Source organism: Melospiza melodia, chromosome 14 (assembly GCF_035770615.1).
Source record: "Melospiza melodia melodia isolate bMelMel2 chromosome 14, bMelMel2.pri, whole genome shotgun sequence".
NCBI classification, from domain to species: domain Eukaryota; kingdom Metazoa; phylum Chordata; class Aves; order Passeriformes; family Passerellidae; genus Melospiza; species Melospiza melodia.
Window position 1 is genome coordinate 20,928,040 of NC_086207.1, and position 68,692 is coordinate 20,996,731.

General features: G+C 50.4%; 2 protein-coding genes across 27 annotated transcripts; both read left to right on the forward strand.

Moving 5' to 3' along the window:
* The first annotated feature begins 4,516 nt into the window (after nt 1–4,516).
* LOC134424954 (uncharacterized) lies at nt 4,517–18,459 on the forward strand. 14 transcript variants are annotated; one of them, XR_010029536.1, is made up of 8 exons: nt 4,517–4,531; nt 5,419–5,518; nt 9,694–9,810; nt 10,387–10,517; nt 11,848–11,973; nt 13,952–14,120; nt 15,604–15,766; nt 15,927–18,459. XR_010029536.1 is itself a non-coding variant. In XM_063169159.1 (8 exons), exons 1-6 carry the CDS (start codon nt 6,720–6,722, stop codon nt 13,959–13,961), a joined length of 708 nt encoding a protein of 235 aa, XP_063025229.1. In that variant the 5' UTR covers nt 6,522–6,719; the 3' UTR covers nt 13,962–14,120; nt 15,604–15,805; nt 15,927–18,459. The 14 variants fall into 14 exon arrangements, 4 of the variants coding, with proteins under 4 accessions (XP_063025229.1, XP_063025228.1, XP_063025230.1 ...); XM_063169159.1 differs by lacking the exons at nt 4,517–4,531; nt 5,419–5,518 and adding exons at nt 6,522–6,728; nt 8,778–9,092 and having other exon boundaries at nt 15,604–15,805; XM_063169158.1 differs by lacking the exons at nt 4,517–4,531; nt 5,419–5,518 and adding exons at nt 6,522–6,728; nt 8,778–9,092.
* Nucleotides 18,460–39,658: 21,199 nt separating this feature from the next.
* Nucleotides 39,659–53,601, forward strand: LOC134424956 (uncharacterized). Of its 13 annotated transcripts, none has more exons than XR_010029546.1 (8): nt 39,659–39,673; nt 40,561–40,660; nt 44,836–44,952; nt 45,529–45,659; nt 46,990–47,115; nt 49,094–49,262; nt 50,746–50,908; nt 51,069–53,601. XR_010029546.1 is itself a non-coding variant. In XM_063169164.1 (8 exons), exons 1-6 carry the CDS (start codon nt 41,862–41,864, stop codon nt 49,101–49,103), a joined length of 708 nt encoding a protein of 235 aa, XP_063025234.1. In that variant the 5' UTR covers nt 41,662–41,861; the 3' UTR covers nt 49,104–49,262; nt 50,746–50,947; nt 51,069–53,601. The 13 variants fall into 13 exon arrangements, 4 of the variants coding, with proteins under 4 accessions (XP_063025234.1, XP_063025233.1, XP_063025235.1 ...); XM_063169164.1 differs by lacking the exons at nt 39,659–39,673; nt 40,561–40,660 and adding exons at nt 41,662–41,870; nt 43,920–44,234 and having other exon boundaries at nt 50,746–50,947; XM_063169163.1 differs by lacking the exons at nt 39,659–39,673; nt 40,561–40,660 and adding exons at nt 41,662–41,870; nt 43,920–44,234.
* The last annotated feature ends 15,091 nt before the right edge of the window (nt 53,602–68,692 follow it).

The window sequence follows — 68,692 nt, forward strand, 5'->3', positions numbered from 1 at the left end:
TGAGATGGTGGTGATTGGTTGCTAAGATTGTCATGAGTGGGTGCTGATTGGTTGCTGAAATGGTGCTGAGTGGGTGCTGAAATGGTGGTGTGATGGTGCTGAGATGTTGCTGATTAGTGGTGAGATGGTGCTGAGTGGGTGCTGATTGGTTGCTGAGATGGTGCTGAGATGGTGCTGAGTGGGTGCTGATTGGTTGCTTAGATGGTGCTGAGATGGTGCTGAGTGGATGGTGCGAAGGTCCTGAGATGGTGCAGATTGGTTGCTAAGATGGCCCTGAGTGGGTGCTGAGATGGTAGAGATTGGTTGCTGCAGTGGTCCTGAGTGGGTGCTGATTGGTTGCTGAGATGGTGCTGAGTGGATGCTGCGATGGTCCTGAGATGGTGCTGATTGGTTTCTGAGATTGTCCTGAGTCGGTGCGGATTCGTTGCTGAGATGGTGCTGATTGGGTGCAGAGATGGTTGCTGAGATGGTGCTGAGCGGGTGCTGAGATGGTGCTGAGCGTGTGCTGATTGGTTGCTGAGATGGTGCTGAGTGGGTGGTGCGAAAGTCCTGAGATGGTGCTGATTGCTTGCTAAGATGGCCCTGAGTGGGTGCTGAGATGGTTCTGAATGGGTGCTGAGATGGTGCTGAGATGGTGCTGAGTGGGTGGTGCCAAGGTCCTGAGATGGTGCAGATTGGTTGCTAAGATAGCCCTGAGTGGGTGCTGAGATGGTGCTGAATGGGTGCTGATTGGTTGCTGAGATGGTCCTGATTGGTTGCTGAGATGGTCCTGATTGGGTGCTGATTGGTTGCTGAGATGGTGCTGAGTGGGTCCAGAGATGGTCCTCAGATGGTGCTGAGTGGATGCTGTGATGGTACTGATTGGGTGCTGATTGGTTGCTGAGATTGTTATGAGTGGGTCCTGATTGGTTGCTGAGATTGTTATGAGTGGGTGCTGATTGGTTGCTGAGATGGTCCTGATTGGTTGCTGATTGGTTGCTGAGATGGTGCTGAGTGTGTGCTGAGATGGTCCTGATTGGGTGCTGATTGGTTGCTGAGATTGTTATGAGTGGGTCCTATTGGTTTCTCAGTTGGTGCTGAGCGGGTGCTGATTGGTTGCTGAGATGGTGCTGAGTCGGTGATGATTGTTTGCTGAGATGGTCCTGATTGGTTGCTGGTATGGTGCTGATTGGTTGCTGAGATGGTGCTGATTGGTTGCTAAGATAGCCCTGAGTGGGTGCTGAGATGGTGCTGAATGGGTGCTGATTGGTTGCTGAGATGGTCCTGATTGGTTGCTGATTGGTTGCTGAGATGGTGCTGAGTGGGTCCAGAGATGGTCCTCAGATGGTGCTGAGTGGCTGCTGTGATGGTACTGATTGGGTACTGATTGGTTGCTGAGATTGTTATGAGTGGTTCCTGATTGGTTGCTGAGATTGTTATGAGTGGGTGCTGATTGGTTGCTCAGATGGTGCTGAGGGGCTTGTGATTGGTTGCTGAGATTGTTATGAGTGGGTGCTGATTGGTTGCTAAGATGGCCCTGAGTGGGTGCTGAAATGGTAGTGATTGGTTGCTGCAGTGGTCCTGAGGGGGTGCTGATTCGTTGCTGAGATGGTGCTGAGTGGGTGGTGCGAAGGTCCTGAGATGGTGCTGATTGGTTTCTGAGATTGTCCTGAGTCGGTGCGGATTCGTTGCTGAGATGGTGCTGATTGGGTGCAGAGATGGTTGCTGAGATGGTGCTATGTGGGTGGTGCGAAAGTCCTGAGATGGTGCTCATTGCTTGCTAAGATGGCCCTGAGTGGGTGCTGAGATGGTGCTGAATGGGTGCTGTTTGCTTGCTGAGATGGTGCTTATTGGTTTCTTAGATGGTGCTGAGATGGTGCTGAGTGGGTGGTGCGAAGGTCTTGAGATGGTGCAGATTGGTTGCTAAGATGGCCCTGAGTGGGTGCTGAGATGGTGCTGAATGGGTGCTGATTGGTTGCTGAGATGGTCCTGATTGGGTGCTGATTGGTTGCTGAGATGGTGCTGAGTGGGTGGTGCAAAAGTCCTGAGATGGTGCTGATTGGTTGCTAAGATGGCCCTGAGTGGGGGCTGAGATGGTGCTGATTGGTTGCTGATTTGTTGCTGTTATGGTGCTGAGTGGGTGCTGATTCGCTGCTGAGATGCTGCTGATTTGTTGCTGCTTGGTTTCTGAGATGGTTCTGAATGGCTGCTGAGATGGTGCTGAGTCGGTGCTGATATGTGGTGAGATGGTGCTGACTGGGTGCTGATTGGTTGCTGAGATGGTTCTGAGATGCTGCTGAGTGGGTGGTGCGAAGGTCCTGAGATGGTGCTGATTGGTTGTTAAGATGGCCCTGAGTGGGTGCTGAGATGGTGCTGATTGGGTACTGATTGGTGGTGAGATGGTGCTGAGCGGGTGCTGAGTGTTTGCTGAGATAATGCTGACTGTCCTAAAAGGCGCCGTAAAGCGCGACTGTCGTAAAAGGTGCCTAAAGCGCGACTGCCGTAAATATTGCTGTAAAGCGCGACTGTCGTAAAAGGTGCCGTAAAGCGCGACTGTCGTAAATACGGCCGTAAAGCGCGACTGTCGCAATTACGGCCGTAAAGCGCGACTGTCGTAAAAGGTGTCCTAAAGCCCGACTGTCGTAAATATTGCCGTAAAGCGCGACTGTCGTAAAAGGTGTCGTAAAGCGCGACTGTCGTAAAAGGTGTCGTAAAGCCCGACTGTCGTAAATATTGCCGTAAAGCGCGACTGTCGTAAAAGGTGCCGTAAAGCGCGACTGCCGTAAAGCGCGACTGTCGTAAATACGGCCGTAAAGCGCGACTGTCGTAAAAGGTGCCGTAAAGCGCGACTGCCGTAAAGCGCGACTGTCGTAAAAGGTGCCGTAAAGCGCGACTGTGGTAAATACGGCCGTAAAGCGCGACTGTCGTAAAAGGTGCCGTAAAGCGCGACTGTCGTAAAGATTGCCGTAAAGCGCGACTGTCGTAAAAGGTGTCGTAAAGCGCGACTGTCGTAAATACGGCCGTAAAGCACGACTGTCGTAAAAGGTGCCGTAAAGCGCGACTGTCGTAAAAGGTGCCGTAAAGCGCGACTGTCCGAATTGTTCCAGAGAGCCGAGGAGCCGAGTGTGGCAGAAAACAGCCGAGTTTCACCGAAGAGCCGATGATAGCCGACTGGAACCGATAGCTGAGTGTAGCCTACTTGAGCCGCATTTAGACAATGTGCCGAATATGACCGAATTTAGCCGAACTGTGCCGAGTTCGGCCGAAGAGCCGAACTTAAACGAGTTTAGACCAAGACCTGAACCAAGCCGAGTTTCATTAAACAGAACCGAACGATGCCACAGTGCTGTGCCTGCAGTGCGCCTCTGCAGACGGCAGGTGGCGCTGTGCCTGCAGTGCGCCGGTGTAGATGGCAGGGAGCGCTGTATAAAGTAAGTATAGAATATCAACTATCTATAAGAAGGAATAAAAGCTCTATGTCACGTGCAGCAGTAGAAAATTTCAGGCTTCCAGGGAATAAATAGTTTTCTTTAAATCATTTTCGTTTTGGAGTTTTTTTTAATCCCAGGTAGCCTGAAAGTTACTACTGCTGCTTTTTTATTCTAAAGCTAGAAAGGAAAACCAAGATCAGAAATACAGGGAAAGAAAGAAAGAAAGGAAGAAAAAAAGAAAATAAGGAAAGGAAATGAAAGGAAGAAAGAAGGAAGGACAGGAAGGAAGGAAGGAAGACAGACAAAAAAACCCAAAAACCAGGAGGGCAAGGAGTAACCTAGGGGGAAAAAAAAGAAAAAGAAAAGAAAAAAAAACCAACAAAAACCAAACCCACAGAAAAAAACCTCGAGATGGGCGAGAAAACCGCCCTCCCCCGAAAAAAACCCCAAGATGGGCAAGAAAAATCCCAGAAATACCACAGAAAAAAAAAAAAAACAAGAAAAAAAAACCCAAACCCAAAACCAAACAAACAAAAAAACCCAAACAACAACAACAACAAGATGGGCAAGAAAAAAACGCAGAAGAAAATCCCAGGATGGGTAGGAAAAAGCCCAGAATAGAACCCCAAGATGAGTGAGAAAAATCCCAGAAAAAAAAAAAAAAAAAACGGAAAATCCCCCAAGGAAAACCCAGGAAAAAAAAAACAAAACAGAAAAGAACCCAAGATGGGCAAGAAAAATCCCTGAAAACAGACCAGGGAAAAACCCCAAGATGGGCAAGAAATAAAATCGCAACAAAAAACCAAGATGGGGAAGAAAAATCCAGGGGAAAAAAAAAAAAAGGCAAAGAAAAACCCAGAAAAAAAAAAAAAACAGAAAAAAAAAAACCCCAAGGGGGCAAGGAAAAACCAGAAAAAACACAAAAATGGGCAAGAAGAAACGAAGAAAAAACCCCAAGAAGTGCCAGAAAAAAATCAAGGAAAAAGGGAGTAAAAGCCCCAAGAAACAAGGCAAGAAAGAGAGGCAATAAAGGCCACAAAAACTCAAGACAAAAAAAAACAAAACAAAAACAAGACATGCCAGAAAAAGGTACGAAAATGGTTCTGCCAGGTGCGATCAAGGTGAGCGGGTTCAGTTTCAGGTCCAGGAGATGAGCAAGTGTCAGATTAACTTGGGGCAGTGCTGTGCAATGCAGCCGTGACAGGATTTATATTTAAATATAGTTTAAATAAATTGGGGATTGCTTGGCTTTTATTGGGGTATAGGCTGGAGATTTCATAAAAAATATAAAACTAGAAATCCAAATATACCATATATATGTCGATATCAATAAATATTTAATACATATAAATATCAGTAAAAGAAATCTATTGTGTCAAAAGAATATATCTATTATTATATAAAAAGGTATACTCTGCAATATATATAATATCTATAAATACAACAAATGAAAATTACAAATATAGATGTGAATAGAATTACGACAAACAAATTTATTTTTAAAATTTTAAATGTGTTTTAAATAAAGGGGTGTCTTTGCTTTTTATTTCGTTAGAGGCAGGGGTTTTATTTTAAATAATATAAGTACTATAGAAATGTAAATCGACATACAGAAATATATAATAAATATATAGAGATATAAAGATATAATACCAAACTATGAATCGAAATAGAAATAGAAATCTATGTAAGTAACATGAAGAGATGCAATATATAATATAATTTTTATTATACAGTAATATAAATTCTAAATATAAATGCGAATATAAATATGAAAAATATATGATGGGGGCTCGGAGCAGCCCAGGTATGAGCTGTTAGGAAGATGGGGGCTCGGAGCAGCCCAGGTGTGAGTGTGAGGATGATGAGGGGCCGGCTCCTGCCGGGGCGAGGCTGTTTTAGGGGGAGGCTTTGCCTCAGCTCCCTTTTGCATGGAGCTGCTGAGTGGAGGGGTTTATGGGGCGCTCCCGGCGCTGTCTCATGGACGGACTGCGAGAGCTTCTCACAGGGTCGGGGGGACACCTGGAGCCGCGCTTGGATACGTGGAGCATCGCTTAAAGGAGGTGCCGAGGGACGAATCTTTGTGCCGGGGAGCAGCAGCCGAACAGGTGAGCCTGTGTGGGTTTGGAGCGGGGACTTTTGTCCTTCCCCTTTGCAATTTCATCTTGCCAGTCCCTCCCTGGTTCCCCAGGAACAAAAATGGAGCTTGTGAGGACAAAAGGGATTAAGGAGAAGGAAGCAGCTCCTCTTCTTTTATTGTCTGCGTTTGACCTGAGGGGATCCCTCTTGACTTGTGGTTTTAAGGGTGTTGATTGCAGGAAAAGCTGCCTTTTCCAGGCTGTTAGAAGTATCCCGGATGTCACAGGGAATCCCTGCGTTCTATTCTAAGGGGAATGGGAAAAGTATTCTTGTGGTATTATGGGTTTGATTTGAAGGCAGCCACCCCATTTTCATCACCCTCGGGTTTAAATGGAGGGGGCAGCCCTGGTGTCCTTCCTTTTCAAGGGTTTGAATGGAAGTCGAAAGCCCCCTTTCCCATCAGTCGAAGGCTTTCATTTGGGGAGCGCCCCTTCTTTTCTGCTGTCGTAGGGGGTGAAATTTTAGGGGAGAACGCATTTCTTTGCCCTTGTTGAAGTGAGGTGAGCCCGCCTGCGGCGTCAGTTTCGGGGTTGGCTTGCGGGAAGCCGCAGCTCCGGCAGCCTTTGCAGGGCTGCAATGGGGCTGTGCCGCTGCATTGGAGGGCGCTCCTCGTGCCCGCGGCCCGGCCCGGAACGTTCCCGCTCGGGAGCGCTGCTGGCACGGCCCGGGCAGCTGCCGGGGTGCATGGGGGATTCGGCGCGGCCGGGCCGGCCAAGGGCGGCAGGGGCGGAGCCGCGCCGGTGCGAGCCGTGCGGAGCCGAGCGGAGCCGGGCCGGGCCGGCCAAGGGCGGCAGAGGCGGCGCGGGCGCTGCTGCGCCGGCCCGGGCGGTGCCGGCCGCTCCGTCCGCTCCGGGCGCGGGGCTCGGGCGCCGCCGGTAGCCCCGGGCCCGGTGCCGGCCCCGCCGGGCAGGGGCAGCGGGCGGGGCTCCCCGGGGCGGCGCCGGCCCCGCGTGCCGGAGCAGCCGCCGCAGGAGCCGCTTTCCTGCCGGGAGCCGCGCTCCGTCCCGTGCCGGCAGCGAGCGCGGGGTTCGGCCGCTCAAAGTTCGGCGGTGCCGTGGTTCGGAGGCGCTTTGGAGGCGTTGATTGCATCGCTGTGTTCGGTTTGCAGCGGGTGTACGCTAAGGGATATGGTGTTCTTCCTGAGTGGTACGGTTCTCGGTGCCGGTAGGGATGATAAAGGTTCGTTTCGGATTGAGTTTTGTAGTCGGATATATATTTTTTTTCCGGGGTATTATGTTTAGAAGGGCGCGCAATGGTTTTTACGGGTTGTAGCGTGAAGCAGCGGTTCGCATTTTAATTCTGTTGCGGTGGCTTTTATTAGCGTGAGTGTGTAGTGTTTGTTTTGGAGAGCTTGAGGTAGCGTCGTGTCGTTCATAGCAGCGGGTTTTTAATCTCGATAATTGCATGTGAGTTTATCGTTTTCCAGAGCTTTTATTTATTTGGTTTGTTTGGTTGTAGTGTATGTTTTATGGTTACGGGTAATTTGGGGAACATTGTTTATGGTTACGTTTGTCTTTAGTCTTTGTGTTTGTTTCTAGGTGGTATTTTTATTTTGATAGCTTGAGGCACTATGGGTTTATTCAGTTGGGAATAATTTTTTTGTTGTAAATTTAAGTTTATTTGGTTTTGGGGCTTTTTTTTTTTGTATGTGTGTCCTTTGATGTATTTGGTTGTTGTTTTTCAGATTTAGTTTTGGGAATATGGGTATTTACATGGTGGGTCTTTTTAAGTATTTATTTGGGTAGTTGTTTTCTTGGTTTTTAGGGGTTGAAATTTTTTTTTCCCCATTTCGTTAATTAGTTCGGTTTTTAAAGTTATTTTTAAACAAAGAATTGTTTATTCTTTGAGTTAGTGTAGAGGTAGAATTTTGTTTATTTTTTTTAGTAACATTCAGGATCAGTGGCACTGTTTGGAGTTTATTAGGCTGGTTTCATTTTTTTCAGTAGTTTCTGTGATTTGCTGTGTGTGTTTCAATAGGGTTTCCTTTTATTTTTGTTCCATTTTTCTGACCTGATGAGAATTGTTATCGAAAAGAGCGTTGTGTGTTTTTTTCGCTGGCTGTTGCTTGGCTGTTGGAGGTATCTTGATGTTTTTGGAAGATATTGGTGGGAATTCAATGCTGTTTGTCATTTTATTTAGGAATTGGATTTTAAATGTAAAATTTAAGTGTAACGCTAATTAAACAAAACAAATATATGTATTGAAGTGAGAATAAAAATCCTAAAATGTAAATCAAATCGAATATGTTAATAAAAATCCATGTAACATATATCACTATATATTACAATAAGATATAATTTTAATACAGGATATTATATATGTTTATAGATGTGTAAAAATAGATATTAGAAATAGAAACCCCAATCAAAAAATAAATATAGAAATGTATGACAAATATATGCAGACATATCTAGAAATAGAAAATATTCATAAATATGGAAAAATAAAAATTGATATAATACATAATGCAAGTAATACTGTATATAAAGTATTATAACATAATATAGGAAATATGTATAAAGTATTTCTAAATACAGTACATCAATATGTTATAATATTTAACAAATGATAAACATACATATCAAAATTATAAATATATATATATTTTTAAAAACAGTTAAATAAAGCGGGTTTTTTATTTGCCAATAGGCAGGGTTTTGACTTTAAAAATTACAAATACAAACAATATAAAGGTGGTAATCTAAGTATAGTAATATGTCATAAATACATCTAGATATGTAAAATTTAAAAATAGAGGAAAAAATTTGTTGTAGGAGTAGATATGACAAGGAATTTAAATAAGCATTTAAATAAACTTCTGGAATTTTATTTATATTATATATTATCATTATTGCGTCAAAAGAGACAATAAATATTAATCTGAATATAATTATACAAAGTATAAATTATACTATTTCAATGTCGCTTAAAAGAAAGGGCTTTTTTATGTTCATTTGTTTACTGATGGGGTTTTTATTTGGAATAATGGAACTGGTATAGAAATATTAATCTAAGTATAGAAATATGCAATCAATATATAAAGATATATATGAAAACACAACAGATAAATAAATATCAATAATAGGAATAGACGTAATGTACTATATCAATTACTTAACACATCAGTGTCCGGTATAAATATGCATGTGGATGTAAATATAAAAAATAGAAATATAAAATATATTTCAAGATGGTTTTAAAGGAAGGGGGCTTCTTTGGTTCTTGTAGGGTAAGAGGCAGGTGTTTGGCATTTATTTTAGAGGATTTTTGAGGGCATCGCAGCTGGTCTTCTGCCCGCCTTCCCCGCCCGCCCCAGAGCGCGGCAGCAGCGCAGCCCCCCCGCACAGGCAGCCGAGGGGCGGCGGCCATTACGCGTCTCTGCCGCGGCGCAGGCGCGATCGCGACCTTGGCAGCGGCTCGGCCGGGACGCGCTCGGGCGTCCCGAGATGGCGGCACCAAGGGCGGGAGAAAGGAGCCGCGCGGCCCGTGCCCCGGACCGGCTGTTGGGCACCCCGAGGCCGCAGCGGCGGGATTGTCCGTGAGGTACGCAGTGCCGAGCCCAGGGGCTGTGGGCTCAGCGGCGCCGCGGGCGGGCGGGTTCTGGGGGGCCGGTGACGGGCATTGGCGGGGGCGCTTCTCTTGGTCGTGGTACGTCCTGTGCTGCTGGAGAGGGGTTTTGTACTGGAAAAGCTCATTTCATTTGTCCGAATGAAAATAAGCTGCCCAGTATGGCCAAGCAGACAGCAGTAAGACACTTGCTTTGGTAGAGAATTCAGTGCTTCAAAGTGGGGGGTTTATTTCATTTTAGCATGGATGACTTAATAGTCGTGACAATGCCAGCGTTACAGCCAACGTTATCAGACAGATGTGGAGGAAAAAAATACACTGATATTCCTGTGCTGGCACGCATCTGTAGCTGGGAAACAGCAGAGGAGCTGCAGTGTACAGCTGTTAGCAGCAAATTGGGGAAGAACTGCTCTGGTGAAATTTGGGGTTCAGGTTGAGGATTCATCAGTGGCTGTCATAATGGCTCAGTGACTCTCCGCCAGGCTGGTGTGGCCTCAAAGGCTGCCCCTGCTGCTGGCAGAGTGTGTGGAGCCTCTGCTGAGCAGGCAGTGGCATCCCCCCGAACACCTTCTCACAGCAGGGAAGGAGATGGACCCAGCCCAGCGCGTGGAAATGGATCTCTCCAGCTGAACGCTCAGGTGAAGTGAGCAGAGAGCATGCCCAGCATGAACCAGGTGACCTGCACATCTCCAGGGTAATGATTCTTGCACCTTCAGAGCCACAGTATCGCTGAGCTTTTTTTTTCCCCAGGCTTTTAATCACCTCTCAAACAGACGAATACTCCCCTTGGAGGCTGCTGTGCCCTGTGCACCGGGGAGCCTGGCAGGTGGCCCCGTTGGTGAGAGGAGGGCAGCTGCAAGCAGGCAGCCCCCAGGAAAACACGGGAGTTTCAGTGCTTTCTGATGCCTGAGGAATGGGGAGATGGCCTGAGCTCAGCAGGAGTTAAGCGCGGCCATACAGAGGCCTGGCTGTTATGATTTAAGATCGCTTATTGAATGTCTGTAGTTTCTATAGATATTTGTATATCTGTCAAAGTAGGATATGGAGCCTTGTGCAGGAGAAAAAGAACTCTTTATGTAAGATATGACCTGGGGGGGCATCATGCCAGGCTATCCCTTCCAGATTTGGAAGGCTTCAGTGTTTTGTGTGGCATGATGGGAAGTTTTGAAAATTAAGATTTTTCTCTTTGGTGCAGGTCAGATGGGTGACGCCTGGCAGCTCGTGCACTGCCACTGTGCTAACCTGTGTGCCTTCCCTCCCTGCTCCACAGGCAGAGCAACACGGGAGCAGCAGGGAGAGGTGGCTTTGTCCTGGAGGTTCCAGGAGCTCGGGGTGGATATGCGAGCCTGCAGCTCCAGGCTGCCGCAGGACCCAAGGGCTGCACACACCCAGAGCGTACAGGTACTCTCAGAAACGTGGGCTGTCGTGGCTGAGCCCTCAGGAGTTGGCAGTGCCAGCTGGGAGAAGAACAGTAACTTCCAGCCTTTTCTTTTGTCTGCGTTTCCCGTGTTCAGGCAGTCTGATTACTTCTGGGCATTTGCCCAGCAGGGTGCGAAATGCTTCAGGGGCTAAAGGGGGAAAAAAGGGAAAAACAAGCTATAATCTAACCCTCAGGAGGGAGAAGATATCTGTCAGGACAAACTCTTAAGAGAAATGGGCTGAAGAATACTTGTTTACTCAATCTTCCGTATCTGTAGCTAGTTCAAAGAGGTCTCAAAGTCCTTCCCATTAGCAGAGCAAAGGAAGAACAGAAAAGCCCTCAGCCTAAGCCATTAAAAGCATCAGAAACAGCAGCAGCTTTGTGTGCTGGAGTGTGGCAGGCATTCCTAGGTTGGCTTTTTAGTTTTGCATCTAGCACTGGTAGAGGAAAGTTCTTTGCAAGGTGATAGTTCCAGCCTTGTATTGAAATGTGAGCAAAGAGGAACTTTCTCAGTTGGATTTGGGTTTATTCACAGCACTTGTGAACAGAGTTAACATTCAGATAACATGTGCAGGGAATGTGCTGCGGGTTACCACAAGTGACAAAGGAAGTGGGACAGGGACAGGGCACTTTCCCCTTCAAGGTACTGTTTTTTTCTGGAAGAATGATGCGAGAGCAGAAAAGTTGCAATGGCATTGCAGTTCCCTGCACAGAATATACCCAGGGAGGTGAAGCACAGCCCAGTGGTGCCATTCACCTGCACCACAACTGGGAGCATCAGTGAAGTGAGGAGGACTGAGGAGCTCTCCCCTTTAGCAAACACAACAGTCATGTCAACCAGTGTCACCCTTTTCCAGACCACTGGCATGTGCTTGGGGACAGTAACCTGTGTTTTTTACAGCCAGGTCTTCTGAGCCGCTGCTCACAGTGAAAAGAAACTTGTGTACAGGCACTCTGCAAAATTGCCACCTCAGATGCCACTGAAGCACAGCTTTGGCTTTCAGGCATCTCCCCTACAAGCTGTCCCTTGTGGCATTTCTGCACTGGATTCATTGTAAATTCATTCCTCCCATTTTTTTATTTGTAATTTCCAAAGAATATCAGTTGACTTTTACGGCCTCTTCAGGGCTCCCCAAGCTTCACACCACACCTAAATGCTCGTTTTCACTGCCTGAAGGGCTTTTCTGACCCAAATGATTCCATGAATTTGGCCTGTACTTCAGCTTACGGGGAAAGCTGTACATTGATTGCATTTTGGAGAAAAAGATTTTACTGTCCAGCTGTAAATTTATCTTGTGCTTTGTCTTCCAGGTTCGCTCGTATTGTAATTTGCAAACGGCACGGCAAATGCCACGAGAGCAGCTGCGGAAGGTGGCTCAGAAGCAATGACAAGAATGTGCTGCAAAGTTGGGTCCAGCAGTCCAGCTTCCCGACACGGTAGGGCAGACACACCATTTGATAAAGCATCAAACGCTGTAGTTTTTATTCTTTGCGTTTGTCTGTGCTCCCATTCTGATCACCCCTTGAAGTATTATTTTTCAAAATAAGTATTTATGTATAAGTATTTATGATAAGTATTTATTTATAAGTATTTATGATATCTAGGAGAGAAATCATGTTTATTCAGGGGGAGCCATAATTTTCATCTGTTTCAAATGCACCAGGTGTGTTTTAAGCCCTGCACACACAGCGAGAGCTGCAGAGCTTGTAGTGCAGTTCACTGCAGCACTGATTTATTCTGTATTCCAGTAACCGTGCGCTGGGGTGCCAGCTAGGCTCAATACCAGGAGCGGGAGAAGCAGACTGAAGAGGTGCTTTGATTGGAGCCCAGCCAGGTTTCAGGCAGCCTGCAGAGTCTGCCCTTGCAGTACACACCGGTCTGCTGTTGCCGTCCCCTGGAAAAATCCCTAATGGATATTTCCAAACGTGGGGAGGAGCATCTGCTCCTGTCACGGAACTGCTGGGGGCTCTTTGCCCTCGAGCTCCGTGCAGTCTGCCCAAGAACAGCGTGTGCAGCAGGCTGTTAGCGCTCTCTGCAGGGTGAAGCACCTTCAGCCAAGGTCAGTCAGTGCAAGAGCAAAACAATCCTGCCAGCAAAACCTGCTACTAGAGAGGCAAACAATTATCCTTCCAAAGGAATTCATCCTTCTTCTCCCTTACAACTCTCCTGTTTCATCACACCACAGAATGGTTTGGGGTGGAAGAGATCCTGAAAACGACCTAGTTCCACCCCTGTCCTGGGCAGGCTCACCTTCCTCTCGGCCAGGGTGCTGTGCTGTCACAGATCAGTTGACAGATCTGTGGAAATTGTAATGATATTATTAAGGCGCGTCTCTTATTGCCTTGCCCTTCATGAAGCCCGAGGCTGTCTTGTCCTAGTTTAGCTTTCTGATGTGGAGGAACAGAGCTGCCAACTGATATGGAATTTGGTGCTCTCTGTGGAGTGACGTCCTGTAAAAATTCTGTCACGATGGCTCTGCTCCATAAAGAATGACACGGCCTGACTGTCAGCGATTTTTGCTTCTGCAATAGTGTAAAAATGCTAAAATTTGAACACTGCTTATTATTTCAAAAGAGAATATTTAAAAACGTGAAGCGATAGCTAAAATTACACCTGAAAGGTAGCAGCAGCAAATACATAGAATATTTCTCCCTGTTTGTAGATATACTTTTCATTCAAAATTATGCTGATGGGGATATGCTTTTATGTATTTAGTGACCTTTACAGATTTCTTCCCCGAGTTTTTTGAGTTCATAGAATCATGGAATAATTCAGGTTGGAAGGGGCTCTGAAGATCACCTGATTCCAAGCCTGCTGCCGTGGGCAGGGACATGGTTCCATGGACCAGGTTGCTGTGAGCCTGATCCCAGAGCACCAATGGGCCTCAAACACTTCCAGGGATGGGGCAGCCCCAGCATCTGTGAGCAACCTGTGCCAGCCAGGTGCCAGAGGAGGAAGAAAGCCCTTCCCACCCGGAGCAGAGGCTGCTGCAGCTTCGTGCAGCCTCGTGTCACCGAGTGTGTGAGACAGAAAGGCCCTTCCCGTGGAGGGGTAACAGCACTGAAAGATCTTTTTTGGGAGAAGCGGAGCAATGGCACGCCAAAGCAGCCTTCAGTTCTTGCAGCAGAGTTGGGAACAACTTGAAGCAGCAGCAGAGCTGGCCTGGTGCCTGGCAGCTCTGCAGGCAGTGGGGATGGAGAAGCTGCAGTTATCTGTCTTCTCTGCTGAGTCTTTAAAAATGAGACACATTTCTGTAGTTTCTTTTTGAGCATTACGTGACAGTTCCCCCTAGAAGTCCAAAGGCAGCTGTTTTCTTAGCAGGAGGAAGTCAGGAAGAGGCAAAGCAGGCAAAGACATCAGATAAGTCTGGATAAAAATCTTGGCTAACCTGTTTTTTCCCCTTCCTCCAAACAGCCAATTCTGAAGCACTGAGCAGAGCCGATCTCTGAGAGCTGACACGGGAGCTCTGGTGAGGACAGCTGCTCCCCTGCCTCGGTGTGGGACCTGCTGAGCTGCCGTTCCTGTGGTGGGAGTGTTTCTCCTCTCATCCAGGCAAGCCAGAGACCTCCTAGGGAAGGGGCAGGTAAGGTTTAAGTGCCGAGATCTCTCCGGTAAGAAGTGACGTGACAAAAGGAAATGGCCTCAAGTTGCAGCAGGGAAGGCTTAGATTGGCTTTGAGGACCAGTTTGTTCACTGAAAGGGTGGTCAGGCGTAGGAGCGGGCTGCCCAGGGCAGTCCCCATTGCTGGAGACATTTAAAGCATGGCAAGATGTGGTGTTTAGGGACCTGATTTGGGTGGGGGCTTGGCAGTGCTGGGGCAGCAGCTGGGCTCGATGACCTTAGAAGGCTTTTCCAGCCTAAAGGGTCCTATGGTTCTGGAAAGCCTTGACCCCTCTGGCTCTAACACAGCACCTGGATGCTGACAGAAGGAGGCTGGTCATAGACCCTGGAGGTCCCTGTCCCCCAGGGAGGGAGAGGACAAGGCAGTGTCACCTGCAGGGAGGGTCTCGTCCCCAGAGAGCAGCCAGCGACTCCATCCCTGCCCGGGGCTCTGGGTGCACCCTCGGGGTGGACGCCTGCCCTCAGGTTTCCCTCTGGGCACCCGGGGAGGGAACCAGGTCCATCCGTGTGGCAGCTGCAGGGCCTGCAGGCTCTGGGGCTCTGCAGCTGTGTGCCTTGTCACAGGGTGGCAGGGACGTGACACTGCCCGGCCACGCCGCTGGCCTCGGATCCTTGCTGCTTTGCTCCTGATCCCATATGGATGTACCAGCAGTCTTCTGTCTTTTCTTTAAAAGTGTCCTTGGGATAGTTCAAAGAGAGGGTAATTAGTTATTTCAAAGCCTAAATATTTTACCTATTGGCATTCAAGAGAAAAGACAAAAACCTGCTTTGCATCCTTCTGCCTGGAAGTCATTGTCACACAGATAAGTGAGGAAGGGGCTGGCCGGGGTCAGCCTCTGCAGAGCCTCAGCTCTGGCTGCTCCTGCTTCCAGGGTAAACCCAAAAGCTGTCATGATCAAAAATGCAGGTAGCCCTTCTGTCCAGAGTCACAGGGGCCATTTCTTCTAAATTACTCAAGATGGGAAATCATTCTTCAGAACTTCAGAAGAAAGTTGGGAGCTTGGGAACTTCAGAAGAAAAAAAAACCCAAAAACATACATACGTTTATAAGAGTGTGTATATACATACATTTCCTTCAATAAGGAAGAAAATCTTAGAAATATCATGTCATGTCTGGCTTCCTAGAGAAGATCCTTAACTCTGGGCTTCTGAAAGCAAATGGCTGTGCATTTATAGGAGCATTATATGCCTCCCACAGTAATCTTCTACCCTTCCCCATGGAAAGGAGAGTTTGGTGATTTTACTGTTCTGCTCTCCCAAGGGTGTTGCAGGCTGTGTGGCAGGGAGCAAGGCCTTTGATGCTGCTCATCAGACATTTTCCCACAGAATTCTCCCTGCAATGATAAAATTAGACTTGTGTTAGTGAGCCGTCAAGTAGAGCAGGTAACATTAGAAAAGAATTGTTTCTGAGCGGCTGTTCACTAGCATGTGCTTCCCCTTTCCAGCAGAGTGCAGCCGCCCAAGAAAGGATTTTTTGTGGCTCAGCCAGATGTTCTCCTGCCTCCCGCCAAGACCCTGAGATGGAGCTGAGTTTGCATTCCAATTTATTGGAACAGAGGCTCATCAGAAGTTTCCTCAGCTATCTGAGGCACAGAGCCCTGGAGCCAAGTAAGCCTGAGCTGCTGCATGCTTGCTGTGAGCCTTGGGGTGAGTGTGCATCATTGCAGGTTTGGGATTGACTGATATGTGCTAAGGAAACCAGAGGGAGGGAGGGAGGGAAATCCTCTGTTAACATGTGCTAATTCTTCTGTCAAACTCATGACGGCAGGACAGCGTGAAGACTGAAATTGTAAGAAGATGTGGAGGGAAACAGAGAATCTGACGGGAGCATCGAACGCACAAGTGCACAAATTTTGCTTGGATTTAAACTCAGAAGTTGTAAGGAATTTGGGAATGAGAAGGGACATTTCAGAAGGAGAAGAAGTTGTTGTTACAGTCCTGGCATAATCTTTTGTTCTAGCTAATAAAGGAAGTTAGTTTAAATTAAAAAAAAGAAAAAAATGTGGGGTTTTTTTCTTCACTATTATATTCATTGGTGGTATATGGTGTGTTGTTTTATTTCTTGGTATTATTAACTCTGTGTAAATTGTTTTTGGAGTGAAGCTAACTTTCTGGATGGGTTGGTTTGTATTTGAGGTAGGATTAATTACAATAGGTTTCTTTAATAGAGTTCTGATAGGTATTACTTGGGTTTTGGTTTTGTTTGCTGTATATATAAACATACACATTTGGTAGGGCCAGCTTGGCTGCTGGAGTTTAGCAAATGACCTAAATTGTTTTTTTGTTACATCCTATGATCAGTTTTAGGCAGTGACTTTATACTGCTTTTAGGATTTTCTTATGCAATGGTGAGAAAATAGGCAGGTCTGATACTTGTTTGACTTTTTTTGTACTTAATGTTTCATGAAATTCTGTAAGCCAAGCGATCTACTGGTTAAACTATACCATCAACTCTTCCTCATTCCTTTGGGCCTAGATTCCCCATTTCCCATGTCTCTCTGTCTACTTGTTATCATACCCAGCTAGGCCTCCTGTGAACTGGTCTTGCCAGAAGGGCTTGCTGAGTTTTCCACTGTGTGGAAAAGAGATCCCATTTGGAGCCTGAAGCCTCGTGTTTCCTGTAGGATTTCCACTCCTAGAATTGCACACTTTGAAGGATTTCTTATAGCAGAAGTTTTCTGGGAGCTAGGACTCTGGCTGGATTAGGGTCTCTGGACTCTCAGGTGAAGTGACCTTGAGACACTAGGGCATGCAGATTTCCTTGCTGTTGAAAAGAGCTATTGTTGGCACCCAGGAGCCATGGTCTGAATGGGGGTGTCACCTCTTAAATTTGCAAATGTAACAGGATTTCTTCTAAATGAATGGTGCTAAGAACATAAGGTCTGGCTGGCTTTCGACTTAGAGGCGCCTCCTCTAAATTGGTCTTCAGATGCTAGGTTGGAAAGTGTTCCTACATATGCCAAATAGCCCTTGTTATGCAGTTAATAAGCTTCAAAGTACACATGGAGTTGCTGCCCCTGCAAAGATTTTGGCAGAGCCTGGTTGTGGTGCCCCATTCCACTCCACCCCCCTTAGCAGGTCCTTATGGTTGTATGGGGAATCGTTGTGGAGCATGCCAACCCAGCTCCATCCTGGGAACAGCACCTGTATTTTACCCTAAAATTTCTGTCCCATTATAGCTCCTGTTAGGATACAAATGTAACTCGGTTTCCACTGATTTTACCCCCAGTCATCTTTCCATACAAACATTGCTCCGCTCTCCAGAGGATTATTGTGAGCAGATGTGAGCTCTGCTGTCCCTTTGGACTGACAAAGGCAGAGGTTTTGTCCCAAGTTCCTTTTGAACCTGTCTTGCACCTGTTACGAGTCCTCAGTCTCCTGCAATTTTGTGGGTCAGTGACATGTAAAACAGCACAGCTGGCTGGCATGCTTTGCTTATGAGGGGAGACAAGAGAAGAATCCCTCTGCTCACACCAGACCTGCAGCTGCCAAACCTCACCAAAGCACCTGAGGAGCCCCCAGGGACTGATGGTACAGAAGGGAGGTGATGGAGGACAGCACAGCAGGCAGCCTGCCCTCCATCTGGGTGTGAAGAAGGCAGGGCTGGGAACTAAGCAACATCCCAGCAGGTCTGGCTGATGGTGCCACCCTGAGGGCTTCCCCTGCCTTTGGGCAGTCCCAGCTGCTGCAGCTCACTTGACAGAGACTCATTGTCTATACTGTGCTTGGCTGCACTGGAGATGATGAAGCCGAGGACAGCAATGGTTGCCTTCGCATCCCCTGACTGCAGATGGGAAGGAGGGCAAGCTCTGTCACCTTGGGAAGGCATCTGCAGATTCATTGCTGCCCGTCTCTGGAGCATGGCTCCATCGGGGGATCGTGGTAAGGACAGCAGTGCTCACCTAACTCTGCACCTGAGGACAGCTTCAGGACCTTGTCATACTGTGGGAGAGCAGAGCTTCACAGTAAATACCAGCTAACATACTTAGTACCAGTGTTAACACTAACAATCCTTACCTAAATATTAATACTAGTAACACTATGCGTATTATTAGAGGCTGGTAGAGTTCTTAAGGCTGAGGCTTGCATGAAGAACACAAAATTAATTAACGTTGCTGATTATGCTATTGTGTTGAAATACTTGGCCTCCACTGCAGTAGCCCCACACTAACCTCGATGGCCTGCCCCAGCAGGTCCCAAAACACCTGGATGCAGATCAGCTTAAGCTTCACTGATGTGATAAACAGAGTTCATTCTTTAAAATTTTTAAAAGTTTATTAAAGGATAAAAGGACAAAATAATCCAGCACTGGGATGCTTTTAGCACACAGCCAAAGAGCACAGAGGTAGCTTAAAAACATGTTCACTATATACTGTTACATTGCTGAGGTTACATGCATATTCATTAACTTACACATTATTCAAACATTCCTTTGACTTTTTGATGTTCCAGGAACTCTCTTGTTTGGTTTTAACCTCTGACTTGTCTGCAGAACGTTCTGTAAATGAGGTCTACACATTTTATTTCTTCCTGTAGTTTTATCCTGTTGCTTCACACTCCCTGATAATACCGATAAGAGTCGATAAATGCTTCCTGGATGCTTAAGCTCTTTTTGTCACTATTATCACTTGGTAGGGGCAGTCTGCAGTTATAAGAAACAGAATAATTGCTTTACACCATTTTCTGAGTTAGTTACATAGAAGTACTTTAGTTTCTATTTCAACATTTTGCTAAAGCCTACGATATATTTATCAGGCTACTATTCATATGAAATATACAGTGCATACATAAACTGGCATATTACACTATACAAAGCAGTTCAAAGTAAGTATAAGTTTTACCATATCAAAATACTTGTAATGCAAAAAGCTAATCTATGAATGTGAAAGCCAATATTGTTTTATCATCTATAACATCCGACGACGAGGGTGAGCAGCGGGCCCGCAGCAGGCGGAGGGCGGGCAGGGGGACGCGGGCACTTAACTTTGGCCAGGGTGCTGATCTCGGCCAGTCGGGGCAGGCCAAGTCCCCGCAGAAGCGGAAGCACTGCGGTAGAAGAGGCACCCAGAGCCCGCAGCGGGCGCTGCACGCCCTCCCCGCTCCCGAGCCCTCTCCTCACCAAATCGCCGCCGCTCCCTAGTCCGCCCTGCTGTCGCAAAGACGACACGGAACCCCTCCCGGGCTACACTCCTCTCCGCCTCCTGCCCCGAGTGCCGATGGGGCTCTCCGGTAGGGGCTCTGCGGGAGTCTTTTCGCCGGGACCTGGGCACGAGAGAAGGCCGGAGAAGGGGACGGGGGTTTGGCGAGCGCGGCCGCCGCCGCCGCCGCCGCCGCCGCCGCCGCCGCCGCCGCCGCCGCCGCCGCCGCCGCCGCCGCCGCCGCCGCCGCCGCCGCCGCCGCCGCCGCCGCCGCCGCCGCCGCCGCCGCCGCCGCCGCCGCCGCCGCCGCCGCCGCCGCCGCCGCCGCCGCCGCCTGCGAGCTCCGCCCCACGCTCCCACGGGCCTCAGCCTGACGGCTCCTAAACCTGCCAATCACGGCCCGCCTTTCTCCGTCCGCCCTGTCCAATCACAGCCGCCCTTTCAAACCGGAAGCGGTCCCGCCAATCTCAGCCCGCTCAGTCGCGGCTCGCCGCCTCAGACTGGCCCCGCTCGCCCGTACGTCTGAGGCGCCGCTCCCGCCACCGCCGCTTTGGGAGCCGGCGGAGCAGCGTCCCCGCTGCCGCTGCCTCGGCAGGCGCTGTTGCGGACGGGAAGGGCGGCCGGGAGCTTCCAGTTCAGGTCCTGGTCGGGATCAGGTTCTGGTCCAGGGAAGCGGGCAGGCGGCGGGGAGCGGGCGGACGCGGCCACAGCAATGGCGGCGGCGGGAGCAGCGCTTGAGGGGACCGCGGGGAGTCGCGGATCCGAGCGCGGCGGGAATTGGCGGGCTGGGATTGGTGGAGCCGGCAGGCGCTGCCTCGGGTTGTGATTGGCTGGCTGTCCGCCCGTGGGGCATAAATAGCGGGCGTTGGAGAGGCAGCGGCGTCAGTTCGGCGGCGAAGCTGGGAGCGACGGGAGCTGCGGATGCGCGGTCCGAGGAGCGGCGCTGCGGCAGGACGGGACCCCCGCGGCAGCTGATCCGGGGAGCGCTGGTGAGCACGGACGCGATGCCTGCGGCCGTATCTGGGGCCGGCCGTGTCCAGTTCTTTCTGCCGCGCCCTGCGTGGCTCGGGTAGCCGGCGGCTGGTGTGGGGCCTGGAGTGGCGCGGTGGGGGGGGGGGGGGGCACCGTCTGCTGTCACTGGGGGCTGGGAAGTAGCCGTTTTGTGGTTTCTGGATGTAAAGAAACGTTCAGAATACGAGGAATAAAGCTTGATTTTGTATTTTTATTACTTTATTTTGTTTTTACTTGTAATGTTTTTTTTCTTAATTGTGTTATTTTATTATTGCCTGTTTTAATACATCTTTTTGGTTTGATTTGTTTTCTTTACTAGATATGTCATGTTAATTTGGTAAGGGTTGTGGGACTGGGGCTGAAACACCAGTTGTGAGAGCAGTGGGGACATAAAACCCCAGGGTGTGGAATAATGATTTTGGCATGAGTCAGGCCCAAAACAATGTGGAGTGGTGGAAATGCTGAGGCTAGATAAATGCCATGGGAGGAAGGCATGGAGCTGCAGCACAGGGCCTGCAGGTTATGCCTGGGGGTTCCCAGCCCCTGCCCTGTGGTAGCAACGAGGGGCTGAGGGTGTGGGGGCTCAGAGGGTTCTAGGGCCCAAGAACCAGCCCAAGAGTGCCTTTTGGGATGGGGGGGCAGGAGTCCAGTGGCTATTCCCAGCCCCTGCAGCTGCCTGAGGGGAGGTGAGGGGGCCTTTGTGCAGGTGCTGGGCTAAGAGCCAGGGTGAGGGGGAGGGTGGATGTTGAGCTTCAGGCCTCCAGTGTCCCCAGAGTTGGGATGCCACTTAAGGTTGCCACTTAGGGCTGGGTGGGTGGATGGGACAGCTTCTAGAGATACTGAAATTGTAATGATGGCAGTAACTGATTTGTGGCCTTATCAACAGCCCCAAGGTGCAGTGAGAAGCATGAGCAGCTTTTAGCTGCAGCCAGTAGGAAGCTGAGGAGCTGGAGCTGAGGCAGCAGACCTGGAGGAGACAGAAATATGGTAGGGTTTGGTGTAAAACCCCGGTGGGGCTGGGATAGGGATTGTGGAGCGGGGAGGTGAACTGCATGGTTGGAATTGAAATTGCTGTAAGGGCTGTGATCAGAGCTCAAGAACTAGAGCTAAAACAAAGATCCTGTCCTGAGAAGCACAAGTAGTATTGTGTGGCACTACTGTGAAGATTTTGAGCAGAAAGTGCAAAAGAAGAGCTGGCAGTTAAATAAAGCTTGTGGGACTGGAGCTGAAATCACTGGGGCCGGGGTGGGGACGGCAGTGCTGCAGAAAGAGTCACTGCTACAAGGGATACTCACTGTGCATCTGAGGACGAATCGCAGAATGGGACACAGAGCTGGAAGAAGAGAGCTGGCAGTAAAATAAAGCTGGTGGGAAAAGGGCTAAAAGAGCTGGGATCACTGGGCCTGGTCTCGTCATTGTGCGGCTGGAATTGCGGCTTAACACACCACATTAACCTTAGGGCTGGTACCTGAGACTGTAGTGTTCCTGCGCCGAGATCACTGTAGGCCTGTGACAGGGATGCAGGGGCTGGGTATTGCCACTAATAGTAGAACAGGATGTGCGGGGTGGCGAAAGGGTGAAGCTTGCGCCTGAAAACCCCGTCGATGGCAGAATATTGCCTGCGCCTGTGATGGCAGCTCTTGGGGCGCACTGTGGGGCTGGGAAGTGGAGTGCGGGGCTGGCAACGTGAATGAAAATGGCAAAGGCACTAGACCTGTGAACGGGGCTGTGGGTATCCAGGAGAACTTACGCAGGGGGTGGCAAAGTGACTGGGGACTGCTGGGTGGGGGCTAAAATCACTGCAGGGCTAGCATATGGATGGTGGGGTGGGCTTTCGGAGGCTCGTGCGGGAGATGAATTGTTTCCAAGCTGGAGCCAAGAGCCAGATGCTGGCATTTGAAGCTGGAAAAACACAGAGCTGGAGCTGGAAGAAGAGAGCTGGCAGTAAAATAAAGCTGGTGGGAAAAGAGCTAAAAGAGCTGGGATCACTGGGCCTGGTCTCGTCATTGTGCGGCTGGAATTGCGGCTTAACACACCACATTAACCTTAGGGCTGGTACCTGAGACTGTAGTGTTCCTGCGCCGAGATCACTGTAGGCCTGTGACAGGGATGCAGGGGCTGGGTATTGCCACTAATAGTAGAACAGGATGTGCGGGGTGGCGAAAGGGTGAAGCTTGCGCCTGAAAACCCCGTCGATGGCAGAATATTGCCTGCGCCTGTGATGGCAGCTCTTGGGGCGCACTGTGGGGCTGGGAAGTGGAGTGCGGGGCTGGCAACGTGAATGAAAATGGCAAAGGCACTAGACCTGTGAACGGGGCTGTGGGCATCCAGGAGAACTTACGCAGGGGGTGGCAAAGTGACTGGGGACTGCTGGGTGGGGGCTAAAATCACTGCAGGGCTAGCATATGGATGGTAGGGTGGGCTTTCGGAGGCTCGTGCGGGAGCTAAATTGTTTCCAAGGTGGAGCCAAGAGCCAGATGCTGGCATTTGAAGCTGGAAAAACACAGAGCTGGAGCTGGAAGAAGAGAGCTGGCAGTAAAATAAAGCTGGTGGGAAAAGAGCTAAAAGAGCTGGGATCACTGGGCCTGGTCTCGTCATTGTGCGGCTGGAATTGCGGCTTAACACACCACATTAACCTTAGGGCTGGTACCTGAGACTGTAGTGTTCCTGCGCCGAGATCACTGTAGGCCTGTGACAGGGATGCAGGGGCTGGGTATTGCCACTAATAGTAGAACAGGATGTGCGGGGTGGCGAAAGGGTGAAGCTTGCGCCTGAAAACCCCGTCGATGGCAGAATATTGCCTGCGCCTGTGATGGCAGCTCTTGGGGCGCACTGTGGGGCTGGGAAGTGGAGTGCGGGGCTGGCAACGTGAATGAAAATGGCAAAGGCACTAGACCTGTGAACGGGGCTGTGGGTATCCAGGAGAACTTACGCAGGGGGTGGCAAAGTGACTGGGGACTGCTGGGTGGGGGCTAAAATCACTGCAGGGCTAGCATATGGATGGTGGGGTGGGCTTTCGGAGGCTCGTGCGGGAGATGAATTGTTTCCAAGCTGGAGCCAAGAGCCAGATGCTGGCATTTGAAGCTGGAAAAACACAGAGCTGGAGCTGGAAGAAGAGAGCTGGCAGTAAAATAAAGCTGGTGGGAAAAGAGCTAAAAGAGCTGGGATCACTGGGCCTGGTCTCGTCATTGTGCGGCTGGAATTGCGGCTTAACACACCACATTAACCTTAGGGCTGGTACCTGAGACTGTAGTGTTCCTGCGCCGAGATCACTGTAGGCCTGTGACAGGGATGCAGGGGCTGGGTATTGCCACTAATAGTAGAACAGGATGTGCGGGGTGGCGAAAGGGTGAAGCTTGCGCCTGAAAACCCCGTCGATGGCAGAATATTGCCTGCGCCTGTGATGGCAGCTCTTGGGGCGCACTGTGGGGCTGGGAAGTGGAGTGCGGGGCTGGCAACGTGAATGAAAATGGCAAAGGCACTAGACCTGTGAACGGGGCTGTGGGCATCCAGGAGAACTTACGCAGGGGGTGGCAAAGTGACTGGGGACTGCTGGGTGGGGGCTAAAATCACTGCAGGGCTAGCATATGGATGGTAGGGTGGGCTTTCGGAGGCTCGTGCGGGAGCTAAATTGTTTCCAAGGTGGAGCCAAGAGCCAGATGCTGGCATTTGAAGCTGGAAAAACACAGAGCTGGAGCTGGAAGAAGAGAGCTGGCAGTAAAATAAAGCTGGTGGGAAAAGAGCTAAAAGAGCTGGGATCACTGGGCCTGGTCTCGTCATTGTGCGGCTGGAATTGCGGCTTAACACACCACATTAACCTTAGGGCTGGTACCTGAGACTGTAGTGTTCCTGCGCCGAGATCACTGTAGGCCTGTGACAGGGATGCAGGGGCTGGGTATTGCCACTAATAGTAGAACAGGATGTGCGGGGTGGCGAAAGGGTGAAGCTTGCGCCTGAAAACCCCGTCGATGGCAGAATATTGCCTGCGCCTGTGATGGCAGCTCTTGGGGCGCACTGTGGGGCTGGGAAGTGGAGTGCGGGGCTGGCAACGTGAATGAAAATGGCAAAGGCACTAGACCTGTGAACGGGGCTGTGGGTATCCAGGAGAACTTACGCAGGGGGTGGCAAAGTGACTGGGGACTGCTGGGTGGGGGCTAAAATCACTGCAGGGCTAGCATATGGATGGTGGGGTGGGCTTTCGAAGGCTCGTGCGGGAGATGAATTGTTTCCAAGCTGGAGCCAAGAGCCAGATGCTGGCATTTGAAGCTGGAAAAACACAGAGCTGGAGCTGGAAGAAGAGAGCTGGCAGTAAAATAAAGCTGGTGGGAAAAGAGCTAAAAGAGCTGGGATCACTGGGCCTGGTCTCGTCATTGTGCGGCTGGAATTGCGGCTTAACACACCACATTAACCTTAGGGCTGGTACCTGAGACTGTAGTGTTCCTGCGCCGAGATCACTGTAGGCCTGTGACAGGGATGCAGGGGCTGGGTATTGCCACTAATAGTAGAACAGGATGTGCGGGGTGGCGAAAGGGTGAAGCTTGCGCCTGAAAACCCCGTCAATGGCAGAATATTGCCTGCGCCTGTGATGGCAGCTCTTGGGGCGCACTGTGGGGCTGGGAAGTGGAGTGCGGGGCTGGCAACGTGAATGAAAATGGCAAAGGCACTAGACCTGTGAACGGGGCTGTGGGTATCCAGGAGAACTTACGCAGGGGGTGGCAAAGTGACTGGGGACTGCTGGGTGGGGGCTAAAATCACTGCAGGGCTAGCATATGGATGGTGGGGTGGGCTTTCGGAGGCTCGTGCGGGAGATGAATTGTTTCCAAGGTGGAGCCAAGAGCCAGATGCTGGCATTTGAAGCTGGAAAAACACAGAGCTGGAGCTGGAAGAAGAGAGCTGGCAGTAAAATAAAGCTGGTGGGAAAAGAGCTAAAAGAGCTGGGATCACTGGGCCTGGTCTCGTCATTGTGCGGCTGGAATTGCGGCTTAACACACCACATTAACCTTAGGGCTGGTACCTGAGACTGTAGTGTTCCTGCGCCGAGATCACTGTAGGCCTGTGACAGGGATGCAGGGGCTGGGTATTGCCACTAATAGTAGAACAGGATGTGCGGGGTGGCGAAAGGGTGAAGCTTGCGCCTGAAAACCCCGTCGATGGCAGAATATTGCCTGCGCCTGTGATGGCAGCTCTTGGGGCGCACTGTGGGGCTGGGAAGTGGAGTGCGGGGCTGGCAACGTGAATGAAAATGGCAAAGGCACTAGACCTGTGAACGGGGCTGTGGGCATCCAGGAGAACTTACGCAGGGGGTGGCAAAGTGACTGGGGACTGCTGGGTGGGGGCTAAAATCACTGCAGGGCTAGCATATGGATGGTAGGGTGGGCTTTCGGAGGCTCGTGCGGGAGCTGAATTGTTTCCAAGGTGGAGCCAAGAGCCAGATGCTGGCATTTGAAGCTGGAAAAACACAGAGCTGGAGCTGGAAGAAGAGAGCTGGCAGTAAAATAAAGCTTGTGGGAAAAGAGCTGGGATCACTGGGCCTGGTCTTGTCATTGTGCGGCTGGAATTGCGGCTTAACACATCACATTAACCTTAGGGCTGGTACCTGAGACTGTAGTGTTCCTGCGCCGAGATCACTGTAGGCCTGTGACAGGGATGCAGGGGCTGGGTATTGCCACTAATAGTAGAACAAGATGTGCGGGGTGGCGAAAGGGAGCTGAAAGCTTGCGCCTGAAAACCCCGTCGATGGCAGAATATTGCCTGCGCCTGTGATGGCACCTCTTGGGGCGCATTGTAGTTCCAGTACGTTCCAGGTACGTTCTAGGTATAGTTCTTGGTACAGTTCTAGGTTTCTGAGATGGTCCTGAGTCAGTGCTGAGATTGTGCTGAGTGAGTGCTGAGATGGTCCTGTGTCGGTGCTGATTGGTTGCTGAGATGTTGCGGATTGGTTGCTGTGATTGTACTGAGTGGGTGCTCATTGGTTGCTGAGATGGTCCTGATTGTGGGTGATTGGTTGCTGAGATGCTCCTGAGTCAGTGCTGATTGGTTTCTGAGATGCTCCTGAGTCGCTGCGGATTGGTTGCTGAGATGGTGCTGAGTTGGTGCTGATTGGTTTCTGGGATGATGCTGAGTGGGTGCGGATATGTTGCTAAGATGGTCTGGAGTCGGTGCTGAGATGGTGATGAGTGGATGCTGCGATGGTCCTGAGGGAGTGCTGCTTGGTTGCTGAAATTGTCCTGAGTGGTTGCTGAGATGGTCCTGAGTGGGTGCTGAGATGGTCCTTAGATGGTGCTGAGTGGATGGTGCGATGGTCCTGATTGGGTGCTGATTGGTTGCTGAGATTGATATGAGTGGGTCCTGATTGGTTGCTGAGATTGTTATGAGTGGGTGCTGATTGGTTGCTGAGATTGTTATGAGTGGGTCCTGATTGGTTGCTGAGATTGTTATGAGTGGGTGCTGATTGGTTGCTCAGATGGTGCTTAGGGGTTACTGATTGGTTGCTTAGATGGTCCTGAGTAGGTGCTGATTGCTGGTGAGATGGTGCTGAGCGGGTGCTGATTGGTTGCTGAGATGGTACTGAGTGGGTGGTGCGAAAGTCCTGAGATGGTGCAGATTGGTTGCTAAGATGGCCCTGAGTGGGTGCTAAGATGGTGCTGAATGGGTGCTGATTGGTTGCTGAGATGGTCCTGATTGGGTGTTGATTGGTTTCTAAAATGGTGCTGAGTGGGTGCTGAGATGGTCCTGAGATGATGCTAAGTGGATGCTGCGATGGTCCTGATTGGGTGCTGAGTGGTTGCTGAGATTGTTATGAGTGGGTCCTGATTGGTTGCTGAGATTGTTATGAGTGGGTGCTGATTGGTTGCTGAGATGGTCCTGATTGGTTGCTGATTGGTTGCTGAGATGGTGCTGAGTGTGTGCTGAGATGGTCCTGATTGGGTGCTGATTGGTTGCTGAGATTGTTATGAGTGGGTCCTGATCGGTTTCTCAGTTGGTGCTGAGCGGGTGCTGATTGGTTGCTGAGATGGTGCTGAGTCGGTGATGATTGTTTGCTGAGATGGTCCTGATTGGTTGCTGGTATGGTGCTGATTGGTTGCTGAGATGGTGCTGATTGGTTGCTAAGATAGCCCTGAGTGGGTGCTGAGATGGTGCTGAATGGGTGCTGATTGGTTGCTGAGATGGTGCTGAGGGGCTTCTGATTGGTTGCTGAGATTGTTATGAGTGGGTCCAGAGATGGTCCTCAGATGGTGCTGAGTGGATGCTGTGATGGTACTGATTGGGTACTGATTGGTTGCTGAGATTGTTATGAGTGGGTCCTGATTGGTTGCTGAGATTGTTATGAGTGGGTGCTGATTGGTTGCTCAGATGGTGCTGAGGGGCTTGTGATTGGTTGCTGAGATTGTTATGAGTGGGTGCTGATTGGTTGCTAAGATGGCCCTGAGTGGGTGCTGAAATGGTAGTGATTGGTTGCTGCAGTGGTCCTGAGGGGGTGCTGATTGGTTGCTGAGATGGTGCTGAGTGGGTGGTGCGAAGGTCCTGAGATGGTGCTGATTGGTTTCTGAGATTGTCCTGAGTCGGTGCGGATTCGTTGCTGAGATGGTGCTGATTGGGTGCAGAGATGGTTGCTGAGATGGTGCTGAGCGGGTGCTGAGATGGTGCTGAGCGTGTGCGGATTGGTTGCTGAGATGGTGCTGAGTGGGTGGTGCGAAAGTCCTGAGATGGTGCTGATTGCTTGCTAAGATGGCCCTGAGTGGGTGCTGAGATGGTGCTGAATGGGTGCTGTTTGCTTGCTGAGATGGTGCTGATTGGTTGCTGAGATGGTGCTGAGATGGTGCTGAGTGGGTGGTGCGAAGGTCCTGAGATGGTGCAGATTGGTTGCTAAGATAGCCCTGAGTGGGTGCTGAGATGGTGCTGAATGGGTGCTGATTGGTTGCTGAGATGGTCCTGATTGGTTGCTGATTGGTTGCTGAGATGGTGCTGAGTGGGTCCAGAGATGGTCCTCAGATGGTGCTGAGTGGATGCTGTGATGGTACTGATTGGGTGCTGATTGGTTGCTGAGATTGTTATGAGTGGGTCCTGATTGGTTGATAAGATTGTTATGAGTGGGTGCTGATTGGTTGCTCAGATGGTGCTGAGGGGGTGCTGCTTCGTTTCTTAGATGGTGCTGAGATGGTGCTGAGTGGGTGGTGCAAAGGTCCTGAGATGGTGCAGATTGGTTGCTAAGATGGCCCTGAGTTGATGCTGAAATGGTAGTGATTGGTTGCTGCAGTGGTCCTGAGTGGGTGCTGATTCGTTGCTGAGATGGTGCTGAGTGGATGCTGCGATGGTCCTGAGATGGTGCTGATTGGTTGCTGAGATGGTGCTGAGTGGGTGGTGCGAAGGTCCTGAGATGGTGCTGATTGGTTTCTGAGATTGTCCTGAGTCGGTGCGGATTCGTTGCTGAGATGGTGCTGATTGGGTGCAAAGATGGTTGCTGAGATGGTGCTGAGCGGGGTCTGAGATGGTGCTGAGCGTGTGCTGATTGGTTGCTGAGATGGTGCTGAGTGGGTGGTGCGAAAGTCCTGAGATGGTGCTGATTGCTTGCTAAGATGGCCCTGAGTGGGTGCTGAGATGGTGCTGAATGGGTGCTGTTTGCTTGCTGAGATGGTGCTGATTGGTTGCTGAGATGGTCCTGATTGGGTGCTGATTGGTTGCTGAGATGGTGCTGAGTGGGTCTAGAGATGGTCCTCAGATGGTGCTGAGTGGATGCTGTGATGGTACTGATTGGGTGCTGATTGGTTGCTGAGATTGTTATGAGTGGGTCCTGATTGGTTGCTGAGATTGTTATGAGTGGGTGCTGATTGATTGCTGAGATGGTCCTGATTGGTTGCTTATTGGTTGCTGAGATGGTGCTGAGTGGGTGCTGAGATGGTCCTGATTGGGTGCTGATTGGTTGCTGAGATTGTTATGAGTGGGTCCTGATTGGTTTCTCAGTTGGTGCTGAGCGGGTGCTGATTGGTTGCTGAGATGGTGCTGAGTCGGTGATGATTTTTTGCTGAGATGGTCCTGATTGGTTGCTGGTATGGTGCTGATTGGTTGCTGAGATGGTGCTGAGTGGGTCATGAGATGGTGCTGAGATGCTCCTGAGTCGGTGCTGCGATAGTGCTGAGTGGATGCTGCGATGGTCCTGAGATGGTGCTGACTGGGTGCTGATTGGTTGCTGTGATGGTCCTGAGCGGGTGCTGCTTGGTTGCTGAAATGGTCCTGAGATGGTGGTGATTGGTTGCTAAGATTGTCATGAGTGGGTGCTGATTGGTTGCTGAAATGGTGCTGAGTGGGTGCTGAAATGGTGGTGTGATGGTGCTGAGATGTTGCTGATTAGTGGTGAGATGGTGCTGAGTGGGTGCTGATTGGTTGCTGAGATGGTGCTGATATGGTGCTGAGTGGGTGCTGATTGGTTGCTTAGATGGTGCTGAGATGGTGCTGAGTGGATGGTGCGAAGGTCCTGAGATGGTGCAGATTGGTTGCTAAGATGGCCCTGAGTGGGTGCTGAGATGGTAGAGATTGGTTGCTGCAGTGGTCCTGAGTGGGTGCTGATTGGTTGCTGAGATGGTGCTGAGTGGATGCTGCGATGGTCCTGAGGGGGTGCTGATTGGTTGCTGAGATTGTCCTGAGTCGGTGCGGAGTCGTTGCTGAGATGGTGCTGATTGGGTGCAGAGATGGTTGCTGAGATGGTGCTGAGCGGGTGCTGAGATGGTGCTGAGCGTGTGCTGATTGGTTGCTGAGATGGTGCTGAGTGGGTGGTGCGAAAGTCCTGAGATGGTGCTGATTGCTTGCCAAGATGGCCCTGAGTGGGTGCTGAGATGGTGCTGAATGGGTTCTGAGATGGTGCTGAGATGGTGCTGAGTGGGTGGTGCGAAGGTCCTGAGATGGTGCAGATTGGTTGCTAAGATAGCCCTGAGTGGGTGCTGAGATGGTGCTGAATGGGTGCTGATTGGTTGCTGAGATGGTCCTGATTGGCTGCTGATTGGTTGCTGAGATGGTGCTGAGTGGGTCCAGAGATGGTCCTCAGATGGTGCTGAGTGGATGCTGTGATGGTACTGATTGGGTGCTGATTGGTTGCTGAGATTGTTATGAGTGGGTCCTGATTGGTTGCTGAGATTGTTATGAGTGGGTCCTGATTGGTTGCTGAGATGGTCCTGATTGGTTGCTGATTGGTTGCTGAGATGGTGCTGAGTGGGTGCTGAGATGGTCCTGATTGGGTGCTGATTGGTTGCTGAGATTGTTATGAGTGGGTCCTGATTGGTTTCTCAGTTGGTGCTGAGCGGGTGCTGATTGGTTGCTGAGATGGTGCTGAGTCGGTGATGATTGTTTGCTTAGATGGTCCTGATTGGTTGCTGGTATGGTGCTGATTGGTTGCTGAGATGGTGCTGATTGGTTGCTAAGATAGCCCTGAGTGGGTGCTGAGATGGTGCTGAATGGGTGCTGATTGGTTGCTGAGATGGTCCTGATTGGTTGCTGATTGGTTGCTTTGATGGTGCTGAGTGGGTCCAGAGATGGTCCTCAGATGGTGCTGAGTGGATGCTGTGATGGTACTGATTGGGTACTGATTGGTTGCTGAGATTGTTATGAGTGGGTCCTGATTGGTTGCTGAGATTGTTATGAGTGGGTGCTGATTGGTTGCTCAGATGGTGCTGAGGGGCTTCTGATTGGTTGCTGAGATTGTTATGAGTGGGTGCTGATTGGTTGCTAAGATGGCCCTGAGTGGGTGCTGAAATGGTAGTGATTGGTTGCTGCAGTGGTCCTGAGGGGGTGCTGATTCGTTGCTGAGATGGTGCTGAGTGGGTGGTGCGAAGGTCCTGAGATGGTGCTGATTGGTTTCTGAGATTGTCCTGAGTCGGTGCGGATTCGTTGCTGAGATGGTGGGGAATGGGTGCTGTTTGCTTGCTGAGATGGTGCTGATTGGTTGCTGAGATGGTGCTGAGATGGTGCTGAGTGGGTGGTGCGAAGGTCCTGAGATGGTGCAGATTGGTTGCTAAGATAGCCCTGAGTGGGTGCTGAGATGGTGCTGAATGGGTGCTGATTGGTTGCTGAGATGGTCCTGATTGGTTGCTGAGATGGTGCTGAGTGGGTCCAGAGATGGTCCTCAGATGGTGCTGAGTGGATGCTGTGATGGTACTGATTGGGTGCTGATTGGTTGCTGAGATTGTTATGAGTGGGTCCTGATTGGTTGCTGAGATTGTTATGAGTGGGTGCTGATTGGTTGCTCAGATGGTGCTGAGGGGCTTGTGATTGGTTGCTGAGATTGTTATGAGTGGGTGCTGATTGGTTGCTCAGATGGTGCTGAGGGGGTGCTGCTTCGTTTCTTAGATGGTGCTGAGATGGTGCTGAGTGGGTGGTGCAAAGGTCCTGAGATGGTGCAGATTGGTTGCTAAGATGGCCCTGAGTGCGTGCTGAAATGGTAGTGATTGGTTGCTGCAGTGGTCCTGAGTGGGTGCTGATTCGTTGCTGAGATGGTGCTGAGTGGATGCTGCGATGGTCCTGAGATGGTGCTGAATGGGTGCTGATTGGTTGCTGAGATGGTCCTGATTGGTTGCTGAGATGGTGCTGAGTGGGTCCAGAGATGGTCCTCAGATGGTGCTGAGTGGATGCTGTGATGGTACTGATTGGGTGCTGATTGGTTGCTGAGATTGTTATGAGTGGGTCCTGATTGGTTGCTGAGATTGTTATGAGTGGGTGCTGATTGGTTGCTCAGATGGTGCTGAGGGGCTTGTGATTGGTTGCTGAGATTGTTATGAGTGGGTGCTGATTGGTTGCTCAGATGGTGCTGAGGGGGTGCTGCTTCGTTTCTTAGATGGTGCTGAGATGGTGCTGAGTGGGTGGTGCAAAGGTCCTGAGATGGTGCAGATTGGTTGCTAAGATGGCCCTGAGTGGGTGCTGAAATGGTAGTGATTGGTTGCTGCAGTGGTCCTGAGTGGGTGCTGATTGGTTGCTGAGATGGTGCTGAGTGGATGCTGCGATGGTCCTGAGATGGTGCTGATTGGTTGCTGAGATGGTGCTGAGTGGGTGGTGCGAAGGTCCTGAGATGGTGCAGATTGGTTGCTAAGATGGCCCTGAGTGGGTGCTGAGATGGTGCTGAGATGGTGCTGAGTGGTTCCTGAGGTGGTGCTGAGAGGGTGGTGAATGGTTGCTGAGATGGTTGCTGTGATGGTGCTGAGATGGTGCTGAGTGGGTGGTGCGAAGGTCCTGAGATGGTGCTGATTGGTTTCTGAGATTGTCCTGAGTCGGTGCGGATTCGTTGCTGAGATGGTGCTGATTGGGTGCAAAGATGGTTCCTGAGATGGTGCTGAGCGGGTGCTGAGATGGTGCTGAGCGTGTGCTGATTGGTTGCTGAGATGGTGCTGAGTGGGGGGTGCGAAAGTCCTGAGATGGTGCTGATTGCTTGCTAAGATGGCCCTGAGTGGGTGCTGAGATGGTGCTGAATGGATGCTGAGATGGTGCTGAGATGGTGCTGAGTGGGTGGTGCGAAGGTCCTGAGATGGTGCAGATTGGTTGCTAAGATAGCCCTGAGTGTGTGCTGAGATGGTCCTGATTGGGTGCTGATTGGTTGCTGAGATTGTTATGAGTGGGTCCTGATTGGTTTCTCAGTTGGTGCTGAGCGGGTGCTGATTGGTTGCTGAGATGGTTCTGAGTCGGTGATGATTGTTTGCTGAGATGGTCCTGATTGGTTGCTGGTATGGTGCTGATTGGTTGCTGAGATGGTGCTGATTGGTTGCTAAGATAGCCCTGAGTGGGTGCTGAGATGGTGCTCAATGGGTGCTGATTGGTTGCTGAGATGGTCCTGGTTGGTTGCTGAGATGGTGCTGAGTGGGTCCAGAGATGGTCCTCAGATGGTGCTGAGTGGATGCTGTGATGGTACTGATTGGGTACTGATTGGTTGCTGAGATTGTTATGAGTGGGTCCTGATTGGTTGCTGAGATTGTTATGAGTGGGTGCTGATTGGTTGCTCAGATGGTGCTGAGGGGCTTGTGATTGGTTGCTGAGATTGTTATGAGTGGGTGCTGATTGGTTGCTAAGATGGCCCTGAGTGGGTGCTGAAATGGTAGTGATTGGTTGCTGCAGTGGTCCTGAGGGGGTGCTGATTCGTTGCTGAGATGGTGCTGAGTGGGTGGTGCGAAGGTCCTGAGATGGTGCTGATTGGTTTCTGAGATTGTCCTGAGTCGGTGCGGATTCGTTGCTGAGATGGTGCTGATTGGGTGCAGAGATGGTTGCTGAGATGGTGCTGAGCGGGTGCTGAGATGGTGCTGAGCGTGTGCTGATTGGTTGCTGAGATGGTGCTGAGTGGGTGGTGCGAAAGTCCTGAGATGGTGCTGATTGCTTGCTAAGATGGCCCTGAGTGGGTGCTGAGATGGTGCTGAATGGGTGCTGTTTGCTTGCTGAGATGGTGCTGATTGGTTGCTGAGATGGTGCTGAGATGGTGCTGAGTGGGTGGTGCGAAGGTCCTGAGATGGTGCAGATTGGTTGCTAAGATAGCCCTGAGTGGGTGCTGAGATGGTGCTGAATGGGTGCTGATTGGTTGCTGAGATGGTCCTGATTGGTTGCTGATTGGTTGCTGAGATGGTGCTGAGTGGGTCCAGAGATGGTCCTCAGATGGTGCTGAGTGGATGCTGCGATGGTACTGATTGGGTGCTGATTGGTTGCTGAGATTGTTATGAGTGGGTCCTGATTGGTTGCTGAGATTGTTATGAGTGGGTGCTGATTGGTTGCTCAGATGGTGCTGAGGGGCTTGTGATTGGTTGCTGAGATTGTTATGAGTGGGTGCTGATTGGTTGCTCAGATGGTGCTGAGGGGGTGCTGCTTCGTTTCTTAGATGGTGCTGAGATTGTGCTGAGTGGGTGGTGCAAAGGTCCTGAGATGGTGCAGATTGGTTGCTAAGATGGCCCTGAGTGGGTGCTGAAATGGTAGTGATTGGTTGCTGCAGTGGTCCTGAGTGGGTGCTGATTCGTTGCTGAGATGGTGCTGAGTGGATGCTGCGATGGTCCTGAGATGGTGCTGATTGGTTGCTGAGATGGTGCTGAGTGGGTGGTGCGAAGGTCCTGAGATGGTGCAGATTGGTTGCTAAGATGGCCCTGAGTGGGTGCTGAGATGGTGCTGAGATGGTGCTGAGTGGTTCCTGAGGTGGTGCTGAGAGGGTGGTGAATGCTTGCTGAGATGGTTGCTGTGATGGTGCTGAGATGGTGCTGAGTGGGTGGTGCGAAGGTCCTGAGATGGTGCTGATTGGTTTCTGAGATGGTCCTGATTGGGTGCTGATTGGTTGCTGAGATGGTGCTGAGTGGGTCTAGAGATGATCCTCAAATGGTGCTGAGTGGATGCTGTGATGGTACTGATTGGGTGCTGATTGGTTGCTGAGATTGTTATGAGTGGGTCCTGATTGGTTGCTGAGATTGTTATGAGTGGGTGCTGATTGGTTGCTGAGATGGTCCTGATTGGTTGCTGATTGGTTGCTGAGATGGTGCTGAGTGGGTGCTGAGATGGTCCTGATTGGGTGCTGATTGGTTGCTGAGATTGTTATGAGTGGGTCCTGATTGGTTTCTCAGTTGGTGCTGAGCGGGTGCTGATTGGTTGCTGAGATGGTGCTGAGTCGGTGATGATTGTTTGCTGAGATGGTCCTGATTGGTTGCTGGTCGGGTGCTGATTGGTTGCTGAGATGGTGCTGAGTGGGTCATGAGATGGCGCTGAGATGCTCCTGAGTCGGTGCTGAGATAGTGCTGAGTGGATGCTGCGATGGTCCTGAGATGGTGCTGACTGGGTGCTGATTGGTTGCTGTGATGGTCCTGAGCGGGTGCTGCTTGGTTGCTGAAATGGTCCTGAGATGGTGGTGATTGGTTGCTAAGATTGTCATGAGTGGGTGCTGATTGGTTGCTGAAATGGTGCTGAGTGGGTGCTGAAATGGTGGTGTGATGGTGCTGAGATGTTGCTGATTAGTGGTGAGATGGTGCTGAGTGGGTGCTGATTGGTTGCTGAGATGGTGCTGAGATGGTGCTGAGTGGGTGCTGATTGGTTGCTTAGATGGTGCTGAGATGGTGCTGAGTGGATGGTGCGAAGGTCCTGAGATGGTGCAGATTGGTTGCTAAGATGGCCCTGAGTGGGTGCTGAGATGGTAGAGATTGGTTGCTGCAGTGGTCCTGAGTGGGTGCTGATTGGTTGCTGAGATGGTGCTGAGTGGATGCTGCGATGGTCCTGAGATGGTGCTGATTGGTTTCTGAGATTGTCCTGAGTCGGTGCGGATTCGTTGCTGAGATGGTGCTGATTGGGTGCAGAGATGGTTGCTGAGATGGTGCTGAGCGGGTGCTGAGATGGTGCTGAGCGTGTGCTGATTGGTTGCTGAGATGGTGCTGAGTGGGTGGTGCGAAAGTCCTGAGATGGTGCTGATTGCTTGCTAAGATGGCCCTGAGTGGGTGCTGAGATGGTTCTGAATGGGTGCTGAGATGGTGCTGAGATGGTGCTGAGTGGGTGGTGCCAAGGTCCTGAGATGGTGCAGATTGGTTGCTAAGATAGCCCTGAGTGGGTGCTGAGATGGTGCTGAATGGGTGCTGATTGGTTGCTGAGATGGTCCTGATTGGTTGCTGAGATGGTCCTGATTGGGTGCTGATTGGTTGCTGAGATGGTGCTGAGTGGGTCCAGAGATGGTCCTCAGATGGTGCTGAGTGGATGCTGTGATGGTACTGATTGGGTGCTGATTGGTTGCTGAGATTGTTATGAGTGGGTCCTGATTGGTTGCTGAGATTGTTATGAGTGGGTGCTGATTGGTTGCTGAGATGGTCCTGATTGGTTGCTGATTGGTTGCTGAGATGGTGCTGAGTGTGTGCTGAGATGGTCCTGATTGGGTGCTGATTGGTTGCTGAGATTGTTATGAGTGGGTCCTATTGGTTTCTCAGTTGGTGCTGAGCGGGTGCTGATTGGTTGCTGAGATGGTGCTGAGTCGGTGATGATTGTTTGCTGAGATGGTCCTGATTGGTTGCTGGTATGGTGCTGATTGGTTGCTGAGATGGTGCTGATTGGTTGCTAAGATAGCCCTGAGTGGGTGCTGAGATGGTGCTGAATGGGTGCTGATTGGTTGCTGAGATGGTCCTGATTGGTTGCTGATTGGTTGCTGAGATGGTGCTGAGTGGGTCCAGAGATGGTCCTCAGATGGTGCTGAGTGGCTGCTGTGATGGTACTGATTGGGTACTGATTGGTTGCTGAGATTGTTATGAGTTGTTCCTGATTGGTTGCTGAGATTGTTATGAGTGGGTGCTGATTGGTTGCTCAGATGGTGCTGAGGGGCTTGTGATTGGTTGCTGAGATTGTTATGAGTGGGTGCTGATTGGTTGCTAAGATGGCCCTGAGTGGGTGCTGAAATGGTAGTGATTGGTTGCTGCAGTGGTCCTGAGGGGGTGCTGATTCGTTGCTGAGATGGTGCTGAGTGGGTGGTGCGAAGGTCCTGAGATGGTGCTGATTGGTTTCTGAGATTGTCCTGAGTCGGTGCGGATTCGTTGCTGAGATGGTGCTGATTGGGTGCAGAGATGGTTGCTGAGATGGTGCTATGTGGGTGGTGCGAAAGTCCTGAGATGGTGCTCATTGCTTGCTAAGATGGCCCTGAGTGGGTGCTGAGATGGTGCTGAATGGGTGCTGTTTGCTTGCTGAGATGGTGCTTATTGGTTTCTTAGATGGTGCTGAGATGGTGCTGAGTGGGTGGTGCGAAGGTCTTGAGATGGTGCAGATTGGTTGCTAAGATGGCCCTGAGTGGGTGCTGAGATGGTGCTGAATGGGTGCTGATTGGTTGCTGAGATGGTCCTGATTGGGTGCTGATTGGTTGCTGAGATGGTGCTGAGTGGGTGGTGCAAAAGTCCTGAGATGGTGCTGATTGGTTGCTAAGATGGCCCTGAGTGGGGGCTGAGATGGTGCTGATTGGTTGCTGATTTGTTGCTGTTATGGTGCTGAGTGGGTGCTGATTCGCTGCTGAGATGCTGCTGATTTGTTGCTGCTTGGTTTCTGAGATGGTTCTGAATGGCTGCTGAGATGGTGCTGAGTCGGTGCTGATATGTGGTGAGATGGTGCTGACTGGGTGCTGATTGGTTGCTGAGATGGTTCTGAGATGCTGCTGAGTGGGTGGTGCGAAGGTCCTGAGATGGTGCTGATTGGTTGTTAAGATGGCCCTGAGTGGGTGCTGAGATGGTGCTGATTGGGTACTGATTGGTGGTGAGATGGTGCTGAGCGGGTGCTGAGTGTTTGCTGAGATAATGCTGACTGTCCTAAAAGGCGCCGTAAAGCGCGACTGTCGTAAAAGGTGCCTAAAGCGCGACTGCCGTAAATATTGCTGTAAAGCGCGACTGTCGTAAAAGGTGCCGTAAAGCGCGACTGTCGTAAATACGGCCGTAAAGCGCGACTGTCGCAATTACGGCCGTAAAGCGCGACTGTCGTAAAAGGTGTCCTAAAGCCCGACTGTCGTAAATATTGCCGTAAAGCGCGACTGTCGTAAAAGGTGTCGTAAAGCGCGACTGTCGTAAAAGGTGTCGTAAAGCCCGACTGTCGTAAATATTGCCGTAAAGCGCGACTGTCGTAAAAGGTGCCGTAAAGCGCGACTGCCGTAAAGCGCGACTGTCGTAAATACGGCCGTAAAGCGCGACTGTCGTAAAAGGTGCCGTAAAGCGCGACTGCCGTAAAGCGCGACTGTCGTAAAAGGTGCCGTAAAGCGCGACTGTGGTAAATACGGCCGTAAAGCGCGACTGTCGTAAAAGGTGCCGTAAAGCGCGACTGTCGTAAAGATTGCCGTAAAGCGCGACTGTCGTAAAAGGTGTCGTAAAGCGCGACTGTCGTAAATACGGCCGTAAAGCACGACTGTCGTAAAAGGTGCCGTAAAGCGCGACTGTCGTAAAAGGTGCCGTAAAGCGCGACTGTCCGAATTGTTCCAGAGAGCCGAGGAGCCGAGTGTGGCAGAAAACAGCCGAGTTTCACCGAAGAGCCGATGATAGCCGACTGGAACCGATAGCTGAGTGTAGCCTACTTGAGCCGCATTTAGACAATGTGCCGAATATGACCGAATTTAGCCGAACTGTGCCGAGTTCGGCCGAAGAGCCGAACTTAAACGAGTTTAGACCAAGACCTGAACCAAGCCGAGTTTCATTAAACAGAACCGAACGATGCCACAGTGCTGTGCCTGCAGTGCGCCTCTGCAGACGGCAGGTGGCGCTGTGCCTGCAGTGCGCCGGTGTAGATGGCAGGGAGCGCTGTATAAAGTAAGTATAGAATATCAACTATCTATAAGAAGGAATAAAAGCTCTATGTCACGTGCAGCAGTAGAAAATTTCAGGCTTCCAGGGAATAAATAGTTTTCTTTAAATCATTTTCGTTTTGGAGTTTTTTTTAATCCCAGGTAGCCTGAAAGTTACTACTGCTGCTTTTTTATTCTAAAGCTAGAAAGGAAAACCAAGATCAGAAATACAGGGAAAGAAAGAAAGAAAGGAAGAAAAAAAGAAAATAAGGAAAGGAAATGAAAGGAAGAAAGAAGGAAGGACAGGAAGGAAGGAAGGAAGACAGACAAAAAAACCCAAAAACCAGGAGGGCAAGGAGTAACCTAGGGGGAAAAAAAAGAAAAAGAAAAGAAAAAAAAACCAACAAAAACCAAACCCACAGAAAAAAACCTCGAGATGGGCGAGAAAACCGCCCTCCCCCGAAAAAAACCCCAAGATGGGCAAGAAAAATCCCAGAAATACCACAGAAAAAAAAAAAAAAACAAGAAAAAAAAACCCAAACCCAAAACCAAACAAACAAAAAAACCCAAACAACAACAACAACAAGATGGGCAAGAAAAAAACGCAGAAGAAAATCCCAGGATGGGTAGGAAAAAGCCCAGAATAGAACCCCAAGATGAGTGAGAAAAATCCCAGAAAAAAAAAAAAAAAAACGGAAAATCCCCCAAGGAAAACCCAGGAAAAAAAAAACAAAACAGAAAAGAACCCAAGATGGGCAAGAAAAATCCCTGAAAACAGACCAGGGAAAAACCCCAAGATGGGCAAGAAATAAAATCGCAACAAAAAACCAAGATGGGGAAGAAAAATCCAGGGGAAAAAAAAAAAAAGGCAAAGAAAAACCCAGAAAAAAAAAAAAAACAGAAAAAAAAAAACCCCAAGGGGGCAAGGAAAAACCAGAAAAAACACAAAAATGGGCAAGAAGAAACGAAGAAAAAACCCCAAGAAGTGCCAGAAAAAAATCAAGGAAAAAGGGAGTAAAAGCCCCAAGAAACAAGGCAAGAAAGAGAGGCAATAAAGGCCACAAAAACTCAAGACAAAAAAAAACAAAACAAAAACAAGACATGCCAGAAAAAGGTACGAAAATGGTTCTGCCAGGTGCGATCAAGGTGAGCGGGTTCAGTTTCAGGTCCAGGAGATGAGCAAGTGTCAGATTAACTTGGGGCAGTGCTGTGCAATGCAGCCGTGACAGGATTTATATTTAAATATAGTTTAAATAAATTGGGGATTGCTTGGCTTTTATTGGGGTATAGGCTGGAGATTTCATAAAAAATATAAAACTAGAAATCCAAATATACCATATATATGTCGATATCAATAAATATTTAATACATATAAATATCAGTAAAAGAAATCTATTGTGTCAAAAGAATATATCTATTATTATATAAAAAGGTATACTCTGCAATATATATAATATCTATAAATACAACAAATGAAAATTACAAATATAGATGTGAATAGAATTACGACAAACAAATTTATTTTTAAAATTTTAAATGTGTTTTAAATAAAGGGGTGTCTTTGCTTTTTATTTCGTTAGAGGCAGGGGTTTTATTTTAAATAATATAAGTACTATAGAAATGTAAATCGACATACAGAAATATATAATAAATATATAGAGATATAAAGATATAATACCAAACTATGAATCGAAATAGAAATAGAAATCTATGTAAGTAACATGAAGAGATGCAATATATAATATAATTTTTATTATACAGTAATATAAATTCTAAATATAAATGCGAATATAAATATGAAAAATATATGATGGGGGCTCGGAGCAGCCCAGGTATGAGCTGTTAGGAAGATGGGGGCTCGGAGCAGCCCAGGTGTGAGTGTGAGGATGATGAGGGGCCGGCTCCTGCCGGGGCGAGGCTGTTTTAGGGGGAGGCTTTGCCTCAGCTCCCTTTTGCATGGAGCTGCTGAGTGGAGGGGTTTATGGGGCGCTCCCGGCGCTGTCTCATGGACGGACTGCGAGAGCTTCTCACAGGGTCGGGGGGACACCTGGAGCCGCGCTTGGATACGTGGAGCATCGCTTAAAGGAGGTGCCGAGGGACGAATCTTTGTGCCGGGGAGCAGCAGCCGAACAGGTGAGCCTGTGTGGGTTTGGAGCGGGGACTTTTGTCCTTCCCCTTTGCAATTTCATCTTGCCAGTCCCTCCCTGGTTCCCCAGGAACAAAAATGGAGCTTGTGAGGACAAAAGGGATTAAGGAGAAGGAAGCAGCTCCTCTTCTTTTATTGTCTGCGTTTGACCTGAGGGGATCCCTCTTGACTTGTGGTTTTAAGGGTGTTGATTGCAGGAAAAGCTGCCTTTTCCAGGCTGTTAGAAGTATCCCGGATGTCACAGGGAATCCCTGCGTTCTATTCTAAGGGGAATGGGAAAAGTATTCTTGTGGTATTATGGGTTTGATTTGAAGGCAGCCACCCCATTTTCATCACCCTCGGGTTTAAATGGAGGGGGCAGCCCTGGTGTCCTTCCTTTTCAAGGGTTTGAATGGAAGTCGAAAGCCCCCTTTCCCATCAGTCGAAGGCTTTCATTTGGGGAGCGCCCCTTCTTTTCTGCTGTCGTAGGGGGTGAAATTTTAGGGGAGAACGCATTTCTTTGCCCTTGTTGAAGTGAGGTGAGCCCGCCTGCGGCGTCAGTTTCGGGGTTGGCTTGCGGGAAGCCGCAGCTCCGGCAGCCTTTGCAGGGCTGCAATGGGGCTGTGCCGCTGCATTGGAGGGCGCTCCTCGTGCCCGCGGCCCGGCCCGGAACGTTCCCGCTCGGGAGCGCTGCTGGCACGGCCCGGGCAGCTGCCGGGGTGCATGGGGGATTCGGCGCGGCCGGGCCGGCCAAGGGCGGCAGGGGCGGAGCCGCGCCGGTGCGAGCCGTGCGGAGCCGAGCGGAGCCGGGCCGGGCCGGCCAAGGGCGGCAGAGGCGGCGCGGGCGCTGCTGCGCCGGCCCGGGCGGTGCCGGCCGCTCCGTCCGCTCCGGGCGCGGGGCTCGGGCGCCGCCGGTAGCCCCGGGCCCGGTGCCGGCCCCGCCGGGCAGGGGCAGCGGGCGGGGCTCCCCGGGGCGGCGCCGGCCCCGCGTGCCGGAGCAGCCGCCGCAGGAGCCGCTTTCCTGCCGGGAGCCGCGCTCCGTCCCGTGCCGGCAGCGAGCGCGGGGTTCGGCCGCTCAAAGTTCGGCGGTGCCGTGGTTCGGAGGCGCTTTGGAGGCGTTGATTGCATCGCTGTGTTCGGTTTGCAGCGGGTGTACGCTAAGGGATATGGTGTTCTTCCTGAGTGGTACGGTTCTCGGTGCCGGTAGGGATGATAAAGGTTCGTTTCGGATTGAGTTTTGTAGTCGGATATATATTTTTTTTCCGGGGTATTATGTTTAGAAGGGCGCGCAATGGTTTTTACGGGTTGTAGCGTGAAGCAGCGGTTCGCATTTTAATTCTGTTGCGGTGGCTTTTATTAGCGTGAGTGTGTAGTGTTTGTTTTGGAGAGCTTGAGGTAGCGTCGTGTCGTTCATAGCAGCGGGTTTTTAATCTCGATAATTGCATGTGAGTTTATCGTTTTCCAGAGCTTTTATTTATTTGGTTTGTTTGGTTGTAGTGTATGTTTTATGGTTACGGGTAATTTGGGGAACATTGTTTATGGTTACGTTTGTCTTTAGTCTTTGTGTTTGTTTCTAGGTGGTATTTTTATTTTGATAGCTTGAGGCACTATGGGTTTATTCAGTTGGGAATAATTTTTTTGTTGTAAATTTAAGTTTATTTGGTTTTGGGGCTTTTTTTTTTTGTATGTGTGTCCTTTGATGTATTTGGTTGTTGTTTTTCAGATTTAGTTTTGGGAATATGGGTATTTACATGGTGGGTCTTTTTAAGTATTTATTTGGGTAGTTGTTTTCTTGGTTTTTAGGGGTTGAAATTTTTTTTTCCCCATTTCGTTAATTAGTTCGGTTTTTAAAGTTATTTTTAAACAAAGAATTGTTTATTCTTTGAGTTAGTGTAGAGGTAGAATTTTGTTTATTTTTTTTAGTAACATTCAGGATCAGTGGCACTGTTTGGAGTTTATTAGGCTGGTTTCATTTTTTTCAGTAGTTTCTGTGATTTGCTGTGTGTGTTTCAATAGGGTTTCCTTTTATTTTTGTTCCATTTTTCTGACCTGATGAGAATTGTTATCGAAAAGAGCGTTGTGTGTTTTTTTCGCTGGCTGTTGCTTGGCTGTTGGAGGTATCTTGATGTTTTTGGAAGATATTGGTGGGAATTCAATGCTGTTTGTCATTTTATTTAGGAATTGGATTTTAAATGTAAAATTTAAGTGTAACGCTAATTAAACAAAACAAATATATGTATTGAAGTGAGAATAAAAATCCTAAAATGTAAATCAAATCGAATATGTTAATAAAAATCCATGTAACATATATCACTATATATTACAATAAGATATAATTTTAATACAGGATATTATATATGTTTATAGATGTGTAAAAATAGATATTAGAAATAGAAACCCCAATCAAAAAATAAATATAGAAATGTATGACAAATATATGCAGACATATCTAGAAATAGAAAATATTCATAAATATGGAAAAATAAAAATTGATATAATACATAATGCAAGTAATACTGTATATAAAGTATTATAACATAATATAGGAAATATGTATAAAGTATTTCTAAATACAGTACATCAATATGTTATAATATTTAACAAATGATAAACATACATATCAAAATTATAAATATATATATATTTTTAAAAACAGTTAAATAAAGCGGGTTTTTTATTTGCCAATAGGCAGGGTTTTGACTTTAAAAATTACAAATACAAACAATATAAAGGTGGTAATCTAAGTATAGTAATATGTCATAAATACATCTAGATATGTAAAATTTAAAAATAGAGGAAAAAATTTGTTGTAGGAGTAGATATGACAAGGAATTTAAATAAGCATTTAAATAAACTTCTGGAATTTTATTTATATTATATATTATCATTATTGCGTCAAAAGAGACAATAAATATTAATCTGAATATAATTATACAAAGTATAAATTATACTATTTCAATGTCGCTTAAAAGAAAGGGCTTTTTTATGTTCATTTGTTTACTGATGGGGTTTTTATTTGGAATAATGGAACTGGTATAGAAATATTAATCTAAGTATAGAAATATGCAATCAATATATAAAGATATATATGAAAACACAACAGATAAATAAATATCAATAATAGGAATAGACGTAATGTACTATATCAATTACTTAACACATCAGTGTCCGGTATAAATATGCATGTGGATGTAAATATAAAAAATAGAAATATAAAATATATTTCAAGATGGTTTTAAAGGAAGGGGGCTTCTTTGGTTCTTGTAGGGTAAGAGGCAGGTGTTTGGCATTTATTTTAGAGGATTTTTGAGGGCATCGCAGCTGGTCTTCTGCCCGCCTTCCCCGCCCGCCCCAGAGCGCGGCAGCAGCGCAGCCCCCCCGCACAGGCAGCCGAGGGGCGGCGGCCATTACGCGTCTCTGCCGCGGCGCAGGCGCGATCGCGACCTTGGCAGCGGCTCGGCCGGGACGCGCTCGGGCGTCCCGAGATGGCGGCACCAAGGGCGGGAGAAAGGAGCCGCGCGGCCCGTGCCCCGGACCGGCTGTTGGGCACCCCGAGGCCGCAGCGGCGGGATTGTCCGTGAGGTACGCAGTGCCGAGCCCAGGGGCTGTGGGCTCAGCGGCGCCGCGGGCGGGCGGGTTCTGGGGGGCCGGTGACGGGCATTGGCGGGGGCGCTTCTCTTGGTCGTGGTACGTCCTGTGCTGCTGGAGAGGGGTTTTGTACTGGAAAAGCTCATTTCATTTGTCCGAATGAAAATAAGCTGCCCAGTATGGCCAAGCAGACAGCAGTAAGACACTTGCTTTGGTAGAGAATTCAGTGCTTCAAAGTGGGGGGTTTATTTCATTTTAGCATGGATGACTTAATAGTCGTGACAATGCCAGCGTTACAGCCAACGTTATCAGACAGATGTGGAGGAAAAAAATACACTGATATTCCTGTGCTGGCACGCATCTGTAGCTGGGAAACAGCAGAGGAGCTGCAGTGTACAGCTGTTAGCAGCAAATTGGGGAAGAACTGCTCTGGTGAAATTTGGGGTTCAGGTTGAGGATTCATCAGTGGCTGTCATAATGGCTCAGTGACTCTCCGCCAGGCTGGTGTGGCCTCAAAGGCTGCCCCTGCTGCTGGCAGAGTGTGTGGAGCCTCTGCTGAGCAGGCAGTGGCATCCCCCCGAACACCTTCTCACAGCAGGGAAGGAGATGGACCCAGCCCAGCGCGTGGAAATGGATCTCTCCAGCTGAACGCTCAGGTGAAGTGAGCAGAGAGCATGCCCAGCATGAACCAGGTGACCTGCACATCTCCAGGGTAATGATTCTTGCACCTTCAGAGCCACAGTATCGCTGAGCTTTTTTTTTCCCCAGGCTTTTAATCACCTCTCAAACAGACGAATACTCCCCTTGGAGGCTGCTGTGCCCTGTGCACCGGGGAGCCTGGCAGGTGGCCCCGTTGGTGAGAGGAGGGCAGCTGCAAGCAGGCAGCCCCCAGGAAAACACGGGAGTTTCAGTGCTTTCTGATGCCTGAGGAATGGGGAGATGGCCTGAGCTCAGCAGGAGTTAAGCGCGGCCATACAGAGGCCTGGCTGTTATGATTTAAGATCGCTTATTGAATGTCTGTAGTTTCTATAGATATTTGTATATCTGTCAAAGTAGGATATGGAGCCTTGTGCAGGAGAAAAAGAACTCTTTATGTAAGATATGACCTGGGGGGGCATCATGCCAGGCTATCCCTTCCAGATTTGGAAGGCTTCAGTGTTTTGTGTGGCATGATGGGAAGTTTTGAAAATTAAGATTTTTCTCTTTGGTGCAGGTCAGATGGGTGACGCCTGGCAGCTCGTGCACTGCCACTGTGCTAACCTGTGTGCCTTCCCTCCCTGCTCCACAGGCAGAGCAACACGGGAGCAGCAGGGAGAGGTGGCTTTGTCCTGGAGGTTCCAGGAGCTCGGGGTGGATATGCGAGCCTGCAGCTCCAGGCTGCCGCAGGACCCAAGGGCTGCACACACCCAGAGCGTACAGGTACTCTCAGAAACGTGGGCTGTCGTGGCTGAGCCCTCAGGAGTTGGCAGTGCCAGCTGGGAGAAGAACAGTAACTTCCAGCCTTTTCTTTTGTCTGCGTTTCCCGTGTTCAGGCAGTCTGATTACTTCTGGGCATTTGCCCAGCAGGGTGCGAAATGCTTCAGGGGCTAAAGGGGGAAAAAAGGGAAAAACAAGCTATAATCTAACCCTCAGGAGGGAGAAGATATCTGTCAGGACAAACTCTTAAGAGAAATGGGCTGAAGAATACTTGTTTACTCAATCTTCCGTATCTGTAGCTAGTTCAAAGAGGTCTCAAAGTCCTTCCCATTAGCAGAGCAAAGGAAGAACAGAAAAGCCCTCAGCCTAAGCCATTAAAAGCATCAGAAACAGCAGCAGCTTTGTGTGCTGGAGTGTGGCAGGCATTCCTAGGTTGGCTTTTTAGTTTTGCATCTAGCACTGGTAGAGGAAAGTTCTTTGCAAGGTGATAGTTCCAGCCTTGTATTGAAATGTGAGCAAAGAGGAACTTTCTCAGTTGGATTTGGGTTTATTCACAGCACTTGTGAACAGAGTTAACATTCAGATAACATGTGCAGGGAATGTGCTGCGGGTTACCACAAGTGACAAAGGAAGTGGGACAGGGACAGGGCACTTTCCCCTTCAAGGTACTGTTTTTTTCTGGAAGAATGATGCGAGAGCAGAAAAGTTGCAATGGCATTGCAGTTCCCTGCACAGAATATACCCAGGGAGGTGAAGCACAGCCCAGTGGTGCCATTCACCTGCACCACAACTGGGAGCATCAGTGAAGTGAGGAGGACTGAGGAGCTCTCCCCTTTAGCAAACACAACAGTCATGTCAACCAGTGTCACCCTTTTCCAGACCACTGGCATGTGCTTGGGGACAGTAACCTGTGTTTTTTACAGCCAGGTCTTCTGAGCCGCTGCTCACAGTGAAAAGAAACTTGTGTACAGGCACTCTGCAAAATTGCCACCTCAGATGCCACTGAAGCACAGCTTTGGCTTTCAGGCATCTCCCCTACAAGCTGTCCCTTGTGGCATTTCTGCACTGGATTCATTGTAAATTCATTCCTCCCATTTTTTTATTTGTAATTTCCAAAGAATATCAGTTGACTTTTACGGCCTCTTCAGGGCTCCCCAAGCTTCACACCACACCTAAATGCTCGTTTTCACTGCCTGAAGGGCTTTTCTGACCCAAATGATTCCATGAATTTGGCCTGTACTTCAGCTTACGGGGAAAGCTGTACATTGATTGCATTTTGGAGAAAAAGATTTTACTGTCCAGCTGTAAATTTATCTTGTGCTTTGTCTTCCAGGTTCGCTCGTATTGTAATTTGCAAACGGCACGGCAAATGCCACGAGAGCAGCTGCGGAAGGTGGCTCAGAAGCAATGACAAGAATGTGCTGCAAAGTTGGGTCCAGCAGTCCAGCTTCCCGACACGGTAGGGCAGACACACCATTTGATAAAGCATCAAACGCTGTAGTTTTTATTCTTTGCGTTTGTCTGTGCTCCCATTCTGATCACCCCTTGAAGTATTATTTTTCAAAATAAGTATTTATGTATAAGTATTTATGATAAGTATTTATTTATAAGTATTTATGATATCTAGGAGAGAAATCATGTTTATTCAGGGGGAGCCATAATTTTCATCTGTTTCAAATGCACCAGGTGTGTTTTAAGCCCTGCACACACAGCGAGAGCTGCAGAGCTTGTAGTGCAGTTCACTGCAGCACTGATTTATTCTGTATTCCAGTAACCGTGCGCTGGGGTGCCAGCTAGGCTCAATACCAGGAGCGGGAGAAGCAGACTGAAGAGGTGCTTTGATTGGAGCCCAGCCAGGTTTCAGGCAGCCTGCAGAGTCTGCCCTTGCAGTACACACCGGTCTGCTGTTGCCGTCCCCTGGAAAAATCCCTAATGGATATTTCCAAACGTGGGGAGGAGCATCTGCTCCTGTCACGGAACTGCTGGGGGCTCTTTGCCCTCGAGCTCCGTGCAGTCTGCCCAAGAACAGCGTGTGCAGCAGGCTGTTAGCGCTCTCTGCAGGGTGAAGCACCTTCAGCCAAGGTCAGTCAGTGCAAGAGCAAAACAATCCTGCCAGCAAAACCTGCTACTAGAGAGGCAAACAATTATCCTTCCAAAGGAATTCATCCTTCTTCTCCCTTACAACTCTCCTGTTTCATCACACCACAGAATGGTTTGGGGTGGAAGAGATCCTGAAAACGACCTAGTTCCACCCCTGTCCTGGGCAGGCTCACCTTCCTCTCGGCCAGGGTGCTGTGCTGTCACAGATCAGTTGACAGATCTGTGGAAATTGTAATGATATTATTAAGGCGCGTCTCTTATTGCCTTGCCCTTCATGAAGCCCGAGGCTGTCTTGTCCTAGTTTAGCTTTCTGATGTGGAGGAACAGAGCTGCCAACTGATATGGAATTTGGTGCTCTCTGTGGAGTGACGTCCTGTAAAAATTCTGTCACGATGGCTCTGCTCCATAAAGAATGACACGGCCTGACTGTCAGCGATTTTTGCTTCTGCAATAGTGTAAAAATGCTAAAATTTGAACACTGCTTATTATTTCAAAAGAGAATATTTAAAAACGTGAAGCGATAGCTAAAATTACACCTGAAAGGTAGCAGCAGCAAATACATAGAATATTTCTCCCTGTTTGTAGATATACTTTTCATTCAAAATTATGCTGATGGGGATATGCTTTTATGTATTTAGTGACCTTTACAGATTTCTTCCCCGAGTTTTTTGAGTTCATAGAATCATGGAATAATTCAGGTTGGAAGGGGCTCTGAAGATCACCTGATTCCAAGCCTGCTGCCGTGGGCAGGGACATGGTTCCATGGACCAGGTTGCTGTGAGCCTGATCCCAGAGCACCAATGGGCCTCAAACACTTCCAGGGATGGGGCAGCCCCAGCATCTGTGAGCAACCTGTGCCAGCCAGGTGCCAGAGGAGGAAGAAAGCCCTTCCCACCCGGAGCAGAGGCTGCTGCAGCTTCGTGCAGCCTCGTGTCACCGAGTGTGTGAGACAGAAAGGCCCTTCCCGTGGAGGGGTAACAGCACTGAAAGATCTTTTTTGGGAGAAGCGGAGCAATGGCACGCCAAAGCAGCCTTCAGTTCTTGCAGCAGAGTTGGGAACAACTTGAAGCAGCAGCAGAGCTGGCCTGGTGCCTGGCAGCTCTGCAGGCAGTGGGGATGGAGAAGCTGCAGTTATCTGTCTTCTCTGCTGAGTCTTTAAAAATGAGACACATTTCTGTAGTTTCTTTTTGAGCATTACGTGACAGTTCCCCCTAGAAGTCCAAAGGCAGCTGTTTTCTTAGCAGGAGGAAGTCAGGAAGAGGCAAAGCAGGCAAAGACATCAGATAAGTCTGGATAAAAATCTTGGCTAACCTGTTTTTTCCCCTTCCTCCAAACAGCCAATTCTGAAGCACTGAGCAGAGCCGATCTCTGAGAGCTGACACGGGAGCTCTGGTGAGGACAGCTGCTCCCCTGCCTCGGTGTGGGACCTGCTGAGCTGCCGTTCCTGTGGTGGGAGTGTTTCTCCTCTCATCCAGGCAAGCCAGAGACCTCCTAGGGAAGGGGCAGGTAAGGTTTAAGTGCCGAGATCTCTCCGGTAAGAAGTGACGTGACAAAAGGAAATGGCCTCAAGTTGCAGCAGGGAAGGCTTAGATTGGCTTTGAGGACCAGTTTGTTCACTGAAAGGGTGGTCAGGCGTAGGAGCGGGCTGCCCAGGGCAGTCCCCATTGCTGGAGACATTTAAAGCATGGCAAGATGTGGTGTTTAGGGACCTGATTTGGGTGGGGGCTTGGCAGTGCTGGGGCAGCAGCTGGGCTCGATGACCTTAGAAGGCTTTTCCAGCCTAAAGGGTCCTATGGTTCTGGAAAGCCTTGACCCCTCTGGCTCTAACACAGCACCTGGATGCTGACAGAAGGAGGCTGGTCATAGACCCTGGAGGTCCCTGTCCCCCAGGGAGGGAGAGGACAAGGCAGTGTCACCTGCAGGGAGGGTCTCGTCCCCAGAGAGCAGCCAGCGACTCCATCCCTGCCCGGGGCTCTGGGTGCACCCTCGGGGTGGACGCCTGCCCTCAGGTTTCCCTCTGGGCACCCGGGGAGGGAACCAGGTCCATCCGTGTGGCAGCTGCAGGGCCTGCAGGCTCTGGGGCTCTGCAGCTGTGTGCCTTGTCACAGGGTGGCAGGGACGTGACACTGCCCGGCCACGCCGCTGGCCTCGGATCCTTGCTGCTTTGCTCCTGATCCCATATGGATGTACCAGCAGTCTTCTGTCTTTTCTTTAAAAGTGTCCTTGGGATAGTTCAAAGAGAGGGTAATTAGTTATTTCAAAGCCTAAATATTTTACCTATTGGCATTCAAGAGAAAAGACAAAAACCTGCTTTGCATCCTTCTGCCTGGAAGTCATTGTCACACAGATAAGTGAGGAAGGGGCTGGCCGGGGTCAGCCTCTGCAGAGCCTCAGCTCTGGCTGCTCCTGCTTCCAGGGTAAACCCAAAAGCTGTCATGATCAAAAATGCAGGTAGCCCTTCTGTCCAGAGTCACAGGGGCCATTTCTTCTAAATTACTCAAGATGGGAAATCATTCTTCAGAACTTCAGAAGAAAGTTGGGAGCTTGGGAACTTCAGAAGAAAAAAAAACCCAAAAACATACATACGTTTATAAGAGTGTGTATATACATACATTTCCTTCAATAAGGAAGAAAATCTTAGAAATATCATGTCATGTCTGGCTTCCTAGAGAAGATCCTTAACTCTGGGCTTCTGAAAGCAAATGGCTGTGCATTTATAGGAGCATTATATGCCTCCCACAGTAATCTTCTACCCTTCCCCATGGAAAGGAGAGTTTGGTGATTTTACTGTTCTGCTCTCCCAAGGGTGTTGCAGGCTGTGTGGCAGGGAGCAAGGCCTTTGATGCTGCTCATCAGACATTTTCCCACAGAATTCTCCCTGCAATGATAAAATTAGACTTGTGTTAGTGAGCCGTCAAGTAGAGCAGGTAACATTAGAAAAGAATTGTTTCTGAGCGGCTGTTCACTAGCATGTGCTTCCCCTTTCCAGCAGAGTGCAGCCGCCCAAGAAAGGATTTTTTGTGGCTCAGCCAGATGTTCTCCTGCCTCCCGCCAAGACCCTGAGATGGAGCTGAGTTTGCATTCCAATTTATTGGAACAGAGGCTCATCAGAAGTTTCCTCAGCTATCTGAGGCACAGAGCCCTGGAGCCAAGTAAGCCTGAGCTGCTGCATGCTTGCTGTGAGCCTTGGGGTGAGTGTGCATCATTGCAGGTTTGGGATTGACTGATATGTGCTAAGGAAACCAGAGGGAGGGAGGGAGGGAAATCCTCTGTTAACATGTGCTAATTCTTCTGTCAAACTCATGACGGCAGGACAGCGTGAAGACTGAAATTGTAAGAAGATGTGGAGGGAAACAGAGAATCTGACGGGAGCATCGAACGCACAAGTGCACAAATTTTGCTTGGATTTAAACTCAGAAGTTGTAAGGAATTTGGGAATGAGAAGGGACATTTCAGAAGGAGAAGAAGTTGTTGTTACAGTCCTGGCATAATCTTTTGTTCTAGCTAATAAAGGAAGTTAGTTTAAATTAAAAAAAAGAAAAAAATGTGGGGTTTTTTTCTTCACTATTATATTCATTGGTGGTATATGGTGTGTTGTTTTATTTCTTGGTATTATTAACTCTGTGTAAATTGTTTTTGGAGTGAAGCTAACTTTCTGGATGGGTTGGTTTGTATTTGAGGTAGGATTAATTACAATAGGTTTCTTTAATAGAGTTCTGATAGGTATTACTTGGGTTTTGGTTTTGTTTGCTGTATATATAAACATACACATTTGGTAGGGCCAGCTTGGCTGCTGGAGTTTAGCAAATGACCTAAATTGTTTTTTTGTTACATCCTGTGATCAGTTTTAGGCAGTGACTTTATACTGCTTTTAGGATTTTCTTATGCAATGGTGAGAAAATAGGCAGGTCTGATACTTGTTTGACTTTTTTTGTACTTAATGTTTCATGAAATTCTGTAAGCCAAGCGATCTACTGGTTAAACTATACCATCAACTCTTCCTCATTCCTTTGGGCCTAGATTCCCCATTTCCCATGTCTCTCTGTCTACTTGTTATCATACCCAGCTAGGCCTCCTGTGAACTGGTCTTGCCAGAAGGGCTTGCTGAGTTTTCCACTGTGTGGAAAAGAGATCCCATTTGGAGCCTGAAGCCTCGTGTTTCCTGTAGGATTTCCACTCCTAGAATTGCACACTTTGAAGGATTTCTTATAGCAGAAGTTTTCTGGGAGCTAGGACTCTGGCTGGATTAGGGTCTCTGGACTCTCAGGTGAAGTGACCTTGAGACACTAGGGCATGCAGATTTCCTTGCTGTTGAAAAGAGCTATTGTTGGCACCCAGGAGCCATGGTCTGAATGGGGGTGTCACCTCTTAAATTTGCAAATGTAACAGGATTTCTTCTAAATGAATGGTGCTAAGAACATAAGGTCTGGCTGGCTTTCGACTTAGAGGCGCCTCCTCTAAATTGGTCTTCAGATGCTAGGTTGGAAAGTGTTCCTACATATGCCAAATAGCCCTTGTTATGCAGTTAATAAGCTTCAAAGTACACATGGAGTTGCTGCCCCTGCAAAGATTTTGGCAGAGCCTGGTTGTGGTGCCCCATTCCACTCCACCCCCCTTAGCAGGTCCTTATGGTTGTATGGGGAATCGTTGTGGAGCATGCCAACCCAGCTCCATCCTGGGAACAGCACCTGTATTTTACCCTAAAATTTCTGTCCCATTATAGCTCCTGTTAGGATACAAATGTAACTCGGTTTCCACTGATTTTACCCCCAGTCATCTTTCCATACAAACATTGCTCCGCTCTCCAGAGGATTATTGTGAGCAGATGTGAGCTCTGCTGTCCCTTTGGACTGACAAAGGCAGAGGTTTTGTCCCAAGTTCCTTTTGAACCTGTCTTGCACCTGTTACGAGTCCTCAGTCTCCTGCAATTTTGTGGGTCAGTGACATGTAAAACAGCACAGCTGGCTGGCATGCTTTGCTTATGAGGGGAGACAAGAGAAGAATCCCTCTGCTCACACCAGACCTGCAGCTGCCAAACCTCACCAAAGCACCTGAGGAGCCCCCAGGGACTGATGGTACAGAAGGGAGGTGATGGAGGACAGCACAGCAGGCAGCCTGCCCTCCATCTGGGTGTGAAGAAGGCAGGGCTGGGAACTAAGCAACATCCCAGCAGGTCTGGCTGATGGTGCCACCCTGAGGGCTTCCCCTGCCTTTGGGCAGTCCCAGCTGCTGCAGCTCACTTGACAGAGACTCATTGTCTATACTGTGCTTGGCTGCACTGGAGATGATGAAGCCGAGGACAGCAATGGTTGCCTTCGCATCCCCTGACTGCAGATGGGAAGGAGGGCAAGCTCTGTCACCTTGGGAAGGCATCTGCAGATTCATTGCTGCCCGTCTCTGGAGCATGGCTCCATCGGGGGATCGTGGTAAGGACAGCAGTGCTCACCTAACTCTGCACCTGAGGACAGCTTCAGGACCTTGTCATACTGTGGGAGAGCAGAGCTTCACAGTAAATACCAGCTAACATACTTAGTACCAGTGTTAACACTAACAATCCTTACCTAAATATTAATACTAGTAACACTATGCGTATTATTAGAGGCTGGTAGAGTTCTTAAGGCTGAGGCTTGCATGAAGAACACAAAATTAATTAACGTTGCTGATTATGCTATTGTGTTGAAATACTTGGCCTCCACTGCAGTAGCCCCACACTAACCTCGATGGCCTGCCCCAGCAGGTCCCAAAACACCTGGATGCAGATCAGCTTAAGCTTCACTGATGTGATAAACAGAGTTCATTCTTTAAAATTTTTAAAAGTTTATTAAAGGATAAAAGGACAAAATAATCCAGCACTGGGATGCTTTTAGCACACAGCCAAAGAGCACAGAGGTAGCTTAAAAACATGTTCACTATATACTGTTACATTGCTGAGGTTACATGCATATTCATTAACTTACACATTATTCAAACATTCCTTTGACTTTTTGATGTTCCAGGAACTCTCTTGTTTGGTTTTAACCTCTGACTTGTCTGCAGAACGTTCTGTAAATGAGGTCTACACATTTTATTTCTTCCTGTAGTTTTATCCTGTTGCTTCACACTCCCTGATAATACCGATAAGAGTCGATAAATGCTTCCTGGATGCTTAAGCTCTTTTTGTCACTATTATCACTTGGTAGGGGCAGTCTGCAGTTATAAGAAACAGAATAATTGCTTTACACCATTTTCTGAGTTAGTTACATAGAAGTACTTTAGTTTCTATTTCAACATTTTGCTAAAGCCTACGATATATTTATCAGGCTACTATTCATATGAAATATACAGTGCATACATAAACTGGCATATTACACTATACAAAGCAGTTCAAAGTAAGTATAAGTTTTACCATATCAAAATACTTGTAATGCAAAAAGCTAATCTATGAATGTGAAAGCCAATATTGTTTTATCATCTATAACATCCGACGACGAGGGTGAGCAGCGGGCCCGCAGCAGGCGGAGGGCGGGCAGGGGGACGCGGGCACTTAACTTTGGCCAGGGTGCTGATCTCGGCCAGTCGGGGCAGGCCAAGTCCCCGCAGAAGCGGAAGCACTGCGGTAGAAGAGGCACCCAGAGCCCGCAGCGGGCGCTGCACGCCCTCCCCGCTCCCGAGCCCTCTCCTCACCAAATCGCCGCCGCTCCCTAGTCCGCCCTGCTGTCGCAAAGACGACACGGAACCCCTCCCGGGCTACACTCCTCTCCGCCTCCTGCCCCGAGTGCCGATGGGGCTCTCCGGTAGGGGCTCTGCGGGAGTCTTTTCGCCGGGACCTGGGCACGAGAGAAGGCCGGAGAAGGGGACGGGGGTTTGGCGAGCGCGGCCGCCGCCGCCGCCGCCGCCGCCGCCGCCGCCGCCGCCGCCGCCGCCGCCGCCGCCGCCGCCGCCGCCGCCGCCGCCGCCGCCGCCGCCGCCGCCGCCGCCGCCGCCGCCGCCGCCGCCGCCGCCGCCGCCGCCGCCGCCGCCGCCGCCGCCGCCGCCGCCGCCGCCGCCTGCGAGCTCCGCCCCACGCTCCCACGGGCCTCAGCCTGACGGCTCCTAAACCTGCCAATCACGGCCCGCCTTTCTCCGTCCGCCCTGTCCAATCACAGCCGCCCTTTCAAACCGGAAGCGGTCCCGCCAATCTCAGCCCGCTCAGTCGCGGCTCGCCGCCTCAGACTGGCCCCGCTCGCCCGTACGTCTGAGGCGCCGCTCCCGCCACCGCCGCTTTGGGAGCCGGCGGAGCAGCGTCCCCGCTGCCGCTGCCTCGGCAGGCGCTGTTGCGGACGGGAAGGGCGGCCGGGAGCTTCCAGTTCAGGTCCTGGTCGGGATCAGGTTCTGGTCCAGGGAAGCGGGCAGGCGGCGGGGAGCGGGCGGACGCGGCCACAGCAATGGCGGCGGCGGGAGCAGCGCTTGAGGGGACCGCGGGGAGTCGCGGATCCGAGCGCGGCGGGAATTGGCGGGCTGGGATTGGTGGAGCCGGCAGGCGCTGCCTCGGGTTGTGATTGGCTGGCTGTCCGCCCGTGGGGCATAAATAGCGGGCGTTGGAGAGGCAGCGGCGTCAGTTCGGCGGCGAAGCTGGGAGCGACGGGAGCTGCGGATGCGCGGTCCGAGGAGCGGCGCTGCGGCAGGACGGGACCCCCGCGGCAGCTGATCCGGGGAGCGCTGGTGAGCACGGACGCGATGCCTGCGGCCGTATCTGGGGCCGGCCGTGTCCAGTTCTTTCTGCCGCGCCCTGCGTGGCTCGGGTAGCCGGCGGCTGGTGTGGGGCCTGGAGTGGCGCGGTGGGGGGGGGGGGGCACCGTCTGCTGTCACTGGGGGCTGGGAAGTAGCCGTTTTGTGGTTTCTGGATGTAAAGAAACGTTCAGAATACGAGGAATAAAGCTTGATTTTGTATTTTTATTACTTTATTTTGTTTTTACTTGTAATGTTTTTTTTCTTAATTGTGTTATTTTATTATTGCCTGTTTTAATACATCTTTTTGGTTTGATTTGTTTTCTTTACTAGATATGTCATGTTAATTTGGTAAGGGTTGTGGGACTGGGGCTGAAACACCAGTTGTGAGAGCAGTGGGGACATAAAACCCCAGGGTGTGGAATAATGATTTTGGCATGAGTCAGGCCCAAAACAATGTGGAGTGGTGGAAATGCTGAGGCTAGATAAATGCCATGGGAGGAAGGCATGGAGCTGCAGCACAGGGCCTGCAGGTTATGCCTGGGGGTTCCCAGCCCCTGCCCTGTGGTAGCAACGAGGGGCTGAGGGTGTGGGGGCTCAGAGGGTTCTAGGGCCCAAGAACCAGCCCAAGAGTGCCTTTTGGGATGGGGGGGCAGGAGTCCAGTGGCTATTCCCAGCCCCTGCAGCTGCCTGAGGGGAGGTGAGGGGGCCTTTGTGCAGGTGCTGGGCTAAGAGCCAGGGTGAGGGGGAGGGTGGATGTTGAGCTTCAGGCCTCCAGTGTCCCCAGAGTTGGGATGCCACTTAAGGTTGCCACTTAGGGCTGGGTGGGTGGATGGGACAGCTTCTAGAGATACTGAAATTGTAATGATGGCAGTAACTGATTTGTGGCCTTATCAACAGCCCCAAGGTGCAGTGAGAAGCATGAGCAGCTTTTAGCTGCAGCCAGTAGGAAGCTGAGGAGCTGGAGCTGAGGCAGCAGACCTGGAGGAGACAGAAATATGGTAGGGTTTGGTGTAAAACCCCGGTGGGGCTGGGATAGGGATTGTGGAGCGGGGAGGTGAACTGCATGGTTGGAATTGAAATTGCTGTAAGGGCTGTGATCAGAGCTCAAGAACTAGAGCTAAAACAAAGATCCTGTCCTGAGAAGCACAAGTAGTATTGTGTGGCACTACTGTGAAGATTTTGAGCAGAAAGTGCAAAAGAAGAGCTGGCAGTTAAATAAAGCTTGTGGGACTGGAGCTGAAATCACTGGGGCCGGGGTGGGGACGGCAGTGCTGCAGAAAGAGTCACTGCTACAAGGGATACTCACTGTGCATCTGAGGACGAATCGCAGAATGGGACACAGAGCTGGAAGAAGAGAGCTGGCAGTAAAATAAAGCTGGTGGGAAAAGGGCTAAAAGAGCTGGGATCACTGGGCCTGGTCTCGTCATTGTGCGGCTGGAATTGCGGCTTAACACACCACATTAACCTTAGGGCTGGTACCTGAGACTGTAGTGTTCCTGCGCCGAGATCACTGTAGGCCTGTGACAGGGATGCAGGGGCTGGGTATTGCCACTAATAGTAGAACAGGATGTGCGGGGTGGCGAAAGGGTGAAGCTTGCGCCTGAAAACCCCGTCGATGGCAGAATATTGCCTGCGCCTGTGATGGCAGCTCTTGGGGCGCACTGTGGGGCTGGGAAGTGGAGTGCGGGGCTGGCAACGTGAATGAAAATGGCAAAGGCACTAGACCTGTGAACGGGGCTGTGGGTATCCAGGAGAACTTACGCAGGGGGTGGCAAAGTGACTGGGGACTGCTGGGTGGGGGCTAAAATCACTGCAGGGCTAGCATATGGATGGTGGGGTGGGCTTTCGAAGGCTCGTGCGGGAGATGAATTGTTTCCAAGCTGGAGCCAAGAGCCAGATGCTGGCATTTGAAGCTGGAAAAACACAGAGCTGGAGCTGGAAGAAGAGAGCTGGCAGTAAAATAAAGCTGGTGGGAAAAGAGCTAAAAGAGCTGGGATCACTGGGCCTGGTCTCGTCATTGTGCGGCTGGAATTGCGGCTTAACACACCACATTAACCTTAGGGCTGGTACCTGAGACTGTAGTGTTCCTGCGCCGAGATCGCTGTAGGCCTGTGACAGGGATGCAGGGGCTGGGTATTGCCACTAATAGTAGAACAGGATGTGCGGGGTGGCGAAAGGGTGAAGCTTGCGCCTGAAAACCCCGTCAATGGCAGAATATTGCCTGCGCCTGTGATGGCAGCTCTTGGGGCGCACTGTGGGGCTGGGAAGTGGAGTGCGGGGCTGGCAACGTGAATGAAAATGGCAAAGGCACTAGACCTGTGAACGGGGCTGTGGGTATCCAGGAGAACTTACGCAGGGGGTGGCAAAGTGACTGGGGACTGCTGGGTGGGGGCTAAAATCACTGCAGGGCTAGCATATGGATGGTGGGGTGGGCTTTCGGAGGCTCGTGCGGGAGATGAATTGTTTCCAAGCTGGAGCCAAGAGCCAGATGCTGGCATTTGAAGCTGGAAAAACACAGAGCTGGAGCTGGAAGAAGAGAGCTGGCAGTAAAATAAAGCTGGTGGGAAAAGAGCTAAAAGAGCTGGGATCACTGGGCCTGGTCTCGTCATTGTGCGGCTGGAATTGCGGCTTAACACACCACATTAACCTTAGGGCTGGTACCTGAGACTGTAGTGTTCCTGCGCCGAGATCACTGTAGGCCTGTGACAGGGATGCAGGGGCTGGGTATTGCCACTAATAGTAGAACAGGATGTGCGGGGTGGCGAAAGGGTGAAGCTTGCGCCTGAAAACCCCGTCGATGGCAGAATATTGCCTGCGCCTGTGATGGCAGCTCTTGGGGCGCACTGTGGGGCTGGGAAGTGGAGTGCGGGGCTGGCAACGTGAATGAAAATGGCAAAGGCACTAGACCTGTGAACGGGGCTGTGGGCATCCAGGAGAACTTACGCAGGGGGTGGCAAAGTGACTGGGGACTGCTGGGTGGGGGCTAAAATCACTGCAGGGCTAGCATATGGATGGTAGGGTGGGCTTTCGGAGGCTCGTGCGGGAGCTAAATTGTTTCCAAGCTGGAGCCAAGAGCCAGATGCTGGCATTTGAAGCTGGAAAAACACAGAGCTGGAGCTGGAAGAAGAGAGCTGGCAGTAAAATAAAGCTGGTGGGAAAAGAGCTAAAAGAGCTGGGATCACTGGGCCTGGTCTCATCATTGTGCGGCTGGAATTGCGGCTTAACACACCACATTAACCTTAGGGCTGGTACCTGAGACTGTAGTGTTCCTGCGCCGAGATCGCTGTAGGCCTGTGACAGGGATGCAGGGGCTGGGTATTGCCACTAATAGTAGAACAGGATGTGCGGGGTGGCGAAAGGGTGAAGCTTGCGCCTGAAAACCCCGTCGATGGCAGAATATTGCCTGCGCCTGTGATGGCAGCTCTTGGGGCGCACTGTGGGGCTGGGAAGTGGAGTGCGGGGCTGGCAACGTGAATGAAAATGGCAAAGGCACTAGACCTGTGAACGGGGCTGTGGGTATCCAGGAGAACTTACGCAGGGGGTGGCAAAGTGACTGGGGACTGCTGGGTGGGGGCTAAAATCACTGCAGGGCTAGCATATGGATGGTGGGGTGGGCTTTCGAAGGCTCGTGCGGGAGATGAATTGTTTCCAAGCTGGAGCCAAGAGCCAGATGCTGGCATTTGAAGCTGGAAAAACACAGAGCTGGAGCTGGAAGAAGAGAGCTGGCAGTAAAATAAAGCTGGTGGGAAAAGAGCTAAAAGAGCTGGGATCACTGGGCCTGGTCTCGTCATTGTGCGGCTGGAATTGCGGCTTAACACACCACATTAACCTTAGGGCTGGTACCTGAGACTGTAGTGTTCCTGCGCCGAGATCACTGTAGGCCTGTGACAGGGATGCAGGGGCTGGGTATTGCCACTAATAGTAGAACAGGATGTGCGGGGTGGCGAAAGGGTGAAGCTTGCGCCTGAAAACCCCGTCAATGGCAGAATATTGCCTGCGCCTGTGATGGCAGCTCTTGGGGCGCACTGTGGGGCTGGGAAGTGGAGTGCGGGGCTGGCAACGTGAATGAAAATGGCAAAGGCACTAGACCTGTGAACGGGGCTGTGGGTATCCAGGAGAACTTACGCAGGGGGTGGCAAAGTGACTGGGGACTGCTGGGTGGGGGCTAAAATCACTGCAGGGCTAGCATATGGATGGTGGGGTGGGCTTTCGGAGGCTCGTGCGGGAGATGAATTGTTTCCAAGCTGGAGCCAAGAGCCAGATGCTGGCATTTGAAGCTGGAAAAACACAGAGCTGGAGCTGGAAGAAGAGAGCTGGCAGTAAAATAAAGCTGGTGGGAAAAGAGCTAAAAGAGCTGGGATCACTGGGCCTGGTCTCGTCATTGTGCGGCTGGAATTGCGGCTTAACACACCACATTAACCTTAGGGCTGGTACCTGAGACTGTAGTGTTCCTGCGCCGAGATCACTGTAGGCCTGTGACAGGGATGCAGGGGCTGGGTATTGCCACTAATAGTAGAACAGGATGTGCGGGGTGGCGAAAGGGTGAAGCTTGCGCCTGAAAACCCCGTCGATGGCAGAATATTGCCTGCGCCTGTGATGGCAGCTCTTGGGGCGCACTGTGGGGCTGGGAAGTGGAGTGCGGGGCTGGCAACGTGAATGAAAATGGCAAAGGCACTAGACCTGTGAACGGGGCTGTGGGCATCCAGGAGAACTTACGCAGGGGGTGGCAAAGTGACTGGGGACTGCTGGGTGGGGGCTAAAATCACTGCAGGGCTAGCATATGGATGGTAGGGTGGGCTTTCGGAGGCTCGTGCGGGAGCTGAATTGTTTCCAAGCTGGAGCCAAGAGCCAGATGCTGGCATTTGAAGCTGGAAAAACACAGAGCTGGAGCTGGAAGAAGAGAGCTGGCAGTAAAATAAAGCTTGTGGGAAAAGAGCTGGGATCACTGGGCCTGGTCTTGTCATTGTGCGGCTGGAATTGCGGCTTAACACATCACATTAACCTTAGGGCTGGTACCTGAGACTGTAGTGTTCCTGCGCCGAGATCGCTGTAGGCCTGTGACAGGGATGCAGGGGCTGGGTATTGCCACTAATAGTAGAACAGGATGTGCGGGGTGGCGAAAGGGTGAAGCTTGCGCCTGAAAACCCCGTCGATGGCAGAATATTGCCTGCGCCTGTGATGGCAGCTCTTGGGGCGCACTGTGGGGCTGGGAAGTGGAGTGCGGGGCTGGCAACGTGAATGAAAATGGCAAAGGCACTAGACCTGTGAACGGGGCTGTGGGTATCCAGGAGAACTTACGCAGGGGGTGGCAAAGTGACTGGGGACTGCTGGGTGGGGGCTAAAATCACTGCAGGGCTAGCATATGGATGGTGGGGTGGGCTTTCGAAGGCTCGTGCGGGAGATGAATTGTTTCCAAGCTGGAGCCAAGAGCCAGATGCTGGCATTTGAAGCTGGAAAAACACAGAGCTGGAGCTGGAAGAAGAGAGCTGGCAGTAAAATAAAGCTGGTGGGAAAAGAGCTAAAAGAGCTGGGATCACTGGGCCTGGTCTCGTCATTGTGCGGCTGGAATTGCGGCTTAACACACCACATTAACCTTAGGGCTGGTACCTGAGACTGTAGTGTTCCTGCGCCGAGATCACTGTAGGCCTGTGACAGGGATGCAGGGGCTGGGTATTGCCACTAATAGTAGAACAGGATGTGCGGGGTGGCGAAAGGGTGAAGCTTGCGCCTGAAAACCCCGTCAATGGCAGAATATTGCCTGCGCCTGTGATGGCAGCTCTTGGGGCGCACTGTGGGGCTGGGAAGTGGAGTGCGGGGCTGGCAACGTGAATGAAAATGGCAAAGGCACTAGACCTGTGAACGGGGCTGTGGGTATCCAGGAGAACTTACGCAGGGGGTGGCAAAGTGACTGGGGACTGCTGGGTGGGGGCTAAAATCACTGCAGGGCTAGCATATGGATGGTGGGGTGGGCTTTCGGAGGCTCGTGCGGGAGATGAATTGTTTCCAAGCTGGAGCCAAGAGCCAGATGCTGGCATTTGAAGCTGGAAAAACACAGAGCTGGAGCTGGAAGAAGAGAGCTGGCAGTAAAATAAAGCTGGTGGGAAAAGAGCTAAAAGAGCTGGGATCACTGGGCCTGGTCTCGTCATTGTGCGGCTGGAATTGCGGCTTAACACACCACATTAACCTTAGGGCTGGTACCTGAGACTGTAGTGTTCCTGCGCCGAGATCACTGTAGGCCTGTGACAGGGATGCAGGGGCTGGGTATTGCCACTAATAGTAGAACAGGATGTGCGGGGTGGCGAAAGGGTGAAGCTTGCGCCTGAAAACCCCGTCGATGGCAGAATATTGCCTGCGCCTGTGATGGCAGCTCTTGGGGCGCACTGTGGGGCTGGGAAGTGGAGTGCGGGGCTGGCAACGTGAATGAAAATGGCAAAGGCACTAGACCTGTGAACGGGGCTGTGGGCATCCAGGAGAACTTACGCAGGGGGTGGCAAAGTGACTGGGGACTGCTGGGTGGGGGCTAAAATCACTGCAGGGCTAGCATATGGATGGTAGGGTGGGCTTTCGGAGGCTCGTGCGGGAGCTGAATTGTTTCCAAGCTGGAGCCAAGAGCCAGATGCTGGCATTTGAAGCTGGAAAAACACAGAGCTGGAGCTGGAAGAAGAGAGCTGGCAGTAAAATAAAGCTTGTGGGAAAAGAGCTGGGATCACTGGGCCTGGTCTTGTCATTGTGCGGCTGGAATTGCGGCTTAACACATCACATTAACCTTAGGGCTGGTACCTGAGACTGTAGTGTTCCTGCGCCGAGATCACTGTAGGCCTGTGACAGGGATGCAGGGGCTGGGTATTGCCACTAATAGTAGAACAAGATGTGCGGGGTGGCGAAAGGGAGCTGAAAGCTTGCGCCTGAAAACCCCGTCGATGGCAGAATATTGCCTGCGCCTGTGATGGCACCTCTTGGGGCGCATTGTAGTTCCAGTACGTTCCAGGTACGTTCTAGGTATAGTTCTTGGTACAGTTCTAGGTTTCTGAGATGGTCCTGAGTCAGTGCTGAGATTGTGCTGAGTGAGTGCTGAGATGGTCCTGAGTCGGTGCTGATTGGTTGCTGAGATGTTGCGGATTGGTTGCTGTGATTGTACTGAGTGGGTGCTCATTGGTTGCTGAGATGGTCCTGATTGTGGGTGATTGGTTGCTGAGATGCTCCTGAGTCAGTGCTGATTGGTTTCTGAGATGCTCCTGAGTCGCTGCGGATTGGTTGCTGAGATGGTGCTGAGTTGGTGCTGATTGGTTTCTGGGATGATGCTGAGTGGGTGCGGATATGTTGCTAAGATGGTCTGGAGTCGGTGCTGAGATGGTGATGAGTGGATGCTGCGATGGTCCTGAGGGAGTGCTGCTTGGTTGCTGAAATTGTCCTGAGTGGTTGCTGAGATGGTCCTGAGTGGGTGCTGAGATGGTCCTTAGATGGTGCTGAGTGGATGGTGCGATGGTCCTGATTGGGTGCTGATTGGTTGCTGAGATTGATATGAGTGGGTCCTGATTGGTTGCTGAGATTGTTATGAGTGGGTGCTGATTGGTTGCTGAGATTGTTATGAGTGGGTCCTGATTGGTTGCTGAGATTGTTATGAGTGGGTGCTGATTGGTTGCTCAGATGGTGCTTAGGGGTTACTGATTGGTTGCTTAGATGGTCCTGAGTAGGTGCTGATTGCTGGTGAGATGGTGCTGAGCGGGTGCTGATTGGTTGCTGAGATGGTACTGAGTGGGTGGTGCGAAAGTCCTGAGATGGTGCAGATTGGTTGCTAAGATGGCCCTGAGTGGGTGCTAAGATGGTGCTGAATGGGTGCTGATTGGTTGCTGAGATGGTCCTGATTGGGTGTTGATTGGTTTCTAAAATGGTGCTGAGTGGGTGCTGAGATGGTCCTGAGATGATGCTAAGTGGATGCTGCGATGGTCCTGATTGGGTGCTGAGTGGTTGCTGAGATTGTTATGAGTGGGTCGTGATTGGTTGCTGAGATGGTGCTGAAAGGGTTCTAAGATGGTGCTGAGCGTGTGCTGATTGGTGGTGAGATTGTGCTGACTGGGTGCTGATTGGTTGCTGAGATGCTGCTTAGATGGTGCTGAGTGGGTGGTGCGAAGGTCATGAGATGGTGCAGATTGGTTGCTAAGATGGCCCTGAGTGGGTGCTGAGATGGTGCTGAATGGGTGCTGTTTGCTTGCTGAGATGGTGCTGAATGGGTGCTGAGATGGTGCTGAGATGGTGCTGATTGGTTGCTAAGATGGCCCTGAGATGGTGCTGAATGGGTGCTGATTGGTTGCTGAGATGGTCCTGATTGGTTGCTGATTGGTTGCTGAGATGGTGCTGAGTGGGTGCTGAGATGGTCCTGATTGGGTGCTGATTGGTTGCTGAGATTGTTATGAGTGGGTCCTGATTGGTTTCTCAGTTGGTGCTGAGCGGGTGCTGATTGGTTGCTGAGATGGTGCTGAGTCGGTGATGATTGTTTGCGGAGATGGTCCTGATTGGTTGCTGGTATGGTGCTGATTGGTTGCTGAGATGGTGCTGAGTGGGTCATGAGATGGTGCTGAGATGCTCCTGAGTCGGTGCTGCGATAGTGCTGAGTGGATGCTGCGATGGTCCTGAGATGGTGCTGACTGCGTGCTGATTGGTTGCTGTGATGGTCCTGAGTGGGTGCTGCTTGGTTGCTGAAATGGTCCTGAGATGGTGGTGATTGGTTGCTAAGATTGTCATGAGTGGGTGCTGATTGGTTGCTGAAATGGTGCTGAGTGGGTGCTGAAATGGTGGTGTGATGGTGCTGAGATGTTGCTGATTAGTGGTGAGATGGTGCTGAGTGGGTGCTGATTGGGTGCTGAGTGGGTGCTGATTGGTTGCTTAGATGGTGCTGAGATGGTGCTGAGTGGGTGGTGTGAAGGTCCTGAGATGGTGCAGATTGGTTGCTAAGATGGCCCTGAGTGGGTGCTGAGATGGTAGAGATTAGTTGCTGCAGTAGTCCTGAGTGGGTGCTGATTCGTTGCTGAAATGGTGCTGAGTGGTTGCTGCGATGGTCCTGAGGGGGTGCTGATTTGTTGCTGAGATGGTGCTGAGTGGGTGGTGCGAAGGTCCTGAGATGGTGCTGATTGGTTTCTGAGATTGTCCTGAGTCGGTGCGGATTCGTTGCTGAGATGGTGCTGATTGGGTGCAGAGATGGTTGCTGAGATGGTGCTGAGCGGGTGCTGAGATGGTGCTGAGCGTGTGCTGATTGGTTGCTGAGATGGTGCTGAGTGGGTGGTGCGAAAGTCCTGAGATGGTGCTGATTGCTTGCTAAGATGGCCCTGAGTGGGTGCTGGGATGGTGCTGAATGGGTGCTGTTTGCTTGCTGAGATGGTGCTGATTGGTTGCTGAGATGGTGCTGAGATGGAGCTGAGTGGGTGGTGCGAAGGTCCTGAGATGGTGCAGATTGGTTGCTAAGATAGCCCTGAGTGGGTGCTGAGATGGTGCTGAATGTATGCTGATTGGTTGCTGAGATGGTCCTGATTGGGTGCTGATTGGTTGCTGAGGTGGTGCTGAGTGGGTCCAGAGATGGTCCTCAGATGGTGCTGAGTGGATGCTGTGATGGTACTGATTGGGTGCTGATTGGTTGCTGAGATTGTTATGAGTGGGTCCTGATTGGTTGCTGAGATTGTTATGAGTGGGTGCTGATTGGTTGCTGAGATGGTCCTGATTGGTTGCTGATTGGTTGCTGAGATGGTGCTGAGTGTGTGCTGAGATGGTCCTGATTGGGTGCTGATTGGTTGCTGAGATTGTTATGAGTGGGTCCTGATTGGTTTCTCAGTTGGTGCTGAGCGGGTGCTGATTGGTTGCTGAGATGGTGCTGAGTCGGTGATGATTGTTTGCTGAGATGGTCCTGATTGGTTGCTGGTATGGTGCTGATTGGTTGCTGAGATGGTGCTGATTGGTTGCTAAGATAGCCCTGAGTGGGTGCTGAGATGGTGCTGAATGGGTGCTGATTGGTTGCTGAGATGGTCCTGATTGGTTGCTGATTGGTTGCTGAGATGGTGCTGAGTGGGTCCAGAGATGGTCCTCAGATGGTGCTGAGTGGATGCTTGATGGTACTGATTGGGTACTGATTGGTTGCTGAGATTGTTATGAGTGGGCCCTGATTGGTTGCTGAGATTGTTATGACTGGGTGCTGATTGGTTGCTCAGATGGTGCTGAGGGGCTTCTGATTGGTTGCTGAGATTGTTATGAGTGGGTGCTGATTGGTTGCTAAGATGGCCCTGAGTGGTTGCTGAAATGGTAGTGATTGGTTGCTGCAGTGGTCCTGAGGGGGTGCTGATTCGTTGCTGAGATGGTGCTGAGTGGGTGGTGCGAAGGTCCTGAGATGGTGCTGATTGGTTTCTGAGATTGTCCTGAGTGGGTGCTGATTCGTTGCTGAGATGGTGCTGATTGGGTGCAGAGATGGTTGCTGAGATGGTGCTGAGCGGGTGCTGAGATGGTGCTGAGCGTGTGCTGATTGGTTGCTGAGATGGTGCTGAGTGGGTGGTGCGAAAGTCCTGAGATGGTGCTGATTGCTTGCTAAGATGGCCCTGAGTGGGTGCTGAGATGGTGCTGAATGGGTGCTGTTTGCTTGCTGAGATGGTGCTGATTGGTTGCTGCAGTGGTCCTGAGTGGGTGCTGAGTGGGTGGTGCGAAGGTCCTGAGATGGTGCAGATTGGTTGCTAAGATAGTCCTGAGTGGGTGCTGAGATGGTGCTGAATGGGTGCTGATTGGTTGCTGAGATGGTCCTGATTGGTTGCTGAGATGGTGCTGAGTGGGTCCAGAGATGGTCCTCAGATGGTGCTGAGTGGATGCTGTGATGGTACTGATTGGGTGCTGATTGGTTGCTGAGATTGTTATGAGTGGGTCCTGATTGGTTGCTGAGATTGTTATGAGTGGGTGCTGATTGGTTGCTCAGATGGTGCTGAGGGGCTTCTGATTGGTTGCTGAGATTGTTATGAGTGGGTGCTGATTGGTTGCTCAGATGGTGCTGAGGGGGTGCTGCTTGGTTTCTTAGATGGTGCTGAGATGGTGCTGAGTGGGTGGTGCAAAGGTCCTGAGATGGTGCAGATTGGTTGCTAAGATGGCCCTGAGTGGGTGCTGAAATGGTAGTGATTGGTTGCTGCAGTGGTCCTGAGTGGGTGCTGATTCGTTGCTGAGATGGTGCTGAGTGGGTGGTGCGAAGGTCCTGAGATGGTGCAGATTGGTTGCTAAGATGGCCCTGAGTGGGTGCTGAGATGGTGCTGAATGGGTGCTGATTGGTTCCTGAGGTGGTGCTGAGAGGGTGGTGAATGGTTGCTGAGATGGTTGCTGTGATGGTGCTGAGATGGTGCTGAGTGGGTGGTGCGAAGGTCCTGAGATGGTGCTGATTGGTTTCTGAGATTGTCCTGAGTCGGTGCGGATTCGTTGCTGAGATGGTGCTGATTGGGTGCAGAGATGGTTGCTGAGATGGTGCTGAGCGGGTGCTGAGATGGTGCTGAGCGTGTGCTGATTGGTTGCTGAGATGGTGCTGAGTGGGTGGTGCGAAAGTCCTGAGATGGTGCTGATTGCTTGCTAAGATGGCCCTGAGTGGGTGCTGAGATGGTGCTGAATGGGTGCTGTTTGCTTGCTGAGATGGTGCTGATTGGTTGCTGAGATGGTCCTGATTGGGTGCTGATTGTTTGCTGAGATGGTGCTGAGTGGGTCTAGAGATGGTCCTCAGATGGTGCTGAGTGGATGCTGTGATGGTACTGATTGGGTGCTGATTGGTTGCTGAGATTGTTATGAGTGGGTCCTGATTGGTTGCTGAGATTGTTATGAGTGGGTGCTGATTGGTTGCTGAGATGGTCCTGATTGGTTGCTGATTGGTTGCTGAGATGGTGCTGAGTGGGTGCTGAGATGGTCCTGATTGGGTGCTGATTGGTTGCTGAGATTGTTATGAGTGGGTCCTGATTGGTTTCTCAGTTGGTGCTGAGCGGGTGCTGATTGGTTGCTGAGATGGTGCTGAGTCGGTGATGATTGTTTGCTGAGATGGTCCTGATTGGTTGCTGGTATGGTGCTGATTGGTTGCTGAGATGGTGCTGAGTGGGTCATGAGATGGTGCTGAGATGCTCCTGAGTCGGTGCTGAGATAGTGCTGAGTGGATGCTGCGATGGTCCTGAGATGGTGCTGACTGGGTGCTAATTGGTTGCTGTGATGGTCCTGAGCGGGTGCTGCTTGGTTGCTGAAATGGTCCTGAGATGGTGGTGATTGGTTGCTAAGATTGTCATGAGTGGGTGCTGATTGGTTGCTGAAATGGTGCTGAGTGGGTGCTGAAATGGTGGTGTGATGGTGCTGAGATGTTGCTGATTAGTGGTGAGATGGTGCTGAGTGGGTGCTGATTGGTTGCTGAGATGGTGCTGATATGGTGCTGAGTGGGTGCTGATTGGTTGCTTAGATGGTGCTGAGATGGTGCTGAGTGGATGGTGCGAAGGTCCTGAGATGGTGCAGATTGGTTGCTAAGATGGCCCTGAGTGGGTGCTGAGATGGTAGAGATTGGTTGCTGCAGTGGTCCTGAGTGGGTGCTGATTGGTTGCTGAGATGGTGCTGAGTGGATGCTGCGATGGTCCTGAGGGGGTGCTGATTGGTTGCTGAGATGGTGCTGAGTGGGTGGTGCGAAGGTCCTGAGATGGTGCAGATTGGTTGCTAAGATAGCCCTGAGTGTGTGCTGAGATGGTGCTGAATGGGTGCTGATTGGTTGCTGAGATGGTCCTGATTGGTTGCTGATTGGTTGCTGAGATGGTGCTGAGTGGGTCCAGAGATGGTCCTCAGATGGTGCTGAGTGGATGCTGTGATGGTACTGATTGGGTGCTGATTGGTTGCTGAGATTGTTATGAGTGGGTCCTGATTGGTTGCTGAGATTGTTATGAGTGGGTGCTGATTGGTTGCTCAGATGGTGCTGAGGGGCTTCTGATTGGTTGCTGAGATTGTTATGAGTGGGTGCTGATTGGTTGCTCAGATGGTGCTGAGGGGGTGCTGCTTGGTTTCTTAGATGGTGCTGAGATGGTGCTGAGTGGGTGGTGCAAAGGTCCTGAGATGGTGCAGATTGGTTGCTAAGATGGCCCTGAGTGGGTGCTGAAATGGTAGTGATTGGTTGCTGCAGTGGTCCTGAGTGGGTGCTGATTCGTTGCTGAGATGGTGCTGAGTGGGTGGTGCGAAGGTCCTGAGATGGTGCAGATTGGTTGCTAAGATGGCCCTGAGTG

Coding starts and splice junctions, on each gene's coding strand:
- LOC134424954 (XM_063169159.1), top strand. Junction 9,093..9,693: donor GCGGCGGGATTGTCCGTGAG/GTACGCAGTGCC, acceptor ACCTTCTCACAG/CAGGGAAGGAGATGGACCCA. Junction 10,518..11,847: donor CACACACCCAGAGCGTACAG/GTACTCTCAGAA, acceptor TTTGTCTTCCAG/GTTCGCTCGTATTGTAATTT.
- LOC134424956 (XM_063169164.1), top strand. Junction 44,235..44,835: donor GCGGCGGGATTGTCCGTGAG/GTACGCAGTGCC, acceptor ACCTTCTCACAG/CAGGGAAGGAGATGGACCCA. Junction 44,953..45,528: donor GTGACCTGCACATCTCCAGG/GTAATGATTCTT, acceptor CCTGCTCCACAG/GCAGAGCAACACGGGAGCAG.